This window comes from Rhipicephalus microplus, chromosome 6, assembly GCF_043290135.1.
Source record: "Rhipicephalus microplus isolate Deutch F79 chromosome 6, USDA_Rmic, whole genome shotgun sequence".
Classification (NCBI taxonomy): Eukaryota; Metazoa; Arthropoda; class Arachnida; order Ixodida; family Ixodidae; genus Rhipicephalus; species Rhipicephalus microplus.
This window is the reverse complement of record NC_134705.1, coordinates 132732006-132800062: the sequence shown is the minus strand read 5'-3', so window position 1 is coordinate 132800062 and position 68057 is coordinate 132732006. Positions and strand designations below refer to the sequence as shown.

At 44.9% G+C, this 68057-nt stretch overlaps 2 protein-coding genes across 3 annotated transcripts; both read left to right on the top strand.

The window, feature by feature from the left end:
* The first annotated feature begins 16183 nt into the window (after positions 1-16183).
* On the top strand, positions 16184-54909 carry LOC142765512 (uncharacterized). 2 transcript variants are annotated; one of them, XM_075866616.1, is made up of 14 exons: positions 16184-16545; positions 17296-17433; positions 26908-26993; positions 28081-28358; positions 30129-30523; positions 31336-31435; positions 33014-33119; positions 33677-33800; positions 38103-38160; positions 39476-39646; positions 40192-40272; positions 41099-41190; positions 45382-45570; positions 45773-54909. In XM_075866616.1, exons 2-14 carry the CDS (start codon positions 17357-17359, stop codon positions 45831-45833), a joined length of 1818 nt encoding a protein of 605 aa, XP_075722731.1. In that variant the 5' UTR covers positions 16184-16545; positions 17296-17356; the 3' UTR covers positions 45834-54909. The 2 variants fall into 2 exon arrangements, with proteins under 2 accessions (XP_075722731.1, XP_075722730.1); XM_075866615.1 differs by lacking the exon at positions 16184-16545 and adding an exon at positions 16592-16831.
* A 2496-nt stretch (positions 54910-57405) lies between these two features.
* Positions 57406-67320, top strand: LOC119167355 (JNK1/MAPK8-associated membrane protein). Its single transcript, XM_037418824.2, has 7 exons — positions 57406-57726; positions 57823-57902; positions 59844-60001; positions 60672-60884; positions 64513-64682; positions 64885-64961; positions 66535-67320. Exons 1-7 carry the CDS (start codon positions 57705-57707, stop codon positions 66748-66750), a joined length of 936 nt encoding a protein of 311 aa, XP_037274721.1. The 5' UTR covers positions 57406-57704; the 3' UTR covers positions 66751-67320.
* The last annotated feature ends 737 nt before the right edge of the window (positions 67321-68057 follow it).

Genomic DNA, 68057 nt, shown 5'->3' with positions numbered 1-68057 from the left:
CCAATCGATGGTAACTGAGGCGGCGTCTCTGCCATCAGTGACCCTTTAGACACAGTTAACGTGTCATGACGTTCAACTGATCTTGTCTGGTTATTTACCAGCTTCTTCACGTCATGACATTGGGCCGTGCTGGCCGACTCCGTCACCTTTTCACGGTTGGTCGGTTGAGGTCGCTCTGCCACAAGTCCAGCTGCACGGCATGTTCTCTCGTTGATCATCTCCTGATTCACTGTATTTTGCACCCAGGCTTCACCTTGGGCTCGGGTTACATCCTCCACGGGATTTTTCTCCACTGTATCTCGCGGTCCTTGTATCGGCGAGGGCTCCATCTTCGGGTTTTCCCCCAAATGTTCTGGATCATTCGGCCCTCGTGCCTCGTCGAATGAGGTCGAATCGTCATGCACAGGGCAGTAACCCTTCCGCTGAAGTAAGCGGTTTCAACATCAATCTCTGCTTCGGGAAGCATCCGAGCCGTGCTGTCAATCAGGTAAACCGGTTTCGTTTTACCTGTTAACTCACTTTCGCGTACAAAATTTCTCCGCACGATAACAGTGGAGCTACCGGTGTCTCTTAGCACCGTAATCTTCTTGCCCGCAACTTTTCCAGGCAGCGTTGGCATTCACCTCATAACACCGGTTGGCCGTTTCGTCATTACAGCACCCGCAGTAGGAAGTTTCGTCCCATTTTTCAACTCCACGAATCCGTCGGTGACGTCATCATCATCGGCTTTCGGTGCCACCTGCACACATGCTACTTGGTAAGTTTGACTCGCTCCGTCACGACATGCGTCTGCCTTGTGCCCGGTCTGACCACACCACACTTGAAACATTTTACAACCGTAGGACCCGTAAAGTTAGATCGACAGCTGTTAGCGTGATGACCCACTCGGTTACACAGAAAACATCGCGGGACACTCTCCGGTGCACGCTTCTTTTGTTCGGGTGCAGATTTCTTCGAATCTTCGGAACACTCCTTCTTGACTTTGGCCAAATTTGTGCCACCTTGCGCTTCCAAGAATTGGTCAGCCAATTCAAGCATGTCTTCAAGTGACTCAGCTTTCCTCTCTTTCAAGTACAGCGACAGGCTTGGGTGGCAACTGGTGAGAAATTGCTCTCTAAGCTCATCCAGTGCCTTCTCTATAATATAGAGAAGGCACTGGCTCATCATACTCCTGTGCTGTCCCTGAAAATTTGATCCATCTGTCAAAATAATGGCTAAGTCGAGTGGCGTACTGCGTAGCCATCTTACCATCAGCTGGTTTTCCTGTCCAAAATCTGTCCCAGAAACCTTTCACAGTAAATATAAATCGCTTCAGTAAAGCAGCTTTCACATTTGCATAGTTGGCTGCATCTGTCGGCGTCAGCCTACCGTACATACTGAGCGCTTCGCCACTCAAGCAGGTACTCAATTAAAGCAGTTGCCCATTGATGTTCCGGCAAATTCTGGCTCCTTGCAATCGTCTCAAATCTGTGAAGGTACGCGTCAAGGTCGTCCGACACATGCCGCTCACGGCGAAATTCTTGGAGTCGCTCTAGCGATACGATACGCAATCCGTGTTCACCATGAGGTCTACATATTGACAGACTCGCAATAGGCATGTCACAGAACACCTACCAGTGGGCATGTCGGGCCCACGACCTTCTGTACTCCTGACCTGCCCACAGAACACCTACCAGCTGGCGGCGGTCTACGGAGCTGCCTGCGCCGGCTCGGATGCCGAACTTCGCCGAATAGGGGCGCTTGAGTTACCCCAGCTGAGTTCAGTTCAGGCTGTCAAGGTGGATGGACGTGTTTTTTGAGCGCTCCGGATCGACTGCGCAGATAAGTGTTGTTGCATAATTTGAGCTTGTCTCTATAATTATAAGGCAGCGGTTGAAATCTTCGTAGCACTTATTTTATGGTACGGCTTTTTCGGGGGCCAGTCACCAGGTATTTATTAATTAGTGCGGGTGTGTGTGTTTGAATTTTTTTTGTTGTTGTTTTTTTTTCTTTTGCCACCCCGTTGGGGAGGTGCGCGTACATTGAACACGCAAATTTTTGTAGTAGAGCTTGGACTTTCTTTTTTTTTCGTAGTGCAGGGCTCGAGTTTAGTAATTATCGAGTATAGGGACAATTGGTGTCAGAAAGGCATGGTTAAAAAGACTGTAAAGTGTTCAGGATGTGGAGTGGGTTTGAAAGTGGACCCAAGCGTAGAAGCGGATGGAGAAGAGGCTGACGCGAAGTGTAGGCAATGTGAGGTCGAGGAAAAAATGGAGAAAATGATGGTTGCCCAGAGTGAACTGCTGATGAGAATCGCCAAACTCGAGACTGCGTTGGCGACAGAGCAAGAAAAAACGAGGGCAATGGGAGAAAGACTGAAGTCCGCCGAGGAAGTGCTAGCGAAGCTGAACAAAGAAGCGACCTACCGAGAGAACAGTAGGGAACCGGCACCCAGAACGGTGGAGAAGGAAAAGCAAGCAAGCTTGGAAAAAACAGGTTTAGCCGGTTCAACTGTCGCAAGGCCCAGCTTCAGCGAGGTAGTGGTGGGGCAGGAAGGGAACAAAAGAGCCGGCGTCACAGGTGCAAGTAGCCCCCAGGTGCAGAACGCTCCAGCGACAAAGTCACAGCATGTGATAATCGCCGGGGACTCAAATTTAAATCGATGCACAGAAGCCATCAAAGAGAGGGTAAGAGGTGACAAGAGGGTTGCAGTAGGGGCGTTCCCAGGACGCAAGCTGGAAGCAGTCATGAAGCAAGCGAGCGCAAAGCTCAAAACGACAGCTGATAGACGCAACCTCGTGATAATTTCAGGCGGTTTAAACGATGTCCTAAATGAAGATGCAGCAGGTCTAGCAGCCACACTGGCGAAAGGCGTCGATGACATGCGCGCCACTTCTCCTAAGGTGCAGGTAGTGATATGCACGATACCGGAGGTACCGGTGCGTGATAGCAACCTGCAAAGAGCGGTGGTCAACGCAAACAAAGAGATATGGCGGATGAGTCGAGAGAAAGGCTTTGAGGTGGTGGAAATAAACAGAGAGGTGCATAGGTGGGGGGGTTTTCAACGAGACAGAATTCACTTCGATGGGCGGCTAGGTCATGAGGTGGGTTGGCGACTTGCAGGACGCGCAGTAGCTTTTTTGGGGGGCAAGCGAGCCCTTCGGGGTGCAGGATAGCTAGTAACGAGGAAAACAACCAGGGAGACTCTTCGACAGGTGGTATGGACAGATACGATTCCAAAGTGGCACCAATATCTAAGATACGTAGAGTCCGGGGCATAAATAGATGTAGCCACGAGCGCCGAGCCAATTCAGACATAGGGTATATTAACATGCAGGGTGGTAGGAACAGGCTGAAGTGGGAAGAGATAGAAGAACAGCTAAGGGAAGAGAGGCCGATGGTATACGGTTTTGTAGAAACACATCTCAGGGACATGGAACAACCTCCAAACAATCCGGACTATGCGTGGGAATATTGTAATAGAACAGAAGGCAGCAGAAAGGGGGGTGGTATTGGGGCATTCATTCATAAAAGTACAGACTGGCAAAGGGTCAAGCAGGAGTGCAAGGAACATTTATGGCTAAAAGGGAAAGTGGCAGGTCAAATGACACTCCTTGGTTTCGTGTACTTGTGGACGGGAGCTAGGGCCAGAGAGGAAAACCAGGCAATGGTAGAGTGTATATCAAAGGACATTCAGGAGTTAGGAAGAGAGTGCGAGATAATTATACTAAGAGACATGAATGCGCACATAGAAGATATAGATGGGTATACCGACCCGACAGGCAAAATGATCATAGATATGTGTGAAAGGCTTGATTTGATCATTTGCAACAGTACAGAGAAGTGTGAAGGGCAAATAACATGGGAGGTAGGAAGGCTTCAGTCGACGATAGATTATGCACTGATGTCACATAGGATGTATGATAAGCTCAGGGAAATGCACATAGATTAAGGTGGCTCCAGAAGTCTGGGTAGCGATCACAAACGTATCAAGCTAAGTTTTGGAAGAGCAGTGAAAGTGGGAAGGAGACAAGATGAGCAACTACAGGAAATTTTTTATCCAGAAAGGCAAATTGAAATAGCCACTAAACAAATTGAGAAAGTAATCACGGAGGATAATAAGACAGTGTGGACATACACGAATCTAATTAGACTCTTTGAGATAGAGCTTGCTAAGACGCGTGACAAGTCACCCCGGAAAAGAAGACACAAACCCAAAACTTGGTGGGATGAGGAAGTTAAGAGAGCCATAGCAAAACGTCAGGAAGCCTCTAGGGAACACAGACATGCTAAGCAGCGGGGTGAACCGACAGATGATGTGGAAAGAAAATGGGTAACCTTTCTTAGCTGTAGAAGAGATGCATCCCTTCTGATCAATGAAAAGATTAGAAGGAAGGGAGCTCAGTGGCTGGCAGAAGTACATACAAAAGATAGAAAGGCAGCTGCGAAATTTTGGAACCATCTAAACTCCCTAAGAAATGAGACGAGCCTAGAGCAGAACTTTATAACTACAGCCCAAGGTGCTAGGCTAGAAGGGGACGAAGCTATTGAATATATAAGAACAAGGGTGACAGAAAAATTTCAACAAAGAAGTACTTTATGCACCACAATAGACAAAGACGAATCAAGTGGTGCAATGGCTCCATTTTCACAACAAGAGTGGGAAAGGGCTGAGAAAAGGGTTCCTAGTAGTACATCAACAGGCCCAGATGGCATTCCAATTAGGCTGATAAAAACATTAGGTCCGAAGTCTAAGCAGGCTTTGAGAGAGGCAGTGAGTACAATAATAATCGATGGTGAAGTTCCCGATGGATGGAAACTTAGCAGGATGAGCATGATCTATAAAGGAAAGGGGGACAAAGCTGACATAAACAACTACCGTCCTATAACAGTGACATCAGTGGTCTACAGGCTGGCGATGCAGATTATAAAGGAAAGACTGCAGGCGTGGATAGAGGATGAGGGGGTGCTGGGTGAACTGCAGAATGGGTTTCGGAAACACAGGAGGTTGGAAGACAATCTGTTCTCACTGACGCAGTGCATCGAAATAGCAGAAAAAGAACACAGGCCCCTGTGGCTAGCATTTTTGGATATCAAGGGAGCGTACGATAGCGTGGTTCAAGAGGAATTGTGGGGAATACTGGACACACTAGGCGTGGAACATGTAGTCACTAATCTTTTAAAGGGTGTCTATAAAGGTAACAAGGTAGTTATAAAGTGGGAAAAACAGGTATCCAAGCCTGCAGAGGTAAAACGGGGGCTTAGGCAGGGGTGCCCCCTGTCACCCTTATTATTCATGATGTACCTACAAGGATTAGAGGCAAAATTAGAGGGAAGTGGACTTGGCTTCAACCTCTCTTTAGTCAAACAAGGAAAACTTATTGATCAGGCACTACCGGCATTAATGTACGCAGATGATATAGTGCTAATGGCCAACAACAAGGAAGATTTGCAGAGATTGATGGACATCTGCGGTAATGAGGGAGATAGGTTAGATTTTAGATTCAGTAGGGAAAAATCAGCAGTCATGATTTTCAATGACAACGAAGGTAGTGAGCTTAGAATACAGGAGGTCACGCTAGAGATGACAGATAAATACAAATATCTGGGCGTATGGATAAGCAATGGGACCGAGTATCTGAGGGAACACGAAATATACGTGACGACTAAAGGTAACAGGAATGCAGCAGTCATGAAAAATAGGGCACTGTGGAATTACAATAGGTATGATGTTGTGAGAGGAATATGGAAAGAGGTCATGGTTCCTGGGCTAACGTTCAGCAATGCGGTCTTGTGCATGAGATCAGAAGTTCAAGCAAGATTAAAAATTAAGTAACGTGGAATAGGTAGGCTTGCTTTAGGAGCTCACGGGAATACACCAAATCAGGGAGTACAAGGTGATATGGGATGGACATCATTTGAGGGCAGGGAGGCTAGCAGCAAGATAAAATTTGAGAAGCGATTGAGAGAAATGGGGGAAGAGCGTTGGGCTAGGAAGGTTTTCAGCTACTTGTACATGAAGAATGTCGATACAAAATGGAGGAAGCGAACCAGGAAGTTGACTGGTAAATACTTAGAAAACAGCAGGTGGCCAAACCAAAAAGAACTATCGGTTAAGAAAAAAGTGAAGGAAACGGAGACTGACATGTGGAGAATGGGCATGATTAAGAAGTCCGCACTGGAGATCTATCGAACTTTTAAGCAGGAAATTGCCAAGGAAAGGATCTATGATAATACTCGGGGTAGTTCTTTACTGTTTGAGGCCAGGACGGGAGTACTGAGAACCAAGACATATCGGGCCAAATACGAAGGGGTAGACACAGTATGCAGTGCGTGTGGAGAGGAAGAAGAAACTGCCGAACACTTGATAATGTTCTGTAAAGGGCTTCACCCTATAGTTCAGGATGATGGAGCGGAGTTTTTCAAAGCACTGGGGTTTAGGGACCGGGAGGGCAAAATAAACTTTAGGCGGGTAGAATTAACTAGAAGGAGGATATCTGATTGGTGGCTAAAGTCAAGGCACGACTGAAAATTAAACACTTCACTGCGAAGTACGAATCCTCAACTTCATTATTTAAAGGAAAAAAAAGATCAATGTAATGGTTAGTTCACTAAGTATTACGGCTAGGTGGCGTTAGCCGCCGCCCGATCTAAAGGGTACAGCCACATCTATCCATCCATCCATGAGCGCCGGGGGATGCATAGAAATGCATGGGTTGCCACCGGTTTGAGAAGAGTTTCATCAGGATTTGAGTAAATGTGACGGGTATCTTGAATTATTTCATTTTATGTGACTTTGAGAATCTTCTTTTGCATTTTGCAAGACATTTCAGAGCATTACACAAATAAGATACAACAACATGTATCATCGTGCAAAACAACAAAGAACAATGACAGAGACAGGTTGTAAAAAGTGCTGGCCCTCCAAATGATTATTTAACTCATGATACCGGCTATACGTGTATACAATGGTAGACTTCTTGTCGCACACTCAGCTGGATTGAATTTACTGTCTGGACGAGAAAGTGCAAGGACTATGACATTTGACAGTGGCCGCGGCATCCAGCGCGCATAGAAAACAACCCAATACAGACAATTTTGCGCATAATTACCTTCGTCTCAAATGGCAAATGTAGATCGCAGGTACATGAATAATCAATAAAAAACACTCTGCAATTTGTTTTGAAACGAAACAGCAAACAACTTTACCTGTAAGACGGCAGCGTTTGCTCTTTTGGAGAGCAGATTCCTCTGCAACTTCACGGTTCAGCTTGGCTATTTGATTGTTCTAAAAACGTTGGCTATTTGCACTTTTAATTCAGCATTATTCCTTGCCATGGTTTGGCATTTCCGGTGCGATGATTTTGCGGAAGTCATCACACGGCGCCTCTTCTGGCTGGTTATAGTTGTTTGCGCGGTCAATGAGCGTCGGTCGATTTTTTTTTTTTTTACATTGTCGCCAGGTGCAGTTTCAGGTGGTTCTGTGCGTTCAAATTTGGTGATAGAGTGCATAAAGTCTGAGGATGGTCCTGAAGTTGTGTTTGCGGATGGTACTGATGACATATGTCGTTCGATGTCAAGCTCTACTGCACGCCGGGGCTGAACCTGTTTTCTTCCTGCATTAAAAATTGGGTTCTGTTATACGCCTTTTCTTGAAATTCGTTTTTATTGGTCCAATTTTATGCTAGAGCCGTGGGGAGACGTCAAGAATTAAACATTGTTAGTCACTTTTTTTCTTTGGGCAGGGTCTATGTTCCTGAACATTTGAACGTTTCAAGGTGTGGCGGACTTTCGCCACGTGCGGCACCATGTACTTTGGATAGTGTGGAAACACTGACGGCACAGCATTCGCTTTCAGTCTTTTTATCTTTAGTCCCAGCTTATAGTCGGTTGGAGCAAAGTGCACACTGCACACCTTCGACCTGTCATTTGGGAGTCAAACTTCATTGCCAGCACCTTGAAAGGAAGAAGATGAAGCTTAATAGTACGTTGTGGAGTTGTGAGTTGGCACTCTTTCTGTCTCGTCTTTTTTTCCTCTTTGTCAACCTTGCGCCACGTATTTCAGCCAAAGAAGATGAACATTCAGTGAAATATTGTGAATAAAATACAAAATTTTTTGTTCTTTTCTAAGGAGTATATCATGCAATTAGAAGTTTATACCATGGTGGCGAAGTGAATAAAACAGAGTTATGAAGTGAGCGTATGACATCACCTCGTTAACCATGTGACAAACGTAACTGGCTGAGATACATTAGCACTAAAAAAAAACGGATGACCACAAGAAAGAAGACAAGGAAACATGCTACTCACAACTTTTCGTTAGGAGAAAAGTTTTCACGTATATGTCCTTTTGTCATGCATGCGCGTAGACGGGCAAACTAACACGCTTATATCACACGCGGTAGCACATAAATTCAAGTTCGAGGTCGAACTAAGTGACAGAGGATAAATATTCACTTATGCAGTGATTTTTGCTCTTTTTGGTAATGTAAATAAACTACCAAAGCAATCTCGAAGAAGCTGCTTCTTCCCACATTGAGTGTGTTTGAAAACCTAGTTGCATAACCACGTGTAGTGACAAGGCTTCCATATGTGCACTCTTGCCATCTTTCCTTCTTTTTTTTTTTTTTTTGCTAATAAAAAGTTGTGAGTATAGCACGTCGTCATTTACTTTCTTGAGGTTGTTGGTTTATTTATTTTTTTTTGCGCTAATATGCGTCTCAGTCTGTCTTGCACCACCAACCAGCCCAGCAACTCACTATTTTAAAGACACGTAGTCATTTGCAACCCATATTACATTTTCAGCATGCCAGACAACGCCCAATTGCCCTTTCTAGAAATCACCTTGATCCATTTTTCACCAACCTCGTTCACTGGAAACTCATGAAAATTCACATCAGAAGTCTTCCCTTGCCTTGATTCGCAGAAAGGCACGCAGCACACACCATCGTGATGGTTCGTTTGCACCAAGAAACCTCGCTTCGCTGGTGTACAAATTGCACCTACCTGCACGCTTCTATCGCAGCTCGGCACGAGGAGACGGTAGCAAAAGATCGTCATTATACTTTTAAGTTTATTCAAAAAGAGGCTTTTATTCATTTTTTTCCAATCGTCCAGAGTGTATGCACGCGTAAACATTGCTGCTTTTCTCCCAGTGTCGCACAAGCAGACAAAAAAAAAAAGCGCGGCGGCCTATGTTTTGGCCGTCAGCAACCGGTGCAGATGGGGTAAGGTCCCTAGATAAAAAAGTTTATCTACGGACCTTAGGATGGGGTAAGTTGCAGCGCCACAAGACGCATAGCGGCAGGCGCCAATACCAGAAAGGGCGTGCTGGCGCTTCGCTCGCTGGGCAGGTCAGGAGTACAGAAGGTCATGGTCGGGCCTTCCTTTCAGGACATGGCATCCCAAGAGCGGCCCACCAAGTTCTCAATCAAATTCCACTAACTGAGTCAAACAGTACTTTTCGCATCCACTTTCTCTGGACTCCTGGTCATGTCTCTCTGCCGGGCAATGAACGCGCACATGCTATTGCCCGCGAAATTTCCCTCTGGGCGGCCCGGCAAGGTGAGGCGACCATTTCGGAGTGGGGGGATCCTCTTCGCACTTACAGGAACGTCCGCGCCCCACTGACACCTTTCTCGCGAGAGGAGGCAGTAGCGCTACGCCAGTTACAGTAAAAGATTTCCCAATCTAGTATCACTTCATTAATTCTACCCGCAGTGCTATGCAGACCGTTGCCCCGGCTGTAGAAACTCGCCCACGACATTCCATGTCCCGTTCGAGTGCACTGCGAACATCTCTCCTCTCTCACCTGCTTTCCTTCACCTTTTACGTAACGAGGAGCTGTGGGATGATGCTCTCCGCGACGGACCTCCCGAGGTCCTCCGAGCTTTGATACAGCGGGCCCGGCTCGTCGCTGGAGTCGTCCTAGGGACCCCGGACTGGGTTCCTCCCACGCCATCCTTCTCCATGCTTTTGTGAATAAAGACGTTTCTCTCTCTCTCTCTTCATTTCATCGAACGCTACGAGCAGCTTGCTTGGGTTCAAGCGGAAGCCATGATCTTCCCGTTCACTGCTTTCAACTCTAGCTTGGACGGGAGTTTCACTTCGTTGTTGCAAACGCAGCCGCTCGAGTTCCATCTCGCGCTGCCGCTCCCTTTCAGCCATCTCCGCCTCTCTTTCTTCTTTCAGCTGTCGCTCCTTTGCCTCTCTTTCTTCTTTCAGCTATCGCTCCCTTGCCTCCAACTTCAATTGCTGCTCTCTTCTTTCAGCTGTCGCTTCTTTACCTCTCTTTCTTCTTTCGCCCTTTCAGTGGCCAGCCTTTCTCTTTCCAACTCAGCTGCTTTTTCTTCCTTGGCCCTCTCAGCTGCAAACCTCTCTCTCTCTCCAACTCAGCTGCTTTTTCTTCCTTGGCTCTCTCAGCTGCCAACCTCTCTCTCTCCGCCGCCTCTTTCTCCTTCTGGCTCACCCACTTCCGTAGTTCGGCGCCGGAAAGACCCATCTTCTCATTGAGAGCTACTAACTTCTCCAGATCCATGGTGCCTCTCAAATCAAATTCTAGCCGCGTGCACAAGATATCTGCCAACTCAGTCTATCGAAACACTCTCTGCACACTCGTTAACGAGAACACTGAGCAACATACAAAAAATGTTCCGATAGCACTATCCACGACTCAAGGCTCTTTCTCACTACTTTGGACACACTGTGCACCAAAAGGTCCTGTCGCGGACGCCATATTAATTATCACAGGTCCCATTAATTAGGGAGGCGATCACCGGGTTGATTCCAAGAGCCGAAGTATCGGCCCCCCGAACTGCACCACGAAAGCGTGGACAATTTAGAAGTGGTCCTATTTGGCGCTCGAGTGGACGCTGGCTGTGGCCCAAAGAACAAGTCGGAGCCGAGAGTTGATAAACAAAACAAAATTATATTCTCAATTATGGCAGATCAAAACGATACACAAATATGCACACTCGACAATAGATGAATACGATAAGTCACCAATCAAGCAACATACTACAGAGTACAATCAGCCACACTCGAAACAACGGATACAAACAACAATATGCCCTACAATGCAATCGCATGCATCGAACAACCAAGACTAAAGAGTTCAAAAACTTATTCAGTCCAAAGTCCTTCGAACAAAAGTCTGAATGATACTCTTCCGAGAATCACTCACTCAAAGTCCAGTGCTGTTGTCGTTCCGATGCCCCCGAACTTTCTCTTTCAGGAAACCTCGCGTCTTCAATTGGCCGCTCTCCAAGCACCAAACTTCTTCGGCGGTAACACGTCGGCTTCCGACGCGCAGCTGTTGCGACGCGTCTTTGCTCGCTGCCGGTAGACACACTCTTCTGCTTGTAGCACGAGTCTTCAACCCTCAGGTGGAAATGCTCTTCATTACCTGCTTTTGTCACTGTGGACAGGGTCTTCGCCGACGACACGGCGGAAACACCCTACACACACTGACGCATACTTTCTTCTTCTCCTGATCGCCCATCTCTGCTGCTCGGTTAAATACCTTCCGCGCTAGATTCCAGAAAATTCTCATCGTTTCGTCGGCGCGATGCACAGCCAAGGCTGGGGAAAGAGCGAGACGTTTCGAGGGCCGTCCGCGACACGTTACGCCACTTTGCATCAGCACGCCCCTTTCCTTCGAGCACTTTCCAAGGCTTGCTTGGCCGCCGATGTGAGGAGGTTGGTCTGCGAAACTAGGCTTCCGAGGGGGGGGGGGGGGGGGAGACGGTGTGCCCGGGGAGTCTTTAGATGCTTGTTTTTTTTTATTGATGACCTTGGGGCGCCTCGTTAGCGCTTGGTCACCCGAATTCGGCAGCGCGCCCTTTTTTGAGCGCTCATTTGTGACAAAGGGGCAGGCAGGTCTCCACCTGTTGGCTCGTGTGACGCTACGACGAATGGGCGACGTGGCTACGCCATGTTTATTCCAAAGCACTTCTTCCTTCTTGGCTTCTACCACCAACCATCGCCCCCTTCTTACGTCACTCACACACACACACACACACACACACACACACACTATATATATATATATATATATATATATATATATATATATATATATATATATATATGCATAGCCCATTATAGAAAATAATCTGTGTGCCACTGCGGCACCCGGGCACAGCCAGGAATTTACGGGGAGGGGGGGGGGGCATCTCCTTGATTTAGAGAGGGCAACACCTTGAAAGGGTCACTTTTTGCTCTGTATGCCGTGACGAATAAAAAAAAAAAGGGGGGGGGGGGAAGAAGCATACGGGTACGGTATGCTACCTGGCTACCAGTGTGCGGCACAGTATGTGGGAAAGCCAGCTTTCAATATGATGGAAAGGTGGGCTAGTTGGGAATTCATTGTGGTTCAGCGAACTGGGAGCGCGGGGGTAAACGCAGACACAAAGCAAAGAGGAGGCACGCAGCACGAGCGCTGATTTTTTTTAAACCCTTCCTTGTCAGAAACAAGTATCCTTATCTGCTTTTTCAGGCAAAAGTCTACGACAGGTTCCGCATGCAATGTTCTACTAGACTTAATAGCATGCCTCGAAACAACATGAACACCTTCCGTTACACACCTATGTCGTTCTTCCTCCTTGCCTAGCTTGGAGACAGCCCTTGCTGCAGTAATTTTTTTCTTCTGGTCGCAGGTTTGTTTCCACGGCGAACTTCGGGCCTTTTTGCGGAACGTGCTGAATTTTTTCCGACAGGTTGACGTCATTCAGGTTCATGAAACGCCCCCCACGTGAAGCTTGTTTTTTCTTGACGAGAGGTTGTGGCCTGATGCAGTTCCGCAAGGTTTCAGTCGCATTTCTCGCTGTCTTGCGCCACTCGACATAGGTACTGCAGTTTCTTAGATGATCATTCTGGTCACAAATGACCCGTAGCCAGTCCTTATAATACCGGACTTGTCTATACCATTCGGAGCGGAGTATCCGGCATATCCTTTTAGTATGATCAAAAGATGGGTTCATCCATCCAAAAAGCACCTGTACATCGGTGGGACAAGATCCCTGACGAAAATGCCACGACATGTCTTGCGCGACATGTTGAGACAGCTATGCATGATGCCAAAATAGCGGGGTGTTGAAGAGAGGAATTAAAGCAGTTAAAAGAGCCCTGTGTAATAGAAATGCATTGCAATATGATGTAAAGGTGGGCTAGTTGGTAATTCATGATGGTTCAGCGAACTGGGAGCACGGGGGTAAACACAGACACAAAGCAAAGAGGAGGCACACAGCACTGAGCGAGTTCGCTGAACCATCATGAATTACCAACTATAGCTGAGCGCTCTTACTGTGTGCCTCCTCCTTGCTTTGTGTCTGTGTTTACCCCCGCGATCCTAGTTCGCTAAAGCCAGCTTGGAAAGTTAAACCAGGCTTACACTGATTTCTTTACAGTCGGCTTTGCTTCCAAGCACAAAGGTCTTGCTAAATAGAATTTTTTTTGGGGTAATATAGACCATACTGTATTAAATCAAAACGAGAAGGCATAGGGCCTTTTCTATTGTTCTATTACTCCCTTGATGTTGCCCAGAGGCATTCGCATGTACTGGGAGAGCACGGATGTGGTAGCTGCTGGTTTCATTCCATCGTGCTCTAACGTGGACGACTACCGTCAACTCGGGAACGCCTTGAGTAATGAACGTCTTGCACACGGATACCGTGAATCCCAGGATCTTAGCCATACACATCTTCAGTGTGAAAATGCGTATTTGGGGTTTCCTTGTGCTACAGAACAATAGACAGATTTAGTTGCGCGTCCGCAGGCAGCAGTCGTACGGACCCAACCTGCCAGCCATTCGTAATAGGCACCCGACAGTGGGCCAGAGGGCGCGACGAAGCTCTTTGGGCCGCCTCAGCATGGTTGGTACCGACCGCCAAGGATACTAAGAAAATGAAACGCTCGCTGAACACAGTGACACGCTGATGGGTCAGTGCCCTTTTTGGCACGTTTTCAAAGAACGCTTCCTGGGCGCTTACATAATCAGCCATGACACGTTTGCTCAAAACTAAAAAAATAAAATGATATGCACGTGCAAGTTCGGTTTTGCTGCGTCTACTCGCTAGGCTACGCATTGGAAGACTCGGTTTTGCTGCGCCTACTCGCTAGGCTGTGTGTTCTGGCGCTGCCATCAGATCTCGTAAACAGCATTGCCGGGTGCCTATATGAAAGGCGTCGTTCCTACGGCTACTGCGGACGCGCAACTAAATCTGTTTAATAATCGTCGATCCCCGATCTCACGTGGTCTTACGTTGTCGCTCCACGCCCTGTACTTCCAAGTACTAAACAGCGTTCACGTTGTACATTGCACTCTCAGAAGAAAAGCAGAGAGTGCCATTTTCCAGAAATTAAACGCATTAAAATATTGCTCTGTGGTAGAAATACACCCAGATACTCCCATTCACCCTAATGGGAGTATTTGGGGAGTATATATCTGCAGCGCGACACAACCATCAGATGACTATATAGCTCGCGTTTCCTTTCTTGACTACTCGACTCTCATCGATTTCCTATCAAGAGTGCAACGTCACTCTGATAGTGCGCAAGAATAATTATGAAATCAGCAGATTAATATCTGAAACTGAACAATTAAGTATATATTTCAGCGACACATATGTGCCAGCATACCCTCGCTGTCTTCCCGTCCAAAAGAACTGAATTTTCTGCGCATGGTGCGTTGAGGTATACCATTTGGTTGTCTGCGTCCACAGACATACGCGTGCGCAAAGTTCCCCATTAAGGAATAGGGTGGGGGGCGAAACAAAAGCCGGTTTGGGGTGCGTGCCTACCCCCCCCCCCCCCCCGTGATCACGGCAATGCCCAATGCACATTTGCCTTCTCAGCGCTGAAAGAATATATTTACCTTGTTGTGGTTCTTGATATTGTTTGCTGTGTAGGTTCACGTGACCACATTGTGAGAAAAAGTTTCTTGTCCTGGGCAAGGAAGTTGGCATATAGCAGGGGCGTAGCCAGGGGGTGTTACACCAAACCTGTGCCCCCCCCCCCTCAAAAAATTGTTTTTTTTTCATTATGGCATAGAGAGCGGAAAATGACCATTTTAAGAGTGCTCTCTCCGAAATAATATAATCTCCCCCCCCCCCCCCCTTCCTCCCGAAAAAAAATTCTGGTACGGCCCTGGCAATGTGTGCCCACATTTCTTTTGTCCCTGTGCTTTTCGCTTTCAACCCCGAAAAGTGTGTCAAACCAACGAGCTGACACGCATGATTAAACACCCCGATTCCATCCGGCCACCCCTAAAGAAACATTTATTTGTCGCGCTTGCCCCCCGCCCCCCCTCCTCCCTCCAGTCCACAAGAAAAAAATCTTGGCGCCGCTTCTGAACAAACGACTGCGCTTTACTGGCGTGTTGTAGCATATTCTTGTCATAAATGTAAGGATTTATTTGCCCCGTCAAAGCGGAGGAGCCCGGGCACCTCAGCCAAATCATTTCGGGAAGGCATTTAAGTTGATATACTATGCACCTCGATGTGCATAATTAGGACTTGAGCCCGAGTTTTACACGAAAGGAGATGCAAAGGGTAACCGCCTGATGACGAGGCAATAGTATGTGATTTTGAATCATCACACAAAACGCCTAAAGAACAGTAATTAAATTTTAAAGTTGTCAGAAGGAGTACGGCATGCACGCATGGCCTAGGGCGTTGAGTACGAAAGTATAGGTGTGTGTAAATCTTCGTACATTGTAAATGCAGTAGTGGTGCACGTCCTTTAACAATGTGCACTTCTCCCTTTTCCTTCCAAATCAGCGCTTGAGTTTACAAGAAATGAGAAATGTCACCGACGAAATGGTGTAAACCGCCTGAGAGAGTATTTACCACTCAACACTCAAACGGAGGTATTTTTAAAATTGCGAACATTCACCGAAAAGAGGGTTTCCTGTTTCAGAGTGCATTTTTTTTTTTGCGGTACACCTAAACAGCGGTATTTCCGAAAGCGCAAACAACGTGGTGCAAACAGGTGTATAAAAGAATGAAGGCGCACAAAGCTGTGCGCAAGTACACGCGTTTTCACGCAATGCTTTAGAAATGGGTGCACTGCTTGCCTTAGAAATAGCCAACAAATGTATTGTAAACTTAATTAGTGTAGTGTAAATAGATAGCGCGAAAAACACGACCACAAAGGACATACACCCGTCCTGCGCAATGTGATTACTTTGGGGTCACACACTCTTTGCGCATCGGAATCTCCACACTTCACTTGCCTGACTCTTGGCATGCTGTGGAAAAAAAAAAGTGTGATTCTTGAGCTTGCTCAACTTTGCGCCACAGTGAAGAATGTTAGTGTGCACACCATTGAGTTTCATATATTCCGCCACATTCAGAACGCTTTTTGACGATGGCGATGCGACCCGGGCATCCGACATAAGGGTTTTCCCAATCACTTGACAATCGACCAACGCGTCCGGTGAGGTTGACATGCACAATGTTTAACAGCTCCAATTGTTTCAATCAAAGCATTGCGTTAGAGCTTATTCAACGGAGTGACAGCTTCCGGACCTGTCGCGCAGCAACAACAAAGCAACGGCAACTCCAAAAAGTAAGCAGCTAGAAAAAAGGTGTCCGCCTCTCACGTCCTTCGCGCTGTTTCACCGTCGTGCCGTTTGCGTTCGCCGTGCCACCTAGCTAGGCAAGCACAAACATCCCTGCTGCTATGCTATCAAATACGTGTTTTTCTCGCTACTGCTGCGATCGGGAGCGTTTCTCAGCTGGAGCTTCCTCTATGCCGCGCTGTCAAAACTGTACGCCGCACCTCCCGTGATTCGAGAAGACAACGCGTCCTTCTCGCTGCTTCGGAAGGCCAAAAAACCGTGCAGAGACGATGCGTAAGTTGCGTGTTCGTACTCTCCAAACCTCGATCAAAACACGCCGTGCCGCCCGCGGTGCGTTGAACTGCCAGAACCACTTGTTCGTATGCATGTCACACTTCTTGGCACCGTTCCGTTTTTTTCGCGCTCAGCTGCCTTTCCGCGATCGCGTACCCCCCACGTCTTTCTCGGAATGCTATGCAGGGCAATCAACCCACACTCGACCGTGATCATAAAAAAGCGGCCAGTGATTAATAGCCTTCCATCCGCGCCCACAAGCTAGCTGCCTGCTTGCAGAAAGTGCACACTGCCAAGATCGCCCGTTCAACCGACTGGAAGCCCCAGACTGGCCAATCGCGAATGTAAACTTGCTGCAACTTTTATCGGTGAACGACTCGCGTACTGCGAGTGATTCCTGTTTATCTCTGTGCGCCGCGTTGTTTCGCCAAACCGCCGTGTTGACGTTTCGCTTCCGCTTTCAGATCGGTGGTCGTGACGCTGTTCGTATGTGTTCTTCGTGCGAGTTTGCCGGCCGCTGTGTGAATGGATCGAGCGGTGGTGCGTGTGGCCGACGGAGCGTCGCATCATCACGAAACGCCGCCCGATGACTCGAGTTTGAGGTAAGCGAGCGTGAATGATTGCTTTGCCCTTGGGAGATACGAAAAAAAAAAAAAAAGCACGATTGTTCCCTCTGCCGGCCTGTTGACGCTCCTGTGCATTGACCGAGTGTGTACCTATATTTGTCTTGCGTTACAAGAGACCTACTAAAGATGTTCCCGCGGGTCCGGTGCGAAAAAAATTGGGGCTGAAGTGGCTGAACGTTGCGCTTGTGATCGTAGAGCTATTTCTAATCCCGGCGTCATACGACGTAGACTCCTATGTGGATGAGATCTCGTGTGTGCAGAAAAATATGACGGCAGCTGTCACCCGTCGTGTGCTCGCAGCGCGTGGGAGTGCAGTTCTCAGTCGCGACTCGCTCTCTGGGTGGTCGCCAGATGGGAGCTTGCGCAAGTGTCTCGTTGGATGAGAATGAACATTTATTGGTCGCTTTGCCGTTACGTTGTGAGCCTAATTATATCGCCTCATCGTTGACATTTCTCGCGCACCCGCGGGAACCGAAACCAGTTACATCGGATTTTTTTTTTTTTTAACGCACTGATGCACTTAACGTTGGCAGTGTGCCCTTATTGTAATAAGCTGTGAGAAACATCAATCAAGCCACTACCCGAGAGCAGCACACTTTCACCGAAGAAGGAACAGTTGAACTAAATTTGCTGACTTTGTTGCTATGCGTCTCTTCACATGTAAGTTTAAAAAATTAGAGTGCTGGGCAGTGTATGACGGCAGTATGCTCGAGTGCCACATGTGTGCTGTTTCATAATCAGCCATCCACCAGCAGGTGCCAATCTATGGCGCTGTGGCTTTTCGTTTATTTAATTAGAACTAATAGGCACAAAAGCCACAGCGAGTAAAGAAGACATGTTATTCATAGCATTTGTAGTGTAAATGTAATGTAATGGGAAGAAAGAAAAGTGAACTAAAGCTGACTTGCCATGGGCAGGGATCAAACCTGTGGCCTTCGAATAACACATTTGTTGCTCTGCATTTATTTATTAATTTTTGCTTTTGCCCCTGGCAGTGCACTTTACCAGTTTGCATTTCGCTGTCATTGCCCAAAAGTGTAAGGCCACTAGGGTCAGGGTCCTGTGTTGCCTGAAACTGCCCTTCCTTGTAGCACATAACTAATAAGATTCATGATGGCCTGCGGGCTAACGAACAAGATGGATTTTTATGGAGGTACGTCGGAGAACCTGCCTGTCAACCTTGTTACGAGCTGTATCAGTCATCCCAGAACACTTACGCTCGTGCCTCAGCCGTTGTGACCTGAATGCTTCGGCCAGAGATGATAGCGCATTACTGCTTCTGTCGTCCAGCTAAATGTAACAGCCCTACCCTTTCTTGAGAGACTTCAGTATTGTCACAAATGGGACAGAATGTTGTCTCAGGTGCAGTGTTATTCCGGTCCAGTGTGTTTTGAGGTGTGTCTTGAAAATGTTCTCTATACACATTGCCATTACATGTGTGCACACGATATTCTGCAGGTCCTGTTATTCCCCACTGCTGTCCTCCTTTTCTAGTAAAGACTATTGCACCAGGTTGCAGGGTTTCTCCACCTAAGCGCTGTGCTTGATATTTGTGATGGTCTCTCCTTTTCCAATACTTGTTACGCATACCTTCAATTCTACTTTGTGGAGCAGCCATAAACTTTTTGTTTTCCACCTGCAACTCGTTATATATTTTATAAGGGGGTTTATTGAATAAAACCAACTGCCTGGTTCAAGAGGCGTCAGTCACCGTCACGAGCTCAGCTCTTCGTCGTAGTCGTCTTTCAGGTGCTCCAACTAGATACTGTCTCTCTCCCTCTTCCCCACTACATTTGCCCCGGTGGGGAAGAGGAGCCGTCCTGGCAACTTACGGCGAAGCAAGCACAAGGGGATCATAGTAAGGTTTTAAGCGGCTGATGTGGACTGTCTCACGACCGTGGCATCGTCTGTCCTCGGCAGGTGTCACTGGTTCGACGACGTAGTTGACCGGTGACGTGCATTGAACGATGTGGTATGGACCATTGTACTTGGGTGCAAACTTTCGGGAGAGGCCGGGGGACTGGAATGGAACCGAAAGCCATACAAATGAGCCTACGGGGAAGCTGTGACCAAGCTTGTCTTGGTCAAGTCGTTCTTTTTGGAGACCTTGTGCGACGGACGTAAATTAACGCGCCGATTGGCGGCACTCTTCGGCACACTGAACAAGTTCGGAGGCTGGGCGGTATTCTGAAGCATCTGGACGGTAAGTAAGTATCGTGTCAAGCGTAGAAGAGGGCTCACGTCCGTGCAGTAGAAAAAAAGGTGAAAACCCAGTAGTTGCTTGCGTGGCTGTATTATACGCATACGTCACGAAAGGGAGCACCAAGTCCCAATTAGAATGGTCGGAGGATATGTACATAGAAAGCATATCACCGAGCGTGCGGTTAAAGTGCTCTGTCAAACCGTTTGTCTGTGAGTGATAGCTTGTAGTGGTGCGATGAATAATATTGCACTCACTGAGAAGCTCCTGGACGACTTGCGATAGAAACGCACGCCCACGGTCGCTAAGCAGCTCACGTGGCGCGCCATGGCGAAGGACAAAGCTACGCAAGATGAACAAGGCGACATCACGAGCAGCAGCGGCTGGCAAAGCGGCGGTTTCAGCGTGACGGGTTAGGTGGTCAACGCCCACAATAACCTAGCGATTTCCCGCAGGAGTACAAGGTAGTGGGCCGTAGAGGTCGATGCCGATTCTATCGAACGGCCGAGCTGGACACGGCAATGGTTGTAGTTCGCCAGAGGCATGACAAGTTGTTTTCCGTCGCTGACACTCAGTGCAGAAGCGTATGTACTTGCGAACGTACGAGTACATTCCACGCCAGAAAAATCGCTGGCGAAGCCGGTCGTATGTTTTCAAAACGCCAGCATGCGCGTTTCGAGGTACGTGCACATGTTGGAGCGCAAATGGCGAGGTATAACAAGAAGCCATTTCCTACCATCCAGCTGATAGTTGCGACGGTACAACATGGCATCCCGTATTGCATAATGGGGAATTTGCCGACGTAGTGCACGAGGTAGACGCTGGCGTGATGTCACCGAAGACGAGGAGAGAACATCGATGAGCGAGGCTATCCAAGGGTCCTTGCGTTGTTCCGAAGGCATGTCAGCGGTATCGATGCTGCCGATGGTAGCTTCGGCGAAGGAAACAGGTGCAACGGCTGAAGGAAGGGGTGAACGAGAAAGAGCATCTGCATCGGTGTGCTTGCGGCCTGAACGGTAAACGACGTGAATATCAAATTCCTGTAAACGTAGCGCCCAACGTCCAAGCCGGCCCGAAGGATCCTTCAATGAAGCGAGCCAACAGAGTGAATGGTGATCTGGAACTACATCGAATGGGCGTCCATATAAGTAAGGACGTAATTTTTGTAATGCCCAAACAATGGCCAAACTTTCCTTTTCGGAAACCGAGTATTTGTGCTCTGCCTTGGTTAGGGTGCGACTGGCGTACGCAACTACATACTCCGAGAAGCCAGGTTTGCGTTGAGCAAGGACAACGCCAAGTCATATGCCACTGGCATCCGTGTGCACCTTGGTTGGAGCAGTAGGGTCGAATTGGCGTAAAATAGGTGGTGAAGTAAGGAAATGGCGCAATGTTGCAAAAGCATCATCGCATGCTGGCGACCAATCAGAGAGGTGTCCATTGCCAGAGATCAGCTGTGTCAGTGGTGCGATTATCGAAGCAAAGTTCTTCACAAAGCGGCGAAAGTAAGAGCATAGTCCGACAAAGCTGGGAAGCGCTTTCACAGTCGTAGGCTTCGGGAACTCAGCGACAGCACGAAGCTTCTCTGGGCCTGGGAGGACGCCGTGTTTTGAGACAACGTGACCAAGTATTGTGAGCTTCCGAGCTCCAAAGTGGCACTTCTTGATGTTTAGTTGAAATCCTGCGCTCGTGAGGCAGCTCAAGACTTCGCTGAGACGTTGGAGATGGCTGTCGAAATCGGGAGAGAAAACGACATCATCCAAGTAGCATAGGCATGTCTTCCATTTTAGCCCACGCAAGACGCTATCCATCATCCTTTCAAATGTGGCTGGCGCATTACAAAGGCCGAAGGGCATTACATTAAATTCGTATAGCCCATCGGGCGTCACAAAAGCAGTTTTTGGACGATCTGATGGTGCCATGGGGACTTGCCAATAACCGGACCGTAGGTCTGGTGATGAGAAGAATTCAGCGCCTTGCAAGCAGTCCAGGGCATCATCGATGCGTGGCAAAAGGTATACGTCTTTAATCGTGACTTTGTTTAAACATCGGTAATCGATGCAAAAGCGAATCGAGCCGTCTTTTTTCTTCACAAGTACCACAGGTGAAGACCAGGGACTGCTGGACGGCCGAATGATGCCACGTTGAAGCATGTCGGCCACTTGCTCGGTGATTACACGGCGCTCCACAGGAGATACACGGTAGGGACGCTGTCGCAGAGGCGCTTGAGAGCCGGTGTTAATGTGATGCACAACGGTGTGCGTTCGGCCTAAGGACGTCTGCTGGCAATCGAACGAGCCGCGAAACTGGTGAAGAAGTTCTAGAAGCTTTTCGCGGTGTGGTTCTTCAAGTTCGCCATCAATTGAGGGGCCAAACAAATTATTATTTTCGTGGACAATTGAATGGGCAGATGGCGTGAATGCATTAAGCTGCAAATCACTTTCACCGTCAAGGTCGAAGATGGAGGAAACGCCTAAGTCTTGGAATGTTCCAATACATTCTCCGTGACGCAAGGTTGTGGGAGACGGCAAGGGATTTGTGACAAACAAATAGGTAGCGCCCGCCGAAATATCTAGAACTGCAAATGACAACGCGAGGCTCTTGCGACTTTGGAATGTTTGGGAAGGCGTAAACAACACTGCAGGCTTAGACATATCGGCACAAGAAACAGGAACAAAGGCTGCGCTAATCGGTGGTATGTCGATGTCGTCAGCGACAAACAGCTTGTTCAATGGAAATTCCGGAGACGAGGCACACAACGCAGAGAAGGCCACTTCAGCACGAGCACAGTCGATAACCGCATGATTACGAGACAGAAAATCCCAGCCGAGGATCACATCATGAGAACACGCCTGTAGCACAAGAAATTCAACGGTATACAAAACATCTTGGATGAGAATGCGGGCAGTACAGGCAGCTGATGGTCGAATATGGTGAGCACTGGCAGTACGGAGGGACAACCCCTTTGGCGTCGTGGTAACCTTCCGAAGCAGGCGGCAAAGTTTCAAATCAATTACTGAAACGGCAGCACCAGTGTCCACAAGCGCAATGGTACGGTAACCGTCCACAAAAACGTCGATGAGGTTTGTCGGAGAAATGCGAGGACTTGATTTTTTCGACGACGACGCAGTTCGTGCCTCCGGAACTGCGGCATCTAGTTTTCCGCGTGTGAAGGGCAGGGTCGACGGCGCATAGGCGACAGGGAGCGACGTCAGGGAGATGGAGATCGGTGACTGACTGAAGGAGGGCGGTCGGGTGAAGAGGATCCTTGTTGACGTGCCGTGTTGTTGAAGTGCCGAGAGTCGTGCGACGATCTTTGCATGTTGTCGCTCTGACGAGAAACGAGAGGGCGGCGGCGGCACAAGCGAGCCACATGTCCTGCGTAACCGCAAGAATAGCAAATCGGGCGGTTGTCTGCGGTGCGCCACGTATTCAGAAACGCTGCAATCGGCAGGCTGAACGGAACTGGTGATGACCGAACAGGGATCGGTGAGGTAGCATAAGTGGGCTGTCGAGGTGCTCTGGCTGCAACAACTTGCGCATACGTCAAGGGTGCGGCCTCCAGAGGTGGTGAACGAGCAAAAGGCATAGCGTCCGCTACCTCATGTTGTATGACGTGCCTTATGGCCGGGTCAGATGATCTGGGGCCAAAGTATGCGTTTGTGCTGGCTCGGGCGCGCTCGATAAAATGGAGAGCTGCCGAGCGACCTCCTCACGCACGAACTGCTTTATGCGAGCCAACATGTCGTTCTGGTCTCCGAGAGTCAAGGCCGCGATCGAATCACGTTGTTCCTTTGGGCGCGTTGCTTGCGCAATTCGTCAAAACTCTGGCACAAGCTGACGAGTTCGGCAATGGTTTGTGGGTCTTTGGCTAACAACATTTGAAATGCGTCATCGCATATGCCCTTGAGGATTTGTTTGATTTTGTTGGCTTCGAGCATCGCTGGGTTTACCTGCTAGCACAAGTCAACAACGTCTTCAATGTAGCTGGTAAAGGTCTCTCCTGGCTGTTGAGCGCGCTCACGAAGTCGTTGTTCTGCGCGGAGTTTTCGCACAGCAGGGTGGTCGAAGACTTGCGAAAAGGAGGCCTTGAATGAATCCCAGCTGGTAATGTCGGTTTCGTGGCTGCGCAACCAGAGACTAGCGACGCCGGACAAGTAAAAGCTTACATAGGTCAGCTTAGCCGCATCGTCTCACTTGTTTACTGCGCTCACCTTGTGGTAAGTAGCTAGCCACTCAACGTCTTGGCCGTCAGTGCCGCTGAAGAATGGTGGGTGACAGAGTGACCACACGCCGGGACATGTAGAGGCGGGAACTTGCGAAGTACCTTGGGTGGAGGGTTCTTCCGGCATTGCTGGCACTGCAGGTAAGGTGTGACTTCGTAGTTTCAGCTTCGAAGACTACCCAGCACCTCCACCAAATGATAAGGGGGTTTATTGAATAAAACCAACTGCCTGGTTCAAGAGGTGTCAGTCACTGTCACGAGCTCAGCTCTTCGTCGTAGTCGTCTTTCAGTTGCTCCAACTAGATACTGTCTCTCTCCCTCTTCCCCACAACTATTTAGACAACGCTCTTGAATTCGGTGAGTTCTGAGTGCCGAGAGAGCTTACGCAATGCTGTTTGACTTCTGGCGCATTTTCATTGCTGTTCATGCTAATCCATTGGTATTCATGTTGCCTCGGAAAATACTGTGGAGTGAGGTGAAGTGTTTCATTCTTAATTACTCAGATTTATCCCTAATCACTGAAACTTGACTAGCCTATTTTGAATCGCATGCCATGATGATTATTATTTGACAACAAGGTAACGACGAACTCCTCCATTTTGCTGGCTTAAAGCTTGTCCAGTTTGGCAACTACAATGGCAGCTGTCACACGTCGTGTGCTTAATGAGAACTAGAAGATTGAAGTTTATTGTAACATCATCAAAATACAAGTAGCATGGTTAATAAGTACTACAGGAGGAGGTCCAAAAGTAAACACTGTCAGGGGATCTCCTAGCGATATTGTATTGATTGAATACAAGGCAGGACAGTGGCGAGCAAAGAAAAAGCATATTGTAAACACTAAATTGGAATGAATAAAGAAAAATATATAAAATATAAGAAAGAGCTAGGAAACCTAATTTAAAAACAAGAAATATAACAATAGTACAGAAAGCAAAAGAATGATACATAACAAAACAAATTGATGCGAATTTCTTTTAGACAAGGCATAAAACAAAATGCACAGCACAAAAGAGAGAAAGCAGAATACAGTTGCTATAGAAATGGTTAAAAAAACAAAAAAAATGTGAAGGTGGAACCATCTATTGTTAGGAAAGATGTTGAAATAGATGTTTTTTTAATTAAACTTTATATGATGTTACATTGTGGCAGCTTTTAATGAACTCAGGTTGTAAGTTCCAAATGTTCCAAAACGGGCAATAATGTCAGGAAGAGTATAGAAGATATTAGACCTAATTGTTGTGTAAATGTAAAGAAAGAAAAGTGGACGAAAAGGTAACTTGCCACCGGCAGGATCCGAACCTGCGACCTAATACCGCATACGATGCTTTACCACTGAGCTACGATGGCCGTTATCCCTCCGTTCACTTGATAGGGTATATATGTGCATTAAATGTGGGAGCATCAGTCAGCGCCATCTGTTGCCATTGCGGCGAGTGTGAAACGCTCTTTCTTACCTGTTTGGCGTCAGGGCTCGGATCCTGCCGGTGGCAAGTCATCTTTTCCAGTCCACTTTTTTTTTTTTGTTCACATTTACATTACAATTACTTCTGATAACATTCTCTATACTTTCCCTGGCATTACTGTCTTTTAGTTATCGTTAATATTGTGTCTCACAAAGAGAACAAAACAAGCATTTCAATACACGCTTTCCTTCCATCATGTGCTTGGGGCGCGTGGGAGTGAGCGTTTTCAGTCGTGTCACAGCTCGCTCCCTAGGTGGTCGCCAGACGGGAACTTGCGCAAGTGTCTTGGGGGTGTCACTTTGGGAGATATATGTTTTGTGCAAGTTGGACATGTTCTTGTAAAAGCGATTACATTGCTGCTGATTGCGAGCCACCAGATTCATTCCCACTAGACCACCGCCCCGCCGCGGTGGTCTAGTGGCTAAGGTACTCGGCTGCTGACCCGCAGGGCGCGGGTTCGAATCCCGGCTGCGGCGGCTGCATTTCCGATGGAGGCGGAAATGTTGTAGGCCCGTGTGCTCAGATTTGGGTGCACGTTAAAGAACCCCAGGTGGTCTAAATTTCCGGAGCCCTCCACTACGGCGTCTCTCATAATCATATAGTGGTTTTGGGACGTTAAACCCCCACATATCAATCTTCAAGTGGGGCACCTTGTGATCTTTTGTTGTCTGATGTGCACTCGTTGAAGCACTTTCTGGCATATGTTTTATTTCAAGACCAGTCCTGAGGTTCTGTCTTAGACCTTTTACAATACAGAACTCTTAAGCTAAAGTCACAAATGTGTGTACTGTATAATAAAGACGAACAAGATGTGCGCTTTAAAATATAGATGGCTACTGCAGCATGTGGATTTTATTTGCGCACTGTAATGATGAAGCTGTCTCAGTGAACTTCACTGCAACACAGGTGTGTTGTGCAGTGAAGCATACCACTTCCTGCCATTTTTCATACAAAAAAAAGAAAAAAAAAGAATGATCATGCTCAGTCAAGAACACAAAACGCTTGTTGATCCAACACACACAGAACAATAAAGCATAAATGGCAAGTTAATGAGTAGACGTTTATGCTTTCTATGTGGTCTTAACTGCAAAAAACCCTTAAAATGCTGCTTTTTTGAAATATCAGTATACCGTCCAAGATGTACAGTGTTTAGATAATCTCCTGATAAACACATTCTACATTTTAATGTATCAAACTAGTTCATTACCACTTTTGAGCGCAGAACATTTCAGTTCGACTGCAGTACATATTGTGTGTTATTACCAGATCCACTTTCACGCGAAACACTTGCTTTTGTGGAGCATTTCAGCACTCTTTACTGAGACCACTCGGTAATATGTATATAAAGTATTGTTTTTTTTCTGCTGCTTATGGAAGGAACGCTGTTCATATGTGAACCTACACAAAGGTGCTTGTGGTTGGTTCACTATCTCGAGTGTACGTATGAGATTTTAGTATCTAGAATGACCAACCTCCCTGTGTCCCAGTATTCTTTGATGTTAGTGTTGAACGTTATACAATGTATATTCACCTGTCACACTGCCATAACTACATTACAGCACATCTTCGAACGAAAGTGCTGGAGCAAAACGTAATCCCCCTGCCAAGCCACCCAGACGACGGCACTCGGTCACATCGTTGAAAGGTTGGTGCACTTATAGAAATGCTTTTGCGTTAAATATGTAACATCTGGGCATGGTGCTGAGTGTGTTAGTAGAGGAAGCTGACTATCTCTTGGGAACTACTAGCTCTGTTGACCGTAACACCTTGGTTATACTTCATTGTTATTAAGCATTATTTTAACTAGAAATATTTATTAAAAAAAAAAAAAGAATCCCAATAAATAAGTGTTTAAGGCAGGGAGACATGATCTCTCCTATACTATTTACCGCGTGTTTACAGGAGGTTTTCAGGGCTCCAGATTGGGAAGAGTTATGGATAAGAGTACATGGAGAGTACCCTAAAAACCGGAATATGGGTAGACCCCCCCAGATATTGAATCTGGAAAAAGAAAAAATTTTAAAAATCACAAAAGTATCACGGCGCACCCTTACCATGGCAAATACGCGACACCACCAGCTTCACTGTGGTCACATGTTTTTTAAGAGGACTCTAGTCTTGTGTAGTTGAACGCCAGAAGGCCTCTACTCGGGCTCGTCCGAACTTGAGCTTGACGACGTTTGTTTTTTACTAGTAACATCCTAGAGTGAATCGTCCTCTGTTCCATTCAATGCGTTCCTGATGCAGCATTTGCAGAAAGATGAAAGTGCACTGCCTCAGCACAAAGCACTTCCGCTTTATAAATCAGTGCACCCACGATAGGGATCCCTTGAATTGCACCCTCCTGAGCCCAGAGTTGCTCACTATCTTGAGAGCTTTCACGCGGATGCACTCTGCTGTTAGGTTTAGCGGCCTTGCATGCAGATCTCGGACGAATTCGGCGAGCAGTGTTTCCAGTTCAGGGTGCGCTGCAGGCAGTCCACAAAACGTTTTTTTTTTGCTGCAGCATGTGGCGCGCTGCTTTTGGCTCCTCCAGTATAAGACACTCTTCTCCGATGCACAGAGTCCCAATTGTACCATCAGGTTGTCGTGCGCTCCGGGATACTCAATACCTTTTTTCTAAAAGCCTATCGTAAACTTCCGTCGACCATCTCTCCTTTCTGAAGGAAATAGAAAAAAAGAAAACAGCAGACTGACAGCAAATAACCAACCTCTTGCTAACCTTTTTCCAGAGACGGAGCCGTACAGCAGCCTGTGTCGACCCTCGCCAAGCAGCACCTCTGCACGCCAGGGGCGTCGGGGCGATAGCGACCCCTGGGCTGACCATGGCCAGTGGATCCTCGATCCACCGCCAAACTTTGGTGGTGGTGCGCCCCCTTGCTTCTCGCTGAGCTATGGGGGTGTTCGGAGCGGATGTGGTGGGAGTAGCACGCCGACGTCCGACAGCCGAAATGACTTTCGCTCCCTGCCGCTCAGCGTTGCACAGGAGCGCAAGCTGTATCATTCAACGGTGGGTGCAGCGAGATTTTGTTGGGCTTGCTTAGCATCAAGAAACTGCAACATTTGTAGATTACATCAACATTTAATGCGCACTCACTAGTAATGCATCCTTGATTGCTAACATGTGTCCTGAAATCCATGCCTCATGATCTTCTAAAGTCCTGGCCCCTAAATATAGACTCACATGCTTATTTCATCGTCAGAAGAAAAAGAAAATGTGACTTATTTTTACTTGTGGTTCAATTGGAAGGTCATTCCTGGGTGCTTCTTCGGAGTGTCAAAAGTTATTGAATGATCTAAATGAGCTGTTAGAGAAACGAAGTTTGTTGCTTGTTTTTCGAGAATTTACAGCTGGCTTCTGTGCAACTTTTTTAGCTGCTGTCAGGACGCTCAGAACAGCATAAATCAGTGGTGCACGAAAACATTCACGAGCTTGGCCATCATCTGGCAAGGTTATACAATACGAAGACGGAAGCGACACAGACGAGCGCAGACTCCAACTTTCAATACAGTCGATTCTCATTAATTCGAATATGCTTAATTCGAACTTCCAGTTAATTCGAACTCACGATGAGATCCCATCAAAGCTGTGTGTATTCCAATGGGTGAAAACGCCCGGTAATTCAAACGCCCAAGCACTTCCGACGGTTAATTCGAACATACCGCGCTCCGAAAATGCTCTCAACACCCTGCCCAATCTCGCAGCGGCACCTCCATGCAGTGGCGCATGTGCATTGAGCTAAAAGACGAGGGGAAAGTTTCAGAAGACACGTTTATCTTGCAGCGAATTAATTTCGCACGCAGCTTGCAAAGCATTTCTACTTCGGCTTCAGCATTCTCCTGGCAAGAGAAGTTGCGGCCAGAAATGTCCAGCGTCGACACTTTCTAAAGACGATGACAACGACTGCGCAGTGGACGCAGCGTGGCACCTGCGATAGCTCAACACTGCGCGCGAAGGAAATGAAAAGGAAAGAAAAGGCTGCGGTGGAATGTTTGCTCTCTCTCAAAAGCCGATCTGTAACGCACCTGTGCCACGCTTCTCCCTTTTCCGTCCCTGCCACGTAAAGACCCTTCTCCTTTCAACGCCGCTCTCGAAGAGAGAGAGAGAGAAAAAAAAAAGGAAAGCTGTCGCTTGGTTGAAGGAATGTGTAGCTGAAGGAAAGAAAAAAAGCACTATCTTCTGCAACTCTTGCCCCTTGCGGGAGCATATCGAGCACGGCTCTGCGCCTTGAGAGGGGGGGGGGTCTACCACGCGCTGGTGCCACGCTTCCCCCTTTCCCATCCCTGCCACGTAACTCTAAAGAAAAAAAAAGCTGCTGTGGAGTGTTGGTTTTCTCTCAAATGCCGATCTGCTTCTCTCCGGGTGTAGACGCTCCTCCTTTCCAGTCACGTGCTGCCCATGCTGCGGCTGCGTCCGCTGCGCAGTCGTTGTCGTCGTCTTTAGGAAGTGTTGACGCTGGACATTTCTGCGCGCAACTTCTCTTGCCAGGAGAATGCTGAAGCCGAAGTAGAAATGCTTTGCAAGCTGCGTGCGAAATTGATTCGTTGCAAGATAAACGTGTCTTCTGAAACTTTCCCCTTGTCTGTTAGCTCAATGCACATGCGCCACTGTATGGAGAGCCCTCTGTTTATTTAGCTTTCATTAATTCGAACTTTCTTTAATTCGAACAAACTTTCGAGCCCCTTCGAGTTCGAATTATAGAGATTAGAACTGTATTATGAACAATACAATATTATGAACAATCATTTTTGCGCTTGTAAGAAGTTTCATGACTTGCAGCCCATCCAACCAGTGGGAACGTCAACGCGCACCGGTCTGCACGCCAGACCATCACATCTCCCGACCAGCTCAACGCCTGTGCATTATGCCAATTTTCCGCCGAGCCCTGTTGCAAGCTCCGAGCGGGACATCCCTGATGTTGTATCCCGACCCATCCTAGTGGCTGCCTCAGTGGCTACTTCTGGCTCTCTGAGTACCTCCACCTGTCGCCGAGGATGCGGTGAAGGCGACAGGTCGGCGGCAGTTGCGGCCGGTGTCAATGGTGGTTGCGCGCCGGCCTGGCTCTCAGCATCTCCTGGCAGCCCACGCCGGACTCACAGTGATCCCATCATCCATCTAGATGACGTTGATGAGGAGCAGGCGGATAATCCAGGCATCTGGACATACAGATCAAGGCGGGTTTCGTATAACCATTAGTTCCTGATTAGTTGTAAATTTTGTGCAATATCAGGATGGCGTTTTTATATTTAAATATAAAGTCCCATTAGCATCCCCACTTTGCCATCTTTCATTTTAGTGTTATCTTTTGTCTCTTCAAGATCTCTACTGTTTAGAAAAGTAACCTGCTGGCCATTTTAGGTCAATAACGTACCTGTCCAGCTTGACATAAGTTTTGCTTATAGTCCTTGGCCTTACAGTGATTTGTTGAGGGCCTATTGTATTTACTTGAATTTAAGTTACACCCAATCTTTGCAACTTCAAAATAGGGTGATGCAAATGCAAAGCTGCCAGACCTTTCTAAATAAAATTACAGCGTACCTCCACATTGATCGTAATTAATGACAAGCTGTATTTTCCTTTGTAAAGTGTTAAGTTTATTCTTGTTTTATTTTTTTAACGTTCATGTTATCTTTTAGTAAGTACAAAAGTCGATGGGTGGAAGACTTGATCTAAGAGTGAAAAAACATGCATGGTTCAAACTAACAAAGTAGAGACAGTGCTAGCATTACGTCCAACTCCGTAGCACTTGTCCCATTTGTTCCATTCTTTGCGTGTGCCTTAGCAGTTTTTTTTTTTCCACACATAGATCCTGTCTTCTTGGTCCTATTTTTAGAGTCTCTCATTTTGGTGCGAACATTGATGTCTCAGCCATAGCTGGAATGTTCCGTAGGGATTCTTAATCTAGATACAGTGCTGGTTTCTGTTATTGAAGCAACCAGTTCACCGTGCGTAGTCTGATAAAAAGTGTAACTGGCTTCTCATCCAGGTCAAGCGTGGTAGGTAGCAAGCAAGACCCTTCTGCTACATTGCGTGCACGTACAGTGATACCCGAAGAAATGAAAGCACTGCAGGAAATTAATGCCAAGGTAAGCTTCATCGTAAAGGCATCAAGTTTTATTTAAATTTAATGTAACAGTTACCTTATTTAATGTGGTTACATCCTTTTTATGGTGTTATGCTGATTAGCTCGTGCTAACTGTAACTGGTGGGGCTTAGGTACTGCATGCAGACGTTCTGATAGTCAATTGAACAACCAAGTAAACTAATTCAGATAATGAAAATAGTTTTAATTATCACAACTCCTGTTGTAAATTTCAGAACAAGTTGACAGAATATATCTTATATTTTATTCATTCCTGCTTTTTGCTCAGGTAATTCTGTAACTGTGGTGTTGTGATGATTGGCTCAGAATTGCCATCATGAATCTGAAAGAACAGAGCACAAAGTACTACTTAAAAAACAAGAATAATTACGCCATGAGATCTGCACCAAAATGTCAAAGTGGGCAAGTTATGTATTCATTTTTGTTGAAGAAAACAAAGGTTGTTTTGCGTATGCTGTTTTATTCAAGAAATGATAACGGCGAGCTCTTCCTCATGTTTGGGGAAAATGTTATGCACATGATTTTGTATTTGTGAGCCTCCACGAACCAGCTTGACGACGTAATTTGCAGGCTGATTCATGCATTGAATTTGTAGTCAAGTGTTTAGGCCATGTTTTGGAGGGAACGAATAATTGGTTGATAGCACGAAAAGTTCTGTTGTTGCAAAAAGGCCAAGTAAAAAAAAATGGCCCCGTATCTGCGTGTTTCACTGCAAATGTCGTCGAAAGACGATAGTCTTGCGTCTGGAGAAAGTGAACAAAACGTTTATTTGATGTTTTGGGCGAGTAAATCAGTAAATTCTATTCTGGAGGCGCTGCGTTAAACTGCCTCGATGCGTGCAGCGAAAGCGAACAAGCGCATCGAGGCACATGAGACATGAGCGCTATCTGGCAGTTATCTTCAAAAGTGAAGGAAGGTGTGCGCGCCCGTCTCGGAGGCAATGAGGTGCAGAACGCAAAGCGACGGGCAGGTAACATTATCGTGTGGTCTTAGCAAAGCGTTGAAAACACTTGCCCTTTTGTGCATATCGTTGCATTATCAGCGCAGTGTGACGAACGCTGCGGTCCTTAGAATTATTTATGTATGGCTTCTCTAGTATAAAGACACACATACAGAATATTGACGTGTTGTTATGATGCCTTAGATATTCACAATATTTGCTTTTTAATTGACAATCGTGCAAGAATGAATGCTGAAACTTGAGCAATATTGGTGGGGGCTGCAGATGGGGTTGGATTTTGGCCGTTTCGGAAATCGTTTCGGCGGACAAACGGACGGACATGCAGACAGACCAAAATTTTTGCGTCGAAGCACCCTAAGAAAGACGTCGTCTTTAATAAACCCGCATACGAGAGCTTCAGTGGGAGCCGCATTAACACCTCTGTTGTACGTTGGGGGGCGTAGAAGAGCCCGGTATCGTGAAAAATTACTCTAGATGCCCATATTTGCCATTGTATAAGCACTAAGCTGGAGTTTTGATCTTCATTGGCTGAAATAGTTGTTAATAGTGTTAACTCACTGCTGCTGTACAATCCGCTCTAACAAATGTGTCATCATGCAGCTATGGAACCAGGTGCAGCACCTTCAATCGCAGCTGGAACTGCTGAGAAGGATTAAGTCGCCGGACAAGACTCCCTCCACCTCTCTGAATGGTGTCAGCTTCGCTGGTGCGTGGTGTGCCTTTACAGTCCTGTTTTTCTTTTTTCACTTTCTTTAAAACTATTTCAACTGTCTCTAGCTGGCTAGTGCAACACGTTGGCATGTGGAAAGATTTCTAAACACACTTACTAATATGAATCTGCCAGAGCAGCTCTTCAAAGAATGTGGTGTGTGCCCGAATGGACTCTCCTGCAGCAGCATTTGTTTTTTCCTGATAACAAGTGTTGTTCCAATGACATGTGGGATGTGTAGAGTGATGCAGTTTTCAAAACACATTAGCTCAGCAGTTACCATCATTTTCATGCACTGGTTCTCTTTAGGGCCAAAGTTATTTGTGCAGTTTTATCTAAGCAAGCCAAACAACACCATCAAACTTGTCATGCTAGCGAACACTCCTGCGATACATATTGTTCTAATTGTTTGGTGAACACGAGTGAAAGGCCGCTCAATTTTCCGTAGTCAGTGGGTCATTGATAGTGGAAGCTAACGCATCTTCTCAAAGTAGTAAAATTGCATCTAAATTCATAAAAAACGAGGTAGTTAAACAAAACTTCTATCTCTGCAGAACTGTTGGCCGACGTGTACTATGCACAGCGAGAACGGGATGACTCCATCAGCGAGCGGCTGGCAAGTGCCAATCAAAGCCTGGACCTGTACCAAAAGGAACTGCAGAAGCTAGCAGAAGCAAGGTGAGGTCTCCCATCCTTTGCTGCTCCTCATTTTCCGACTGCAAATGCTATCTCTCACGTCCAAACACAAACAAAACTATGTCACTTTCAGCAGTAATCCAGACTACGCTTACTGAGTCCGGTTTTCCGGTTGACGCTGTTAGCCAGATACAGTCGAACACAATAAGAAGTCCTGGGAGGCTCCATCCGAATGAAGGAAACATGGCAGCCAATTGCCTCCGCAACTAAAGAAATAGTGTTGCTCGTGTGCTCGAAAATGTTTTCCATACGCGGTGTCGATGGCGGTCTGGCTCACGCCGTCAGTCTGGAGAGCGCATTCATTTGTGCAGGCATTGTGTGAATCCACTTTTGAGGAGGTGGATGCTGCTGATCTCTAACATTGCATCCGGCTATAGAAAGGATTGTCACAGGAGCGCTAGTACAGAGGATCACGTATGATGTTTCTTAAATAATCTTAAAACTTGACTTATCACAGCATATAAAATATGGATAAGGCAATCAACTTCGATCAATTTTCATCTGTATAGCTATGTATAACCTCTAATGTGAAATAACATCAGGGGTAAATGCCAGTTTACCCGAAATATTCACTATGTTTACAATTTAAGACTCTTTCTGTGTGTTTTTTAAATGTTCTGGCATGTTTTACATGAAATAAATCTTGGTGGAAATGTTGCCCATCAGAGGGGCACCCATGCCAGGCATTTATTTGGAAATGTCACTGGAGCAGGCAAAATTGGCAACGGCAAAGTCGCAAAAAGCGGTGATCTTGAGCGTGTTGCTTGCCAGTTTGCAGTGTTATTGGTTATCTGGTGCTTGCATCTTCATGCAACAGTCAGTCATCAATAATGAAGTGCACATGTGTGTGTGTGTGTGCCAATGGCAAACTTCAAATGTAGGCTATTAAATGCAAAGCATTTCTTAGCGAACTTCAGCGACTATGAGCGTATCTATCTAGTATCTATATATCTAGCCGCTTACGTTCGGGTGCTCTCGTGGTCAACCCCTTAACTTCACGTGAACCAAAATTACCATGGGAGGGTAAGATGATTCGACGAATATGACGCGCTGATCAAGACATGAATAATGGCACAATCCCGTCGCGTACGTCTTCAAACAATTCCCGCCAGGCAGTGGCATATACCCAAGGGCGGGTATGTGCCGTTGGTATGCGGGTATGTGTCACAGGTGATAAACACTTAGTAGCTACCCAGGAACTACGGGAACACACATGGGCAATTTTAACACGCGAGCGTTAAGCAATACCCGACTGCGCTAGCCTCGACCCAAGGAAGGCACAGAATAAATAACAGTGTTAAGAAAAGCCTGACATAGGCAGCGTTGACCCCCCGATGAAAGCAAATTATAAATTTCACGGTCCCAGCAGGAATCGAACCCAAGCATTTTGCGTGGCAGTCAAGCTTTCTACCACAGAACTACGCCAGGTCTCAGAACTACTTTCAAATAAACACTAATCTTCGTGAAACATCAACAGTGGTTGAAGTGCTGCCTACTCAGTTTTATAAACATTACATATGTACTCCTTTGATGCATCCTTCACGTCGGGTTAACGTCAATTGTGGTCAAGTGCCATGCGCTGAAGTTGGTTTATGTAGCAGTGTCCAGGATCAGCATCTTCGTGGGTATCAGCCCTTCGTATCATCTTCTGGTGTTGCTAATACGCATGTTCTAGTTGACATTGTTGCGTGACCGGAAACGACTGGTTATATAAACATCTGCAATTCTTCGACATATGTTTGGGGGTGCAACAGTTGTACCTATATTTAGCGTCATTTCATGACGTATATATATCGCTCTGTGAGGTGGCCGAGAGAGGGCGTTACGTGACGGCGTCATCATCATCGGGACTTGGCCGAAAGAGGGCACTACGTGACGGCGTCATCATCATCATTGGGACTGGAGTGGTGGGGGTTGCGTGTGTGGGGAAGGGGGAGTTCGGGCTGGTTGGAAGGAGTGGCAAGACGTAGCGGTGTGTGGTGTGCGGTGTGCGGGTTAGGGTTAGCGCGTGACAGCTCATATAGCATTGATATATGGCACAGGCAGGAGCGCCAGTGAAAGAAGAGAAGGAAGAGTGTTGTTGCTGCGCGCGCTCGCTCCGCTTGACAGCTGCTCGGCTTTACCTCTGCGTTTCCCCCAATAAAGGTGTCTTCGGCTCACTGCTAAAGGCGTACTAACAAGTGGTGGAGAGTGCTGGATCCATTTCCCTTCCTGGAACTCCGCAATCGAACTCTACCTGCGCCGTCAACGATGTCCACCGACGTTACACAGCAGACCATTCCTACATCTCCACCTGCCCACTGTCCTGAGAGAGCGAGACCCAGTCATCTTCAGCGGCACCGATGAGCAGGACATCGAGGACTGGCTCTCTTCGTACGAGAGAGTAAGCGTCAATAATAGGTGGGACGAAAATGACAAACTTGGCCGCGTCCGCTTTTACCTGAGAGGAGCAGCGGAGCTCACACGAGGGACACGAGCGCTCGTGTCCTTCATGTCCTTCTTGTATCTGTGTCGTTTTGTTCTCGTGCTATAACTATCGTCATGCCATACCAACTAGCCCAAGCTGCCACACTTGTATGGAGAGGGTTTCACATCCTACATCGAGGACATTGTGGGCCTCTGCCGTCGCTACAATCCCGACTTGTCCGAAACAGCTAGGTGAAACATATTATGAAGGGCATCGAAGATGATGCCTTCCACACGTTGGTGGCGAAAAACCCGCGAATAGTTGAGGAAGTTATTCAGCACTGCCAAAGCTAGGATGAATTGCAAAAACAGCGCATTTCAATGCGACGCCCTACTTTCTACATGACCACCACGTCACCATTGACCATTGGTGCAATTTCACCGGAACAGACAGTATTGACGCCGCAAATCCAACAATTCATTCGAGAGGAAGTGGCTCGCCAGTTCTCTTCTGCGCCCTTGCTTCCCAGCAATACTCACGGGCTGACCTCGTCGCTGCGCCGAACCATAGAAGAGCAAGTCTGCAAGGCCCGCCCACGTACCAGCCACCTCCTGTGTCCGCTCCCCTTACTTACGCTGACGTTGCGCGAAGGCCGGCACATGCGCCGTCAAATGTCGTCGACTCTGCCCACCAAATGAACGCCTCCTACGCAACACATGTACCGGCTGGTTCGAATGTTCCCCTTTCCTGCCGTCCTTCAACACTTCCCAACAAACCTTGGCGCACACCGTATAACAGGCCCATCTGCCACTACTGTCGTCTGCCTGGCCATGTTGAGCGGTTCTGTCGCCGGCGCGTCCCTCATCTAGGTACCATCAATGAAACCTACGGATACGCCCACAAAGAGCCACCACAGACGCTGCCTCTCGATGCCACTTTGGATACCCCTCCACCGAGCCTCCACGCTTTCAACCAGCACCGATCGCCCTCCCCACGCCGACTTTCGCCTTCACCGATGCTTAGGCGTGCACCACCTGCCTAAATAGAAAACTGATCATCGCAGTTCCGGAGGCAAGAACTGCGCCACCGTCGAACTCTACAAGGCCTCGTCCTTTACCCACTAACGAAATAACTGTTTTTATTGAAGGTGTTGCCGTTAAAGCATTAATCGATACTGGAGCTGCCGTGTCTGTATTGAGTGAAGCAATGTGTCGCAAGTTAAAAAAAGTTGCGATTCTGCTTTCTGGCTTCTCCCTGCTTACAGACGTGCACAGCTCGGCTACTCATCCATGACGTTCTGTACATGGTCGAATTCATCGTTTTTTCATACTGCTCGCACGACGTGTTCCAGCCAACGAAAGTTCCAGCTGACGTGCTCGCACGACGGCTGGAACTTCCTTTCGACACATCATGCCATTGTTGATTGTGCCCGGGCCGAACTAGAATTATCATCACTTGTCGATGACGATTCTAACAAGCCTTCCATTTCTTGTGTTGTCGTCGCCACAGACACGGATATCCCTCCTATGTCTTCGGTTATTGTGCCGATCTCCTGCCTGTGCCATATATAAATGCTATGGCTTTACCTCTGCGTTTCCCCCAATAAATGTGTCTTCAGCTCACTGCTAAAGGTATACTAACACTCAATAGAAAAAAATTGCAACACAGCCACCTTCCTTCCACATGCTTCGCATAATGCCATTATCCAGGTACGGGGGATCTGCCGGATTTTTTCCTCCTCCCCCTTCTGATGATCCATCCACAAGATTTGTATGATTCCTAAAGACAAAAGGTTAAGAGCAATGATAGTTTTGTTATCACGGTTTTCTGAGTACTGACAAAACTGGCATATTGCATGTCAATCTGTTTCTTTTCAGGAGTGATGCATCAGATGGCTCAAGTGATGAGGAGAACTGCGACAATTTGGTGCTGAGTGTGAGTCAGGATTGTTGTTTTATTTCGTTTTTTTTTCGTTTGTTATGATGCCCGCTAAGAGAGCTTTGACGACATTCGTTTAACATAATTGGTAAAACTGCAGCAAAATGGCTCTTACTTCAACATTTTTAAGTGGTCCTGTCCTTGCTTTCTAATGCTACTTTAGGTTCTTGTAGCTAGGTTAGTTTCAGCCATTAGTGTCTTGTGAAGCTGTTGTGCAAGTGTATGTTTCAGCTTCAGTACTATATCATACAGATAGAATGGCTGCTAGCAATGCAAAATGATAAGTTTTTTTACTGATAGACTGTGTTAAAGGGACTATCGATAGTATAACTGTCAGCGGTAATGTCAACAGTGCTGTGGTATGAAAAACCATTGATAGAATATGCATTGCAGTAGTTTGGTATTGATGCTGCAATCAATAGTTTTGCGATTCTTCAGTAGTGACATTACCAGAAAGTTCTGAATAACTGACCTTCCATGACACATGTTTTGTGAAATTGGAAAGTGGGAAGCATTGCCATGTTTTTATGTCACAACGTTTAAAAGGTTGTATTTCATGTGGTTCGGCACTCTCGATAGGATGCTATTCTGTATAGTACTATTAATATTTATTGCTATACCTTAAAAGCCCCTTCAGACATCACTCAGGGGTGTGGTCAGCAACAGTAGCAGAGATAGAAAAAAATGCCAGTAAGGTGCAGTGTGACAATGATATGCAGTCCAAAATTTCACTTGCAAGTGAGTATTGGTCATAGTAGTAATCGCACTTTTAGCAACATTCTGAGCTAAATTATAAAAAGTTAACTATTGGTAAGAGATACAATTTCCTTTGGTAGTTTACTTCAATGATGCATTTCCTAAAGAAATGGCTAATGATAAACAAGCAAACAAGTCATTGCATGCAATCGTATCATTAGTGTGTTATTGACAGCATTGTTGATGGCATACTATTAGTAGTTTGATGAGTAGTCTGTGTATTGTAGATACAATCAAACCTCAATATATTGAATGCAGATAAAATGAAATATGGGGTGTAATGAAGTAAATGAAAAATAGTCTTGCAATAGAAACAATGTTAGAAGTAACCTTTTTAACGAAATTTTAGATATAACAAACCTAATTTTTTGTAAGATGCAACTTTGTTATAATGAAGTTTGAGTTTGAGTGTAGTTTGATAGTCAGTAGATTGATAATCACTAAACTGTTGGTAATATTGATAGATAGATCCCCGGCATCTCTGGTGGCTGCATGATTTTCTGCGCATTAATTTTTGCTCGCCTGTGGTACCATTATCGTTATTTTTTCTTTGCAGGGCCTTGACAAGATTCTGCAGGGCCTGGAGAGCAGTTGGGCACCAGCACGAGTGGCGCGGCACCAGGAGACCCTGCTGGCAACCGTGCAGCGTTTGCGCGACCACCGAGGCAAGAGGGCACGGCATCGACTGCGGGCTATTCAGGCTGAACGAGATGTCGCGCTTGAAAAGGTAACAATCATCTGAAGCGGACAGTTGAGCTACCGCGTTTACTCGAAACATAACGAAAGTTTTTTTTTCCAGATTCTTGCTCTCTAAAGTCAATCCTTGTGTTACGATCAAATACCGAAGTAACTATTTCTTTTTTCCTGGACGCGAGAAAAAGTTTTCTTGCATTAGAATCATGGTCATGTTACGATAGACTAACTATGGTAGTTAGCTCTTCAACCACAAAAGCTAATTTCAGGAGCCACCAAGAGGCATTCTTAAAGCACTGTGTTGCAAATCAAGGGGACATGCCATTTGAATTATTCCTTGCTTGATGGAGTCTAGAAAGACCTCAGAAAGAATTTGCGCTTCCGGCGTTTCAAGAAGGCATGTTTTTCTCGATTTGCTACCTTTCCACGGTTGTGAGGACCACATTGTTCGATGTTGAGCGAGTAAGTTCCTCTCGGTGCCATCCTGTTCTCATGCCGTACTGTTGCTCAAAGCTGATTGTGCGTGCGCCTTTTCGTGTTCCCAATTTAAAGTTTTCTTTTGTTTTCTCGTTTGTTCAGTGCAAAGTTCTCGAGAAGGAAGTTCAGGAGCTGCACATGAAAGCCATCTGGAAGAGTGAGAACTGGGGATGCTCGAGCAATGTGAGCAACAACTTTCTTGTGTCTGTTATTCTCAGTAAAGCCCAGTAGTAAAACCTTTTTCATGTGCTTCTGCCGTCAGCCCGACACCAGTAAGCGCAAAACAGTTAATGCACAGCGATTGTTGAGCACAAATTCAAGTGTCCTGACATGTAGCTTAACGTGATTATGAGGCATGCTGTAGTGGCATACTGGTTAATTTTAACCACCTGGTGGTTATTAGGTGTACCTGAAGCAGCATGCAGTTGTTCCTCGCTTTTCAACCCATCAATATGCAGTCACTGTCACTGGAAATTGAACTCTTGCCCTCGAATTGAACAGCCTCACACGTTAGATGCCAAGCTACCACCGGGGGTGTCTATTAACAGGGTCTTGCTGTGTCACCTCAACTGTTGAACAGATGTCGTGACTATTCTCTTGTCTTGTTTGCCACGAAACAGCAATTTTTTTGCAGTCATACTGTTGATGTGTAATCTAATCTTTGGCTAGCCGGCCTGTAGCCTTCCATATGTCGCTTCTGCACCTGCGCGTTACCGTAGTTACTCGATTCTACCGCGCCCTCGATTGTAACGCGCACCCGGTTTCCACGACGAAAAAAAAAAGTAAGACATCGATTGCGATGCGCACCCATTTTTCTCGTTGGCCCACACGATCACACCACTCGAAAAAACGACTCCTTTCGGGAGCGTCTTCCATTTAAATATGAGGTAGCTAGCAGGTAGCTATTGTTGTGCCACAAGTTTAGGACGAATTTCTGAAAACTGTGAAGCTTTTTTTTCTGGACAAGGAACGAGACGCTATTGGTTAGTTAACCTTTTTTCTTCTGCAGGATGCTGTGCAGCAGGCGACCAATGAGAGAAACGCTGCGCTCGGCCGACTTCACGAGCTCCAAGAGAGCCTCGCTGCACAAGGAAACAACGGGTATGCAGCGGGAGGGTTGCCTCGCTCATGTTGCAGTGTCTGAAGAGTAGGCATGTGAGAATGTTTGAGAACTTGGAATATTAAAATGAATATTACGGTATTCAAATTAACTTCGTCACAAATGTAAGTTCGAAGTATTGAAGTATTTGAAGTGAACAAATAGACATGGATAAAGCTGCATGCAAGTTCTTGTAAACATGGTTTCAGTGCAGTGAAGGCGCGCTGTGCTGTGAGTGCACCTATCCAGGAAAAATCTGCACTGCCGCAAAGCCTCACTTCAGCGATAAGGGGGTCAAAGTCAAATTTGGTCAAAGTGTTCAGTTTTTCATTTTATTTACTTTTTTGCAATCTCGGGCCCACGTTTTATGCCATGGCGAAATATTAGACTAAAATAAGTAGAAGTTCAGAAAAAAAAGCATTCTAGTAGTGTGTTGTTATAAAGAACTATGACAAAATTGAGCTTTAGAACATGCAAATCTGCAGCTTTCCCTTAGCACAGTGCCACCCGTATTTGCATCATTGTAAAGAGCACAGATCGGCGCTCAAGGTAGCCACAGAGCTGCATTTCTACAATAGAACATAAAGCCAGCTTCCTTCCGAGTTCAATTTTCTCACAATCTAACTCCATTTTCTCTGAGCTCCATTTTTTCCGCTTTCACTTTTTTCAGCAGCTGCTGTCAATCATCCCCATGCCATTTCACAATAAACGAAGATATAGTCATTCTGTTTTCTTCACTTAGATCCTGAGACAATTGTGGGTGCCGTAATGCTGTCCATATGTTGAGTGCATATCATAGAGATTTTTATAATTGACTTTTTGTAAATTATGTTAACAAGACGGTATGTACAGGACTTTTCCAAAAAACTTTTGGTGTGCCTGTTTGAATATTAAAAAATAAACCGGTAGCGTTATGGCACAAAAAACGGAGCTCAAAGAAAATGGAGTTAGATTCTAAGAAAATTGAACTCGGATGGAAGCTGGCTTTATGTTCTATTGTAAAAATGCAGCTCTGTGGCTATCTTGAGCGCTGATCTGTGTTCTTTACGATGATGCAAATATGGTGGCACTGTGCCAAGGGAAAGCTGCAGATGTACATGTTCTAAAGCTCAATTTTGTCATAGTTCTTTATAACAACACACTACTAGAATGCTTTCTTTCCTGAACTTCTACTACTTATTTTGGTCTAATATTCGCCATGGCATAAAACATGGTCTCAAAATTGCAAAAAGAAGCAAATAAAATGAAAAACTGAACATTTTGACCAAATTTATTATTTCTATTGCATATCATACAGTTTTTTATAATTTACTTTTTATAAAATATGTTAACAAGACAGTATGTATAGGACTTTTCAAAAAACTTTTGGTGTGCCTGTTTGAATATCAAAAAATAAAACGATAGCGTTATGGCACAAGATGGGATCTCGTGAATATCATTATGCAAAAATCTTGGCGAATTTATGTCGAACTGATTATTTAACTGTGGGGTGACAATGATAGCCTATTAAGTGTTATGTAATTCAAGAACAACATTAGATAGCTCAGAACCATTTTTTATGATATCAACACAACAAATCACATCTGCATGCCAAATGTCGTAATTTCATCTGCGTGTTTACGCAGATGAAATGACAACATTTGACAATAATAATCTTCATTGCTATGTCCCCCTCTAAAGGAACACGTTAACCTCACATCAATTCAGCATTTGTTTAATGAAATATTTTTTTTCTGGCTTACGTGCTCTAGGTATATTAAATTTTACATCACATATTTTACTGGTTTACTTGCATTCTGCCCAAAGTCAAATCCTGCTACTATTCAAAGTTTCTTCCTCTTCTATTTGGACCAACAAGTATGACATTTGTGCATGCCTTGTTTCAAATAAAAAGAAATATTGTGCAGGCTAGTTGGTTTGTGATAAAAATGATTTATTTATCTTCATAATACGTGATATACCAATCGATGTATATATAATAAATAACTAATGGTGTGTTTCAATTCTCTCTCATACATTTACCCTGACATATCATATTGCATTACATTTTAGTACGCAGTATTACGGCCTCGCATGCTTTGAGATGATAAGGGCAATCAAGGACACTCAATGTTGCTTTAAAAAAAACTTCCCATTTTTTGCTCAACAAATATTCCCCAAAGAATGGGGGGCCAGTCACAGCCTTTTGTAAGATGCACTTAATTGCCTCATATTCACTTGTGCATCCATTGCAGAGCTCCCTGTTTTTTTTTTTTTTTGACTCAACTACAAAAGGGGTCATCTTTCCGGCCGCCTGCTGATCGAAAATGTTCTTTCGTTGATGTAGAGACATTTTATGATGTGGCTTTTCTATGTATAAATTATTAACTATGGTAATGACATCGCCCACCCTCTTCCTTGGTGATTTAGTGCACAAGAGCTCAGGTAACATACTCACCACTTGTGAATAGTACAAAGCACGGCGACTTGAAGAAGGAACGACAGAAACTGATACGCAAGAAGACAATCAATGAGCTATCACTGAGAGGGAAAGTACAGGAATTCAGAGTGTCGCTGCAGAACAGGTACTCGGCCCTTAGTGAGGAAACCAACCTTAGCGTAGATACAATGAATGATAATCTGACGAGTATCATTACGGAGTGTGCAGTGGAAGTTGGAGGCAGGGTAGTTGGACAGGACTTTGGCAAGCTTTCCCAGGAAACGAAGAACCTAATTAAGAAGCGTCAAATCATGAATGTGTCAAGTACAACAGACGAAATAGAACTGGCAGAGCTTTCGAAGTTGATTAATAGATGTATATATACGATGTAAGAAGGTATGACATGGAGAGAATTGAACACGCTCTGAAAAATGGAGGAAGCTTCAAAGCAGTGAAGAGGAAACTTGGGATAGGCAAAAGTCGGATGTATGCACTAAGGCACAAAGAAGGCAAAATAACTACCAATATGGATAAGAGAGTTAAAATAGCAGAGGAGTTTTACAGAGATCTGTACAGTAGCAGAGACAACCACGATCTTAATACGATAAGAACTAGCAGTAACCCAAATGGCACCCCACCAGTAATGATAGAAGAAGTCAGAAAAGCTTTGGAGAGCATGCAAAGAGGCAAAGCTGCTGGTGAGGATCAGGTAACATCAGATCTGCTGAAAGATGGAGGACAGATTGTGTTAGAAAAACTAGCCACCCTGTTTACGAGGTGTCTCCTGACGGGAAGGGTACCAGAGTCTTGGAAGAACGCTAACATCATCTTAATATATAAGAAAGGAGATGACAAGGACTTGAAGAATTACAGGCCGATCAGCTTGCTCTCTGTAGTATACAAGCTATTTACAAAGGTAATTGCTAACACAGTAAAGAAAACATTAGAATTCAATCAACCAAAGGAACAAGCAGGATTTCGAACAGGCTACTCAACAATTTACCACATTCATACTATCAATCAGATAATAGAGAAATGCTCAGAGTATAACCAACCACTATACATAGCCTTCATAGATTACGAGAAGGCGTTAGATTCAGTAGAAATATCAGCCGTCATGCAGACACTGCGGAATCAGGGCGTAGATGAAGTATATATAAACATTCTGGAAGACATCTACAGGGAATCAACTGCTACCACAGTGCTTCACAAAGAAAGCAACAGAATACCAATCAAGAAGGGTGTAAGGCAGGGGGACACAATCTCCCCAATGCTATTTACCGCGTGCTTACAGGAGGTTTTCAGAAGCCTAGAATGGGAACAGTTAGGGATAAGAGTTAATGGAGAATACCTTAGTAACCTGCGCTTCACCGATGACATTGCATTGCTGAGTAACTCAGGGGACGAATTGCAACTCATGATTACGGAGTTAGACAAGGAGAGCAGAAAGGTGGGTCTTAAAATTAATCTGCAGAAAACGAAAGTAATGTACAACAACCTCAGAAAGGAGCAGCGCTTCGAGATAGGTAATAGTGCACTTGAAGTTGTAAAAGACTATGTCTACTTAGGGCAGGTAATAACCGCAGCGCCTAACCACGAGATTGAAGTAACTAGAAGAATAAGAATGGGGTGGAGTACATTCGGCAAGCACTCTCAAATTATGACAGGTAGATTGCCACTATCCCTCAAGAGGAACATGCCTTTTTTTTTCTAAGCGCTAGTTACACCTCTCTCTGTTTCTGAACCTTCTTCTTTACTCTTATTCTTTACGCAGCGATCGAGGCACCGCTGATGGAGTGAAGATATCAACAGAAGCGCAAACAGACTTCATTGGGGTTCAAGACGGCATCGATCTGGCTGCAAGTTCGTGCTTGCTGGAACTCAAAGAGGAAGTCAGCCGGATCAGCCAACGTCTCGACGAAGAGGCTGCGTCACGGCAAAATGCCGAGATGAAATGTCAGAGGTGACGACTGCTGTTCTGTTTCCTACTTACGTTGTCCCTTCAGTTAAACAAACCTACAGTTGCGGCTTTCTATCAGTTTGCATTTGGTAAAAGTTCTTGCTATAGGATCCTCCTAGGGCAGCACCGTAAAAGTGCCTCTCAAGAACAGTACGTCTTTATAAGTGCGGTACGCTTAGTTTTGTGTTCCTTTGTATTTTTACAGGTTGGAAGAACTGGTGAACGGCTTCCAGAAACGCCTCATTGGGCTGAACAACAGCTTTTGACGACGTTGAATCATGTGACTGATGGTGCTTTCTACCGTTGCAGCATTCGCCCCTTGAAAGACAGCTCTGTAGGCACTGGGGAAAGGTCAACATTCCAAGCAAATTGTTCTTTCTTTTTGTTTCCTGGTACACAGCTAGCCTGTGTTTCCACAGATTTTATTTGTAACAGATGCTCTAAAGTGTAGTGGTTGTTGCATAGATGTTATTAAAAGTAAAGCAGAGTGCATTATTTTTCATTTTTGAAACTCTGTTAGTTAGTATTCTCCACTGTGCTGTTAAATGTACAATCAGAAGTTATAGACATTCTGCACTTCCATTGCTGATTATTCACTGCCAAAAAGTTTTCACTATATTCAGGCTCCTTGCACACTTAGAGCAATACATATGTGCTGTAACTATAGAAGCCTGTTCTCCTCTCCAGTTAACGCCGTTATTGTTTAAGGGGAACAAGTCTCTATGAGACATTATTGTAAAGCTGGAACGTTTGAAAAGAAAAGGGAATGGGGGAGGAAAAGATGCCTGTGTTAATTCAGCTTGAGTAAAGCGATGCTTGCCTGGGAGGCCTGCTCCTTGAATTTGCTTTGAGCTGTTGCAGTCTTCAGATTTCTTGCTCATTACGATATTCTTTATTGGACAGAAGTGCTGTAAAAAAGGAATTGGTATTGGGAAGATGATTGGCTGAGTTCTTCAAAGTTTTGCAATTGGTATGTTCACTAGACTAAAAAAAAGTAAGTTATTGCTACTGGCTGGCTCGCATTGCCTAGTAATGTTGGCCAAAAGAGACAGCATTGTTGCATTGTCATTCATAGCTTGCTAAACCTAACCTCCCATGCTGCGAATTTGCATACATGAAACAATTCGTTATCTAACACGAAAGAAAAATTCCTTGCAGGTTGCTGATCGAATATGCCTCTTGTTAGGCTTAGCTAAGCCTAACTTGCAGTATTGAACGGTTTATTGTGTGCATGAAATAGATGACTCGTTAGCTGGTGCCTATTGGGCCCATAGAATTTAGTTTAAACCAGTACTTAAATTTAGTTAGCACAAAAAGTTAGTTTGACCCAGTAATGTAACTCATTAGTTACATCAAGTATTATTGCACAGAAATCTTGTGCTTGCTGTGGAGTGGAGAAGGGTTGTTTGCAACACTCTTCCTGAAGTGATTTCTCATAAGTCAGTCAGTGTCAGTTGTGTGTTGTGACACAAGAAGTGTTCAACTGGAACACCTTTTCTTGGCAAGTGCATTTAATGCTCTGCACATTGTCTGCACAATGTGTGCACTCTTTGAGAGGAACGGCAATGTGCAAACACACATTTCAACTTAACACCGAGTGCAGAGCAGCCTCAACTAACTTCAGGAAGCACAGGGAAATTGGACATACAGAGCAACAGTGTTTACATGTTCTGCAGCTCTCTGACAAGTGATAGGCCAGTTGCATGCACTAATCTGTAGTATGCTTATCATAATATTGTGTGGAAACAGCCCTCGAGAAAAATAGCTGCAAATTGCAAGTGAAAATGCATGCAACAATGTAAGCATTTGACGAAGTGAAGAAAGTCTCCATAAACTTGAATGTAGAACAAACATCTGTTAATGTTACAGGACACATGAGTCAAGCACTTCTGCCCATCTTGTGGTGGCACTCTCTTCACTTCATTACAGGTTTTCTTACAACATGTTGCAGCTATTCACTTCTACTGGACTAATGTCTATTGCTTATTATTATATTACACTCAAACCTTGTTATAACATAGTTGAAGGGAAGCCACAATTATTTTGTTATATCCATTATGTATTTCGTTATATCGATTAAAACGGTTTGTGGCAATGTATGTTCAGATGGGCGCACACCTATAAGCATGCAAAAAAGGAAACCGCCTCGCAACCCTATGTACCGCTACACAACCATGCGTGCGACAAAAAATAAACAGTTGAATTTCATTAATTCGAACACGCTTAATTCGAACTTCTGGTTCATTCGAATTCACGCTGTGGTCCCGTCAAAGCTACATGTATTCCAATGGGCGAAAACGCCCTTTAATTCGAACGCGCAAGCACCCGTCAGTTAATTCGAACGTACCGCACTCCTAAAACGCTCTCAGCACCATGTCCTATCCCGTGGCGGCACCTCTCAACTCTGTGCGCAAAGAGGGAAAAGAAGAAAAGGAAAGAAAAGACTGTGGCAGATTGTTTGCTCTCTCTCAAACGCCGATCTGCAATGCACCTGTGCCATGCTTCTCCTTTTTTCGTCTCTGCACATAGAGACCATTCTCCTTTCAAAGCCGTGCACAAAGAGAGAGAGGGAAAAAAACAAGAAAGTTGTCGCAGATAGTTGACTCTTTCTCTAATGCCGATCTGCTTCTCTCTGGGTGGAGACGCTCGTCCTTTCTTGGTGCAGAGGGTAGTAGCAAAACCCCGCCGCGGTGGTCTAGTGGCGAAGGTACTTGGCTGCTCACTTGCATGTTGCAGGATCTCATTCTGACTGCGGCGGCTGCATTTTCGATGGAGGCGAAAATGTTGTAGGCCCGTGTGCTCAGATCTGGGTGCACATTAAAGAAACCCAGGTGGTCGAAATTCCCGAAGCCCTCCACTACGGTGTCTCTCATAATCATGTGGTGGTTTTTGGCACGTTAAACCTCACATATCAAATCAGGGCAGCAGTGGAGACACAGTCTTTGCCGTCATCTTTATATATAGTGTTGGCCCTGGACTTAGCCTCGCGCTATTATGCTTTGCAAATTGTGTGCGAAATCAATTGACTGACTTTCTGCAAGGCAAACGTGTGCAGACGCGCATCACCGATTATTTCAATAAATGACGGATGTCTTCTGATTTGTGAAGAAATGTGTCTTCTGTAGCTTCTCCATCGTGTGTTTTTAAATGGGAGGGAAATCGCTTTGCACCGCGGCCGCTTCTCAGTCATGTGACCCGCTGAGCGCTTCCTCAATCCTCTCTGCTGGCTGTGTGAGAAAGACGGCTCTCTCGACCGCGCGTGGCATAGCTGCTAGGTCGGCGCAGGAGTTTTGAAAGAGCCGCGCCGAACAAGCGTCAAACTCCGCAGAAAACGATATACTTTACACGCAACAGTCGTTTTTTTTTCTAATAAACTATTTGATAGACTAATTTAGTTTGTTATATTCATTTACCGGTCAATTTTACTTCGTTGCAGTGAGGTTTAAAATGCATGGTTCTCAATGGAGCCTTCAAGGGGAATTTTCTTTACATTGTTATATCCATTATTTTGTTATATCCCGTTACATTATAATGAGGTTTGAGTGTATTTCCTGCCAAATGCTTCAAGTGTTGATGTGACAGCCAGTTTCCTGCCATGCTCTCAGCACCCTCTTAGATGCGGCATGTGATGGGGAACAAACTTGATATTATCGTCCACACTGCATTCATCTGTCCGGCCGCCTGCTGATCGTAAATGTTCTTTTGTTGATGCAGAGACATTTTATGGCATGGCTTTTCTATGTATAAATTATTAACTATGGTAATGACATCCCCCATCCTCTTCCTCGGTGATTTAGTGCACAAGAGCTCAGGTAACATACTCACCACTTGTGAATAGTACAAAGCACAGCGGCTGGGCCGCCCTTGCCCTTCTGTAGACTCCCATGTGCAATAAGAAAGCGGTGCGCTGGTTAAGCACTTAAGCACGTAATGCAATCCCAGCAAGCGTAGGACATGCGCTTGCTGTATGTGCACACTGTTAGGAAGGAAATGTTGGTGGACCATTGAAGTTGCGAGGAAGAAGAGCTTTCCAAGCTGCGAGTTTCACAAAAGCTCCGAAGTTGGTGGATTATACTGGCTTACGCATCTTCAGATTGGAAAATGTTTCCAGGAAGAAACAATGCGCAAAATTTTGCATTTTGTCTTTTCCATTTTGGTTTCTGCATTGATTTTGTATCTATCAGTACGATTCAAATAGTTATTATAACACACATTTCCATCTGGGAAATCTATGAGATATCTATACCTTTCCACGATCATAGGAAATGAATTCAGTTGCTTTTGACAGTCTTGATACGGTGGGCTACGGGATGTACAGCTCAAGCTCGAGGGTTGTGAGGTTAGCACCAACATTTATTTGTGCTTAGTTAGCGACTAACCAAACTGATGGTACCGCCTGTGGTGCATTGGGCAACTCCATTAGGTGTGAAACACCTTTAGAGATAGAGAACAAGTAAAAAATATACCTGCACATTGAATCTCGTTGCAATATTTTTCACTTAAATCTTTTTTTACGATATGGACCTACTGTGTTTACTCGATTATGATGCAGCCGCAATCGTAACTCAAGGGGCGACTTTTCAGCCTGTAAAAAAGAATATATCTATAGTGGTTAAACACAAGGCCCTACCAGGGAAAATTATACTACGCATATTAGTGCGATATCACAGCCAGAAAAGTGCACTTTTCTGGCAGCGAGATCGCTTCACCCATTTTTGTCAACGATTGAATGCCTGCCGTTTTCACCACCCACCGATCTTAGATTCGTCGCTAGTATTAAGTTGCCCAGCAGCTAAACGATTTCTGAGCTTTATTTCTGTCAAGATGGCTTTCTGCGAGAGGCAGTCGTCATACTCGGTGGGTCGTGTAACCCGTACTCCGAAAAGAAGGAACACAAATTCCTGGTCAGTCTCACCACTGTACGCCAATGAAACCACCAATGCATCTGGAGCACTGCTCAAACTGTAGTACCCAAACAAAGACCGTCTGACTTATTTGGATTTGGACGCCTGTGCAAATACTGCCGGTATATATTACAGAGCCACTAAAACTGGGTTTGCCCAAATTTTGGGAGTGAATCTCAGTATTTCATTCTCTTGTGTGCAGTTGGTGCATGAGGGTCCACTTCAAGCTACGAAATTTTTGAGAAAAATGCATCACGGTTGAGTAAATACAATGATTTAAAGAACTGGCCTCCTCAGTGTGCAATAATTGTGTGGGGTAACTTTACTAAACCGTCACGGGTCGCATATCGTGAGCTGAATGACAGCCATGGTTGGAAAGCAATTTGGCGTGCTATTGAATTCCACATTTCACATTTTTTGTACGTGACAATAGCAGCTTTGGGAAGTGCATGACAGTTTTTATGCTTTAAAAACAAAATAAGATGAACTATCGATGTGCAATGTGGCCATTGTCGACATTATCACTACTTCCTTTTATGTTTAAGTGTAAGGTGCTAATGCTGAGGTGATCATAGCTGCTGGCATCATCCTAACTGTGCGTTAACTACAAGAGTGATGAATTTAGTAACTTGGAATTGCAGGCTGTATGTGTGTGGGTACACTTGGACGCGTGTGTGCAGGCCATGATGCTGTGTCATTGAGCATGTTTATGTTCATTCTTCACGCGGCTTCATTGGTCCACGATATTTCATTCCCGGGGGTACACACATTGAGTTGTCTGATTTTTCGTCTTCTCATATGTCTAGATCTTTATTTATTTGTGGCCACCTTGATATTGTGGTTCTGTGAGGTGCTTTAGTTTATCTCTTTCCTTCTTCATCCATATTTTTATGCGCAGTCGTGATTTCATGACACAGTAGGGATGAGAAGGCGATGGGAATGTGAAGTGTGTTTGTTGTCACCTTCGCGCTTTTCCACTGCTTCGGAACGTGCAAGTGAATGGCCTGGGATCTTGTTGTGGACATCATAAATGTAGGTAAACATGGTAGCTGCCGTAAATGACAAGGCTGCTTTAGTAGCATTGTTGTGCTTTCAAAGGTTTGCCATGAGAAGGAACGTTGTGCCCTTGGTAGTGCTGTAGAAGGAAAATTTGTTGCAGTCATCGCTTACCTTGGGACCAAGTCATAATCAACACTGTTTTAGTGTTAAAAGTGTTACCATTGTGAAGGCTCATGTAGACTGATTGTTTGTTAGATCTTCTGCAGTATGATGGCGACTTGGCAAATGAAAAGTGTTGACCTCACTGACCAATCACAGACAATAATTTTAGTGGCCTTGCCTTAGTTAAGCGAGCGTATGTCATCGTGAACTTGAATGTGAACAAGTTCTAAACAACTTGGACACGTTGCCTTTCTATTCACCTATCTTTGTAACACTTCTTTATCTTGATTTCCAAGCATACATTTTGAAACTGTACTCCACATTGGCGTACCAATCACAGTGTGATTATGCGTAGCATGTATAAAACATGACTTGATGTTATGATGATGGTACGGCTGTTCAGCGGTGCTGCATTCTACAAGTTTTTGAAGCACAGATTTGTTCTTATTGTTCTTAAGTAGCACATAAGCATAATGTGCACCTTGATGCTGGAAGCCTTTTTGTTTTGACGATTGAGCTCTGCTGCACATTGCGTATGGTATTTGGAAGTGGCACCTGAGGCAGTGTCCAAAGCCAAGCAGGCTGATAGTGTGTGTTCACCTTAACATATCTCTTGCCACAGAAATGACGCTTGCCAGTTTATTGTGTATCTAGTAATACATACAGCTGGTGCATCCGGCGTTGTGCCTTTTGCGACCCTCGTGTCACCAGAGCTCTGCCCACGTTGGCAAAGTGTCATCACACCATTGCCGGCAGCGGCTGGCTCGCTGTCTTTCCAGACGGCTGTCTAGGTGTTTCACTGTAAAATGGCACCGTGCCTTTGAATGCTCGAAAGTTTTAATCTACTACGACTGTTGGTGCCTGCTGGTGTTTTGCACCTTCCCAATGGCAATAACTTAAACGTGTACATTATCTACATGCCGCCCCGGTGACAGATTTTGTGCGGGTGCTAGTTGCTAACAAAAACAAGTTTTAAAGCTCGTAGGTGCTCATAGGCTCACTTATTCAGCAATAAGTGATTGTGGTGTACTTCGTGGCAAACGCCGCAAGGCTGTCGTCCTTGAACAGTGATGTCTAAGTGCTGCAACATCGGCCACATATTTTGCGTGCATTTCCTGCTGAGGGGGTGTTATCTTCCTCACAATCTGCAGGTTGTGAGAAAGAACTTAGAAGCTTGTTCCTCGATGTCCACATGATGGTGCAGTTCTGCATTTACGAGGTGTCATGGTTAGGGTGATGAAAAGAGTACGAGGGAGTGGCCTTGATTGTGAAAGTTGCAGTGCTTGCTGCTTGAGTTTGTAGTTTTTGTGAGGACGGCCGTCGGTCTTGCCTTTGCTTTTCTCCCTCCACAGCCCTACTTGCTTGAAGCGAGGTTTCGGAAAATCTTCTCTGCTCCCTCACTGTTGTGCCTTCAGTCAGCAGGTATTTTTTGCCATGATTACATTTTTAGGACTACCAATACCACAGAACTTCTCTGGCAGGCAGCATGTCACTGCTCCAAGTCTAAATGTAAATGTGCTGCTGTAAATGTAAAACTTCATTGGGAAATCGCTGGGGTCTTTTTCATAAATATGTGAGCATCCAGACCAGAGCTAAAAATGAACATCATCAAAGGGGTTTGCGTGAATAGCATGTGATGAAGCCTGTAAAAGCAGGCAAAATGTGTGTTAATCGTGAAAGTGGCCACATTGTGCCACTTTCATGTGAAATGAAGCGTTTTCAAAGCTCCCGTAGGGAAAAGTATGCACTCATATGCCTTAGGTATGCACTTTACTGCCTTAGGTAGCGAACTTGCGACATACCAAAAAAAAAAACTGCGAGCAAGCAAGTCAGGGAATGCGTGCCACCTTTAATGTCGGTTCTCAAGTACTCACGGGAACGTAGCTTTCAGCATAAAAATCTAGCGCTGGCTTGTATAATTTATTTTATGCTAGAACTAATTGTTTTGTAGTTGATGGTGGAGAGTATGAAGCATGTGCAAGAGTGCTCATTTCATTGTTCTTTCTCGCCTGGCTGACAAAAGTTTTATATTCAATAATTTTGTTTATTTGGTGTGTACGCACTCAAGACGTCGCACATGACATTTTGCGTAGTTCTGAAATGCGCTTCTCATTGCAAGGTCTTGACTTTTTTGGCGTGTGGAGAATTGGCGACATACCTAAAAGTACTCATTAAAGGTGCACTTTAGATAATGTAACTGTGGAATTAATGAAAGGTTGCTATTTAAATTGGAAAAATGAAAACAATTTCAATTTTTTTGGCAGTTTCATAAGTCAGGCATTAAAGGGTTGACTGAAATTTATGCTTTGAATTGCGGCAGCTTATATATATTTGCTACACCGGTGGGTAGTTATGGTGTACCAAACATGATGCCTCGGGTTTAGGATAACTGCAATATTTCATAAATACTTATGCAATTATAATTGATGACACGAACTACAAATTTATTACCACCTGTCTCTAGAATTAGGCTTCTCCTTTTTAAATTGTGACAAGTGTAAGCATCCAAATAGGTATTAATAGCTGCCCCAAGGTAGCATTTCCTGGTTTTCATCAGCATTCAAGCGTCAAGCACAATCGTAAACGCTTTCTTTTGATTTAACAAACACTGTCTGCATGTGCATGTGCTTTCCATTGACGTGCCTTGACAATTCCTCGCATCAACCAAATTTGTGGCCGATGTTCTGAGCAACATTTGTGTGTTCACAACTCTAAAAAAAAGATACGTCTTCTTGTTTATACCAAGGAACACCTCGAGAAATGTTTTTTGCGCTGTCGTGGCGATATCCCGCACCGTTTCGATTACAAGCAGCCACACATGCATCTACAGTAATGATTCTCAACTGTGACCATGTCTGCTACCAAGAAATGCCTCACACTACCACACTAACCTGTTCTGTCTACCTTTTATCAATTATGAAATGGATGAATGTGTTCCAATGTGTGTTCTCGGGACTAATGGGGTTTAGTTTTTTTGTTTATTTTTCTGTACCAGCTGTTTTTGTAGACACTCCGCTCAAGGAAAGCACTTCATTTAAAGGCTTGTTTTGCAGTGCAGTATTATTACGAATTCTCCCAACTGCAAATGTCGCTGTGAATGGTGCTGCGTATCATTGTGATCGTTAACACACAGTGTATTTTGTGTAGGTCCCATGTGATGCACAAAGTATTTTTTTAGCTTGTATGAAAAAGTTTTGTATGATGTGTTTTGTCTGTTTTTTTGTTTGTTACACAATAAGTATTTTAGGCTCATAAAATACAAACTGCAAAAACCTCACCCTGTCTGTTTTCTCATTACCAACTTCGTATTGCAATGTGCCTACAATGCACAGATTGGTGCACACTAGGTAAGTTATCTTTCATGCATAATACACTCAAGCCTCATTATAAGGAACTCGCATCTGTCATGAAAATACTTTGTTGTATTAAAAAATTCGTTATAAACGATTATCCATGACACTATGGCAAATCTATTGGTCACTTCATTATAACTGGTAGTTCGTTATATATTGGAATTTGTTATATCAAGGTGTGAGTGGGTGGGTATTTTTTTGTTAATCTTCTTGTGCTCCTTACTTAGTTTTTAGTGCTTTATTTTGTGACGTGCAAAAGATTGTAATTGATTTTATGTAAGGAGGTTTAAAATAACAACCGGGGAAGCATTGAAAGTTGAGTGTCTGTCTGCAATTGAGAAAAAAAGACTTATGATCACCATTGTGAACAGGACACACTCGCTTCGTCGTCTGCTTTGCTAACAAAATAAGAGCACAAATTTTCTTTGGTGCATGATTCTGATAATTCTTATGGGTGAGAGAACAGGCACAGAGAGAAAGAGAGAAATTCTTGCTAAAAAAAACTTGAAAAGAGGCGAGATTTTGAACCAATGTCCCCATGATAAGAAGAGTATCTTGACTACTCTGCTATCTAGGCATGTTTCCAGAGCAAAGTCCTGTATAGTATAGTGAGAGCAGGGGTGTGTGAAATGGGAGTGAGTGTGTGATGTAATATTGAGAGTGAGGAGGAAAGAAAAGGGAGAGTCAAGCTTGTAGAAAGAAAGATTGCATCGAAAGGAAAGGGGAATTAGAAATATAAGAAAAGAATTGATATGATTGATATGTGGGGTTTAACGTCCCAAAACCACCATATGATTATGAGAGACGCCGTAGTGGAGGGCTCCGGAAATTTCGACCACTTGGGGTTCTTTAACGTGCACCCAAATCTGAGTACACGAGCCTACAACATTTCCGCCTCCACCGGAAATGCAGCCGCGATTCGAAACCGTGACCTGCGGGTCAGCAGCCGAGTACCTTAGCCACTAGACCACCGTGGCGGTGCTATAAGAAAAGAAATGGAAGAAACACAAAAAAAGATATAAGGAGCGAGAAACAGAAAGAGGCGATGATGAAAGAAAACAAAACAAAGGAATAAAGATGAATAAACAAGGGAGGCTGTCGATGTCCTTGTTCCTTTGGGCTTGGAACCACTGGTGTAAAGCTGTCCTAAACTTTATTTGAGGCTCCTTGGGGGAGTTTGCTTTAAAACAAGTGGAAAACTAGGAAACTAGCTGGGAAATGCGAAAGGCAATATTTCGGTTGAAATCTGGAAAAAGTGCTTCCAAAAAGGAAATGAAAGCATTGCACACATCTCTACCTCAGAAGAGTTTATAGATTACCGCTTGAAGAAGTCGTTGCAGAGGTTTAGCTTTTTTTTTCTTCGTTCTGCCGTAGCCTGACCCGTTTTATACATTTTGATGGCTTTGTAACCGTACAAATCACGAAACACCTTGACGTACCTCCTTGGAACGTCTAGTACAATGATATTTTGTGCAACATGTGGTGCTGCAACGTTGCAGGGAAAATGTGAATGTTTCACGTTCCAACTAACTGAGTGTTTACGAATTTTCGCCTGCTAGCTGTATATGCATGTTTTCAAATACATGTGGCATGTATCTGTGCTCAATTTTCAGAGAAATCTAGCTTCTATGTCTTGCTGGTCAATTATTATGTAGGTATTTCCTCAAAATCCAACGGCTTCAATGCAGCCAAAGCGAGACATTTGGAACAACGGCGTGGCTAATTTTTTTTTTTTTTGGGGGGGGGGGGGTGGGGGGTGGGGAGGGGCCTTTGATTTCAGGGTGGGGGGGGGGAGGCCTTTTTAAAATAGTCATGCTTCGCTCGCCATAGCAAACAAACAAACAAAAAATTTCAGGGTCTGGGGTACGGGCCCGATGTGGCATGGCTACGCCATTAATTCCTCCATGGAGGAAGGGAACATCTTTTTTTTTTTCGCCATGGATTCCTCCATGAAAACCATAGACAACGCCGAAAAAGAAGCCAATGACAATGCAGCCGCAGTTGAGTACGAAACTTTGTGACCGTCCTCCCATTTTTTGTTGTTAACTTTGGAACTCCGCGAGGAATTTCCAGGATCTCTTATTTGAAACGTATAACGCAATCATGCGCATTATGGGTATCACTGGTAAGAATGCCGGTGGACCAATTCATGTGAACAAAAAACTAAAAAAATGCCTACTGTGACAGTTGTGGTACCTCACGGGTGGATCGCAGCCGTAGATCTCGAAAGCAGCATTATTTTCGGTTGTGTACGGCCTCCAAGCGCACCATAAACACACTACAACTTTGTGATTTGCTCCGAATTCTGCTTACACTCAGTGCCTTTAATATATCGCCGGTAAATTTGATCTTTTCTTAAAGCCAACTTGACGCTAGCGCCTCTAGCGTCGTTCTTCAAATTGCACTGGCGGTGTTTGCGTGTTGGGCCTAACAGAAGTGGTGGACCCGCTGTTTACTGTTTTGTCAGAGCGAAACTTCTCTGCACGATTTTTCTCGGTATCGAGAAATTCGAGTAAAATGCATCGGTTAGAGGACAGCTATCTGGTCTATCTTGTCGCGCAGTCACTGGGGCTTAGATGCATCGAAAATGCGAGCGTAGCATGCGTGCCGAACGTTTGATCGTCTGCTCGCAGACGATCACTGACGCAACCATTTCTGTAACGCCAAATCAACCAACCTAACACAAACGTTTCCACGTCGTTCCAGCGCTGTGTGCGCCATGCAAAACATCTACCACTTCGGTAAGAGATTCTAAGACATCATCATCTACGCCCTTTCGAGCTGGTTAACCTCTTGGCTTTATCCTCTGGCATCGTTTTGTGTCGTCTCGTGCGCAGAGCGTAGCAGCAGGACCCACTGCCCCGGCCTGTACTGCGGCCGAATCAGATTCGACAATGGTTCCTTCAGCGACTGTGGGGTACGTGTGCGCAGTCTGTCGTGCGCTACTTTGTGCTTACTCAGGAACTATAGTTCCCCCAGATTGTGACAAACATCTGGTGGAGGGTGTTGCGCGCGGTGGTGGGTACTGAGGAGTCCGAAAGTCGACAGCGTGAATGAGGTTTCAATAAATATTTTATTTGTTCACTGCGACTGTTTTTATAAGCTTATTCCTTCGTGTATAGTGTCACTGCGCAGTTAGAATGTAATAAATTTTATTGATAACAGCAAAAAAAAGGAGACTAAGCTGTGAAGCCTCTAGCGTGTATATTTACAACCTAGTCCTACACATATGACTGATCACTTTGCAGGAGATGAGCATTTCGTGACACGCTGCTAAATTATACTTAAGTTTACGCGTACCTGATTGCCCCAGTCAGTGCAGCTATTCGACATGCAGTCGCCATAAGTTTAGCAGTGTTGTGTAGCACCGGCTGGTGTGAAAGAATGCTCTGACTGAAATGCTGGCTTGTTTGCGGCCTAGAAGCATCCCTCGTGGAGCATTTCGCGATAGTTAAATTTTAATGTAACTTTAATGAAATTTTCGGTACCTTACACTTTCTTGTTTTGTTCAGAACAAACTTAAAAGTGTGCCACGCACAGTGCATTGCCCAACAGGAAGCGCCAAAATTGCATGATTAGGTTACGTATAAAACTTCAGACTACGCGTCCCACATAATGAAGTGTTCGCCGTGTATTGCCATCAAATTGTTGGACGGCAGCAGTGTTCCATCGCTACAGATTGTACACCAGCTCTCTGGCAATGTACCTAAGTGTAGTGTTCAAATTCACTTGTCTTCTCGAAACCTGTATGATTAAACTAGACGATGCCTAATTGTTGCCTGCTGTTTATCGCACATTTCTTAAAGGGACACGAAAGAGCGAAATGCTTTTTCGTGTGTTAGTAAAGTACAGTTTCACTATCCCTAAAACACCACCCTTACCGCAACATGACACTTGGTAAGCAAGAAAACATGTGAAAAAAAAACTGCGGGTGAATACACCGCCTTGACATTTAGAAATGAAAGTTCCACCTTGATTTTCTCTGCTAATAATAAACTTATGATGGTGAAACTTATCACATTAGAGTCGACAGATTGCAGTTTATCAATCTAAAACAACTCATTGTTCTTTCTTTAGTGTCCCTTTGAGAACTCAAGCAGTCGTGTACCTATGAGCTCTCCTTAAAACCATTCTTCAGCATATCAGTGCGCTTTCACCCCAAATTACTATCTCTCAGAGAAATTTCAGCAAAAACAAGCTAGTGGTTTAATTGTGCAGTATGGTTATGCACATCTGACACCCACTCCTGTTTATGCAAAGTACCATATGCAGCTTGGTGTGACTTACAAACTCTGGTAAAAAAAAATGCTCGGGTAACCAGTGAAAAACGTTTTAACAAAGCTTCCCAAATGGGCAGTCACTTTTAGTCAACTTGCCACTTGTACCCAAGGAGGTTTATAAAAAAAAAAATCAGGAGTTGAAGTAGCAGGTGTGAAGCCAGTGTTTGCTGGTAGTTTACCTTAAAAACATGGTCTTCTCACGTTTTACTTGAGCAGAGTTAAAGTGCTTTTATGCTGCTAATGCTTGCCTAAATATAAAATAAGAGGTTGCTGTTCCTGACAAAAGTAATGTATATGAACGAATGTTGATAACTCGATCTATACTAAAATTTTCCTAGACTTCGATGCTTGTTTAGGAAACCAGTAACACTAAAACACCTGTTAAGCAGTATCTGTCTGAGAAAATTACCAACATTAAGTTTGTGTGGTCTGGGAGGCCAATAATGCTTTTTCTTTGCTGTATTCTAACTATTTGCCGTGCCTGGAGTGAGATGGTGAAGGCATCGCTTCACCTTCTGGACATATTTGCCACTTCAGCAGTTATACTTAAACTTCTTTGCTTGTATCCTGCACCCTAGGCTTGTCCCCGTGGATTCCGGGTGTCCCGTGATAGCAAGCTGTGCATGCCGTGTGCCGACCTGCCCCAGTTCTACGACTGGCTCTACCTGGGCTTCATGGCACTGCTGCTGCTGGTGGTCGAGTGGTACATCATCGACAAGACCATGCGTCGACGAAGGTTTGTCGTTGGGGGCCCCATGTTTGCCTGAGAATCCTATGTTGCAAAATATACTGCATGCAAGCATCAGTTTGAGACACAGTAATGCAAAAAAAAATTTGCTTTGTTTTGTACATAAATTTTTTGTAGAGGTTTGAGAGAAGGGAGCTTTGAGGGCTCGTTTCTTTGTTTTATAGAACCTTTAAAGAAAAAGCTTAAAAGAGGTGCTCCACACTTGCTGTCATGGCTACGAGCGACGCTGACGAACTCTCCCAGGTGTGCATGCACAATAAATGCCCGATAAAGTGAATGACATCACGCCCACTGCCATAGCCATAATGGCAGGACATCGGGCGTATAATCCGAAGGTTGAAGGTTCGCGGTCTCTGAGGATGGTAAGATGTCTTTTCGTCCACTTTATTTGTCTTCACATTTATATCACGATTACAACAGTATACTTAAAACGGCAGAATTAATAGCCCTTGCACCTTTCTTGGCTTCATAATCTGTTGGGCTTCATTAAGTTTGTAGCGGTTTCTCATATGTTTCAGAGGTACAGACTCGCAGCTTTCTTATTGATTCGTCGTATAAATGCTTAAGAATTTAAAAGAAAACTATTTTTAAAGAAAAAGCTTAAAAAAAGGGGTTCCACTTTTGCTGTCATGGCTCGTCATCATTGCCTTTTGTACAGCTTCACTCCGGAGGTGCTCGCACTCCATGCCTGCGCCCTGTTCGAGACCGTCCTGGCAGCGGTGGCGACTCTCCTGTCGACACCCCCTGTGGGGCAGGTCCTGCTGCACACGTGCCAAGTGCAGCGCCTCTCGGACTGGTACACCCTGCTGCACAACCCGACACCGGGCTACAAGCACACCATGCGCTGCACCCAGGAGGCCGTTTACCCACTGTGAGGCTCTGTGCATGCATAACTGTATAACTATGTCATTGTATTCCTGATAAACGAGCGCATACAAATAAGGAACACGAAACTGGTCACCACGGGTGCTCCATTTCGTCAGGCTCTGTGCTCTTTACATGTGTTTTTTTTTTCGTTTACGATTCATTGGTTTCAATGAAGAGCTTGTGCAATACTTTGCTCAACATAATCAGAGAACTTGCATTCTGTTGTCAAGGTTGTCAACATGTGAGCCATACTTTATTTCACGGCCCGCAGCTGGCTATTCTATTTCAAATCATCCAGCGTTTTTTTGACTATCACGAATGTGACTTTAAAAATTCACACATGTTTCTCGAAGTTTAAAATTCGTCCCCGTCGTTTATTTCTGTACCCAAAACTTTTCCTCCCTATTTATGAGAATCTATAGTTTGGTGCTGGCTGAGCTAGAGGGTGTCAGAAACAATAATTTTTGAAAAATAATTTGTTTCGAATGTTGTCAGTAAGATGGTATTTGTAGCAAGGTGATGAAGTGATCTAACTGTAAAAATAATGACTTACTTGTGTATATCAATTCTTCAAAGGCTTTGCACACGAGCAGTTTAAATGATGTTGTCAATGTTGAGATTTTTTTTTCAGGAATATGGCAAGCTCAAAGTACACAAATAAAATATGTGCTGGTGGCCTGTTTGACATGCCACAAATTAAAAATAATTTGGGCACTGAAGTTATAGCAGATAGCCTGAAAAACAAATGGCAGTGGCTTAGCTCAGCTATGCCAGGATATACTTAGCGTTAGCAAAGATTCAGCTGATTATTCTTATCTTTCCAGAGTGTCTAGGATTAGCTTGATTATCAAGCTCACTGCTGCTGCAATGACACACGTATATTTATTTTGCCGGGCAACTACTTCAGGATCCGATGAGTTAAGCTTCTCTGCTCTACTGCACCGTTGAGCAGCATTTGCACTGTCCTTCTCCATGGCTATACCACAGTGGCAAAAGCCATTCAGAAGCACTATCAAGCGGCTCCAGCGCAGTGTCAAATGGCGACTGCACAGGGAAGGCGCGCGCGTCGGCGTCCATATGTCTACGAAGGCTATGACGGCACTCCTCTGGAAAGCGCACACCGGCGGCGGCGAGTCGCGCGGCCGAGTGCGAGGGAGGTGCCGGTTTTGGTGCGTGACACCACTGATAGTCTGCGCAGCGCATCGAATTGCGCGCACACCGGCGGCGAACCGCGCGCGGCGGCGGCGGAGTATCATTGCACATGCCCAGACCAGTGCCAAGCAAAATTGGCTAAGTGAGGGCAGTGTAGCTAACGCTACAAAATTGCAAATTTACCTCTTTTTTGAAAAAAAACTGCATTCAGCATAAAGAAAGCTCGCCATAGTGGTCAGACTAAAAATATGCACGATATCTCATTTGAAAGCCCAATGTATTAGCTAAAAATAGGTGAAGTTACTAGAGGGTGTTATTTTTTAAACTTTAGAAATATTTTTTCTGAATTTATGTATCTCCACTAGTTTTTCGCCTAGTAACTCAAGCGACATGACACACTCCCAAGGGCAATCTTCAGCAGAAGCCCACTAGCCTGGTATGCGGACGGCAAACATGGTGCTCTGTATATGGCAACAGAAAAGGAAATGCACAGGCCAAAGTTCCTTCACTTCGATTTTGAATACAGTGAACTCACATTAAATGGAAACCGAAGAGGCCAGGAAAATACTTTTCATATAAACAGGAGTTTCGTGTATTGAGAGACGAACAGGGTTGCAAAATAAAAGTATACTAAACCAATCGTATCAGAGACAGTTCTATGTAAGTAGCGATTTTGTTTAGCAGATTTTCGTTAACTGAGAGTCCACTGTTAAATCGTACGTTGTGTACTCATAACTGTACTTATTCCAAGCTGTGTTCACATGATGGATGTAGTTGCTGATGAATCGATCATGCAATGTAGCATAGCTGACAGAATTAGGGACATTTGGAATATAGTGGCAGCAACCCATATTTCTTTTTTGTGTGCTTTATAGGTTGGTAGTTCTTTGTGCACACTCGGACTGGCCTGTTAACACTTTCGTGGCCGCGAGAAATTCGGCCATTTTTAGGTAGTCCAGGAAACATTTTTTATGGCACCCGAAGTTTCTCATTTTAATATTTATGGTATCAAACTGTACAGCAAGGAGTTGTCTTTCAAACAAAGTCAGTTTGAAACAACAAATTTTTTATTAATAGTACAAAAAAAATTCAGACGAAGAAAAGTTGTACATGAACAAAAAAATTTTATAAAACCATTAACACTGCTCTGAACAAAGTAATAAAAAATAACAAAATATATCTCAAGCACAAAAAACACACACCACTATCCTGTAAATATAAGCACTGCAAATGTAAAAGTTGTTGTGTACATAGATTAACATTACATGTGGCGTCTTTTATGCCACCATGCCAAGCAGTTTCATGATGCGGTAAAACACAGGTTTTCTATGCATGTTTCACAGAAAACATTTGTTTTTTGTTCTTTCTAATAACTTGAGCAGTAAAGAAGAAAAAGTTGACAGCTCTCAATGAAGCGCCGCGCGGCACACCGGAGCGCAGTTCCAAGGTTCACTACTGGCTGCCTCTGTGCACGAAACTAAACTAGCGGCAGTGCTAGCGGTAGTGTGAGCTGCACTGCCGCTAGCAAGTGGTACCGCCCAAAGGATCTGGACACACTGGAGATAAGATTCCCTGACCTTCAAAACACATGCGCAGGCCATAATGAAGCTCGAGCACAAAGCTACATTCACCGGCCGACGACCGCTGATGTTCTGGGGCGGTTTGACGAACTCTCGTCATCCAGGTTGAAATTATAAGTGTTGATGTCGTCTTCTAAGCCTGTGCTGTTGTCATCATTTGAAGACTCCAGCTCAGATGCTTGAGAATCCTCTGATATTCGCCGTTTTCGCGAAGCGAGCACATGCGACATCGACGCCACTATTGAAACTACGCATGCTCACCCGCGCATAAAGAAAGGTGCCTTAAAATCACCGCGAGGTGAAAAACAAACACAGAAGCGAAACTGATAAAGTACTTCTTTTTTTACACTCTGGATAGCGTAAGATGTCCACAAGCGCATAGAACGCGACAAATATTGAAGTTGTAAATATCGACAACTTACTATCGATGGAGATAGGCGCGTTCACGAATGTGTTGATATACACTCAAACTTCTGTATAATGAATAACATGGATATAACGAAATACCGGTTATATGCAGTAAATAGAAAACAGTCTTGCAATAGATACAGTGTTTGGAATAGCTTTTATAACGAATTTTCGGATATAAGAAACTTATTTCCTTGTAAAATGCCACTTTGTTATAATGAAGTTTGAGTGTATTACCAAAGTGTAATCTGCCCATCTAGGACTAATATATTAGCACCTTATTTGTAACAATAATTCATTTAGTTAATTCTGCATAAATGTGCTGCAGAAACGAGCCCGCTTAAACTTTCAAAACTCGGCTTGCATGCGGAGCCGGGCCGCCTTGATTTACAACTTTCATAATGGATCGAAGAAACCGTTGCTCAGGGAGTTATGCCCATGGCGTCTGCGAAAAGCTTCCCGACCTCATCCACGTCTCTCTGTGCTATTCAGGTTTTCGATGATATTCGTCTTCTACGGCCTCTGCCTGGCATCCTTGCTGCTTCTGCGGCCCCTGCTGGTCTACAAGATCTTCTCTGGTCAGGGAAAGAAGTCTGTCTTCCTGACCATGTATGCCATTCCAGCGCTGGCCCTCATCCACGCCACAATGGGTGGGCTGCTGTGTGAGTAACGACATTGCATTACAGTCTTGTTCACTGTAATGTTCGTGCACTGTTCAAACATGTTGCAGTTGGCATAATGACACATTACTTTCACACACCTCGAGGCATCAGAATTATTTTTGAATTAATCTTTCTCATTGCTTTCTATGTTACTGGTTAGGAACAATCTTGCGTCAGTTATTGATTGCCATCTCTGTTGCAGATTACGCATTTCCATACATCGTTATCATTCTGTCTGTGGTGTCCATGGCAGCTCACTTTGCCTTCAGACTTGACCAGGTGAGTGTATTTTTTGTTAGCGTCCCACAGAAACTCGTGGGAGTGGTACTTGTTGTACACTCAAAGCTCATCATAACAAAGTTGCATCTTACACAAAAATATAAGTTCGTTATATCAAAAAGTTTAAAGGTATATCTATGAAGGTATAAAAGAAACGTATGTTCTTTTCATATCAGACTATAAAGGCACTGCTATTACAGTCATTTCAAAGTGACTCAAAACTGACACTCTGCCTCCCCAGAACCGATGTGCCTGCTCATTGCCTCAAATGTACATAGCCTGCTGCTTGAAGCTGCTCTTGCACTAAACATTTTTGCGTATTCTGGTTGTGCAAAATACCATTGAAACAGCTCCCAGCACTGATTTTTTCATTTTGTGTAGTTGTGCACCACACAGCGAGTGGTGCGTTTGGTACGCTTTTCCGCCATCTCAATGCTCCCAATGAAAAGTTCGTGTGGTTTCTTGCCCCCGAAGCATGCACAGGATTCCCCAATAGGGGGTGTTATTTTCCTGCAGTGTGTGCACCCCTCCTCGCTTTTCCCTATGCACTGAAGCCCTTAAGATCACAATGATGTGCAAAGCAGTGTTAGGGGAGCACTACCCCCCTGCCCTGCGGCTGGCCCTAGGGCCTTGCTACAAGCACTAAGAGACATCTGGTGCCTGCAAACAGGTTCATCTGTTTGCAATTTCAATGGAGCTGAGCTTTTGTGAAGAGCGTGTGAAATATATACAGTGAACTCCCGCTTCTACGAATGTCAATTTAATAAATGTTTTCGAATAAGAAACATTTAGAAAATCCCTGGCGGTTTTTCTTTGCATTCTACGCTAAAAAATCTTTCTGGCAAATGGTTCTGAATAGTGAGTATTTCAGTTGAACGAACTTTATCAGTGGCGAGGGCTCTTTTTTGAGATAAACTCCATGAAGTTTTGCGTTCTGCATTACTGGCGTAGCCAATGCATTCGGGACTCAAATCGCCGATTAGTCAGTGGTGGTTCGCTTCTACACGCAGCGCTGCAGAGGCAAAGCGACCGCCCAAGAGACGAAACTGAGCCAGGTGCACTTCATTACCTGCGCACAACCATCAAATTTGTAAAACTGTTTACAGTGTTCGTACGGAATTGAAAAAAACAGTGCGACGAAGAAGTTGTAACGTAGGACGCAGGTTCAAATTTTGTATCTCCAGCCGAGGCTATAGGATAGATTAGAAAGTTACTAGACTCCATGTCAGAGCAGCAAACTGTGCCACAGGCAGTGTGCAGAAACGGTGAACTCTCTGGACCGCTTTGCATGCTCTCTTAAGTGTGCCAGTCCGTATGAAAGCTACAAGATTCTTTTAAAAATAAATTGCATTTCACACTTTTAACTTGATATCTGCTGTGCCCAATGGTGTTCACTATTGTTGTGAATATTCAGTTCAGCGAACTATCTCCTTGGGGCCGTTTAAGTCTACTCAAGTGAGAGTTTGCAAAACTTTTGGTTGGAGTCTAAATCATCTCCAGAGTTTGCAGTAATATGCTCCACATGTTTCATCTCGCGTTCTCTCTCATTAGTTTTTATTTCTCTCTCTTTCAGTCCATGTGCTCCCTGTTCTCACAGACTCTGAAGGAGTCGCGAAATTTGACAATTCTCTTCGGCCACTGGTTCCTCCACGCTTACGGAATCATTGCCATCACCCAGTTGCGAGATCCGGTCTTCCACTGGGCACTGCTCGCCGTCGTACCGTTCCCTTCACTGTTCTACATCCTGACGTCAAAGTTCACAGATCCGAGCAAGCTACATGTGGAGTGACATGCAATCCTAGCTTGTGCCCTGTGAACCTCTTAATGCAAAAACTTTCCATGTTTCACTTTCATGTTACGGCACGTCCTCGGTTGCTTGATCCATGAAATGTAGTCTGCTTTGGATCTTGGCAACAGCGCAGATCGATGGAATAGTATTTGCCCAAAAACTTCTTTCTTAGACTGTATGTATGACAAGGATGTTGTGTGGCATATTTGAATGATTGCGTGTGGCAGAAGCGATGGCCGTCTCTGCTGTAATAAGATTTATGTTCATTGTGTACTGTCAGTGGAAGGAGATGTGCCACCAATTTGTAGCTGTAAACTAATCTATGTTGCAGTTGCATTTCAGTCTATTTATAATTGTGCAGTCAATTTTACCTTGTGTTATAGTGTTTGAGATTTATCATCATCTTGTGAGGGCATCATGCCCAGCATAGGCTGGTTATTGTACCACTCTTCAGAAGGATGGTGTGTTGTGTTGGTGAAAAGGCCAGAACTCATGGATTGATGTAAATATACAAATAGCTCGATTTTCGAGGCCTGTAAATACACTCAATAAACTCCATAAATACCCAGATTGCTTGTCATTGCTAGTGCAAAAATTGTCACTTGTGTAAGTTGTGTGCTTGTGAAGTGTATAATTTGTATCATCCATGGCCACTAGTATATGCAGAAGGCTTGGGAAAGCAGTTAGAGTCTAAACATAAGAGAAAGAATCACAGTGACACCGATACCGAGATATGTGCACCAGCAGACAATCAACAAAGGGTGAAAGCAAGAGTAGGGGATAGCAGGAAGTACTGAAAAGGAAGAATCTCCTATGAACAAGTAATGTATTTAACTAGCGAACATAAGGAACCTTCTAGAAACATGGACTGTCTCTGCCCAGAGGCATGAATTTTCGACACCGAATAGTACTATGGCATAACCACAGTCGAAAATTGTATACTTGCCGGTACTTCAACCCTGCCAGATGCACAGAAATGCAATAAGGTTATGAGATGCGATTAGAAGTCAAAGCCAATGTATAATGTGAGAGAGAGAGGCTCATTTGCAGAAAGACAGAGAAGATGACCTGAGCGATGGTATGCTCTAGGAACGCCTTCTCTAGAAAGATGCCTGCGGCGTTGCTCGCTACCCCATCGTAGCTGTGCTGCCTTGAGTCGTTGTCGGTTGTCGAGGGATAGTGCCACGTTTCAACATATTCTTTTCAATGAAGCTGATCGAGGTGGTGTGGTGTTGGGGGCGGTAGTGTGTAAGCAGCCACCACAAGGATCGCTTGTTACAGCCCTTATTGGAAACGAGGAAGGAGGG

What these genes read in the sequence shown, in the direction of transcription:
- LOC142765512 (XM_075866616.1), top strand. Translation starts at nt 17,357, where the DNA reads ATGGATCGAGCGGTGGTGCGTGTGGCCGACGGAGCGTCGCATCATCAC. An exon ending in CTCGGTCACATCGTTGAAAG is followed by an intron (nt 26,994 to 28,080) that starts GTTGGTGCACTT and finishes ACCTTTTTCCAG; the next exon opens with AGACGGAGCCGTACAGCAGC. An exon ending in GCTGCACAAGGAAACAACGG is followed by an intron (nt 41,191 to 45,381) that starts GTATGCAGCGGG and finishes TTCTTTACGCAG; the next exon opens with CGATCGAGGCACCGCTGATG.
- LOC119167355 (XM_037418824.2), top strand. Translation starts at nt 57,705, where the DNA reads ATGCAAAACATCTACCACTTCG. An exon ending in AAGACCATGCGTCGACGAAG is followed by an intron (nt 60,002 to 60,671) that starts GTTTGTCGTTGG and finishes CCTTTTGTACAG; the next exon opens with CTTCACTCCGGAGGTGCTCG. An exon ending in TTGCCTTCAGACTTGACCAG is followed by an intron (nt 64,962 to 66,534) that starts GTGAGTGTATTT and finishes TCTCTCTTTCAG; the next exon opens with TCCATGTGCTCCCTGTTCTC.